The 71,624-nt window shown below is 43.8% G+C and overlaps 3 protein-coding genes across 3 annotated transcripts; 2 read left to right on the forward strand and 1 right to left on the reverse strand.

Annotated features, from left to right (window-relative positions):
* Positions 1-7,705: 7,705 nt before the first annotated feature.
* Positions 7,706-25,889, reverse strand: noa1 (nitric oxide associated 1). Its single transcript, XM_072459609.1, has 12 exons — positions 25,542-25,889; positions 21,126-21,311; positions 16,619-16,887; positions 16,322-16,435; positions 15,915-16,233; positions 14,746-14,904; positions 13,300-13,407; positions 13,152-13,243; positions 12,868-12,999; positions 12,451-12,567; positions 10,711-10,828; positions 7,706-8,049 (listed from the first exon to the last, which is right to left on the reverse strand). The coding sequence occupies exons 1-12, from the start codon at positions 25,765-25,767 to the stop codon at positions 7,823-7,825; spliced, it is 2,067 nt and encodes a 688-aa protein (XP_072315710.1). The 5' UTR covers positions 25,768-25,889; the 3' UTR covers positions 7,706-7,822.
* Positions 25,890-39,453: 13,564 nt separating this feature from the next.
* nipsnap3a (nipsnap homolog 3A (C. elegans)) lies at positions 39,454-53,441 on the forward strand. Its single transcript, XM_072459625.1, has 5 exons — positions 39,454-39,542; positions 40,719-40,932; positions 45,146-45,457; positions 45,602-45,667; positions 53,346-53,441. The coding sequence occupies exons 1-5, from the start codon at positions 39,498-39,500 to the stop codon at positions 53,420-53,422; spliced, it is 714 nt and encodes a 237-aa protein (XP_072315726.1). The 5' UTR covers positions 39,454-39,497; the 3' UTR covers positions 53,423-53,441.
* Positions 53,442-57,942: 4,501 nt separating this feature from the next.
* LOC140372501 (uncharacterized) lies at positions 57,943-60,175 on the forward strand. Its single transcript, XM_072459612.1, has 6 exons — positions 57,943-58,630; positions 58,720-59,183; positions 59,282-59,358; positions 59,440-59,617; positions 59,873-59,949; positions 60,063-60,175. Exons 1-6 carry the CDS (start codon positions 58,369-58,371, stop codon positions 60,106-60,108), a joined length of 1,104 nt encoding a protein of 367 aa, XP_072315713.1. The 5' UTR covers positions 57,943-58,368; the 3' UTR covers positions 60,109-60,175.
* The last annotated feature ends 11,449 nt before the right edge of the window (positions 60,176-71,624 follow it).

Genomic DNA, 71,624 nt, shown 5'->3' on the forward strand with positions numbered 1-71,624 from the left:
TCACAAGGTAGGACAATGTGCTCATTTGCATCTCATTGAGATAAGCCATCCTCACACTGTCACACTGACTGTTTTTGGTGCATTCAGAACCTTAAATTTAAGAAATGTTTATTACACTAATCGCTAACGGTAACAATTTACAGAAAACCAGAGTTAAGTGAAATTTTATTTTCACGTTCACGTTTTCAATCACATCTCTACCATCCAGAAGTTGAGTTGAATTTAAAAATACAATTTTATTCTAAATAATTTGTTTATAATAATAATAATAATAATAATAATAATGGATTCTTAGAATATAGGCCCTACAACCACCTCTCTACATTATCTACATAATTATAGTTATCACTTTTATTTTTTTATTTGCCCACCCTTTTATTTTAAATGTACTTTTGATTCAGCTATTCAGTAGCAAGCTGCAACAGCCTAGTTCTACATAAAATGAGGTTGTACATGTACAATTCTCTCTGTAAATCTCTTTTTGAACCTTGAGCTTTGACTTGCGCCATTTCCGTTCGGCCCGGCGGCACTCCCTTTTCTGTGCCCTGACCAAAATTACTCCATCCTGCCCCCCCTCTTGCTTTTTTTCTAAATTTTAGTCTTCATAGGGGCAATGGTGTCCAGAACATTCAAAACACTAGACGTAACAAAGTTTTTGATGTTTAGTGTCATTCAAATGTGTATCTTGTAAATATACAATGTCTATTCTTTATTTTTTAATTTTTGTTAACATTGTATTTGTTTGATTGGGTTCAGTTTGCCATTCACATTGAAGGATGCTACTTGTAACACTTCCCACCACTCCCACCAACTTTTGAATATTTTTAATCTCTCTGGTCGAGAACAACAAACACACACAAGAACCATAAGAACACAGAGCAACTGAAAAGGTAAAAAAGACAATAAAAGGGTTCATGCTGAAAACGGGCATCGGACCCAAACCCTGATTAAAAAGATCGTAAGGGAGGGCAGTCCAGTCCCCAGGCACTACTGACACCAATCCTCAGATGGAATTGTATATAGTATAACCTCCCTGGCTCACCGGATTGCTGAAATCTGCATATACTTTCAATTCCCCACATTTGACACATCGATGAGTATATGTATTTAGTCACAGAGTTTATGTACAAAAGCAGACAGCCAACATAGAACATAAAATCTGATGTTAAAGAAATCCCCCCAAAAACAAGTCATTAGTCTCTTCAAATGAACAGAAATGTATATCCATTTGACAAAAGCCTGACCTCACATGCCCCACGCTGGTGGCTCCATCGATTGTAGACTTCAGTTCTCTGAGTTTTGTATCTTCCTGAGAACCACCTCTGCTTCTCCTGGTGTTCTGAGCATGTGTTTTTTACCTTCAAAAGTCACCAGAAGAGTCGTGGGGAAAGAGAACCCATGTCTCAGTTTTCTCTTCCTGAGCTCCTCACAGATGTGGTTGAACTTTTGCTGTTGTTGGCAAACCTCGTATAGAATATCTGGAGCTAAGAAGATGCACCTGCCTTTGTACTGGAGGTCTCCTTTAACCCTTGCAGCCTTCAAGACACGTTCCTTCACACAATCGTTATGAAACCTCATTATCAGGCCTCATGGTTTATCAGCTGCTGGTCTTGGTTTGCACAAGCGATGCGCTCTTTCGATTGTGATGAGGGGGACCTCAACTCCTGACTTAAAGATACATTTTTTAGAAGTTCCGGTGACGTCACTTCAGGTGGGTGTATCGTGTTTTCAGAGTTGTTCGTTCACTACTTTGTATCGTTAATCCACAAATTACACACACTACCTTAGCCTCCTATACACCAGTGAAACTTTGATTGCCCTTCAAACTAATTTTGCTCGTTTGAATGCCTCATGCTATCAATCACATGTCCAAATTGGAGAAACCAAAGTTTTGTTCATAGTTATTTATTGATCTCTTGGTCCCTATTCAGAGTTTTTAACAGAGTTTTCTGACTTTATATCAAACTTAGTGTTAGCCTGGGATAAAATAGTTATAGCTGGAGTCTTTAATATCCACGTGAACGTGAGTGATAACTCTCTCAGTAATTTCTTCAGCACCCAGTTAGACATCATTGGTTTTGCTCAAAATGTAAATACTATGACTCACAATCTGGATCTTGTCCTAGTTCTAAGTTCAAAGAAATAATAGAGCCAATATTCAGTGACATGTTATGTAATCCTGCTGAGAGCAGCTTTAGTCCCAGTGTAAGTGACCAATTTTTCGACTTGACCATGAATTCCCTGAAGTCTGCTCTTGATGTTAAAGCTCCGTTAAAACAGAAGGTCATTAGGCTAAAGCGCTCCTCTCCATGGTATAATTATGAACTGCGTTCACATAAACAAAGAGTTAGAAAATTAGAAACACCATTTCGCTCCTCCTTGAACAGACACCTTAACGTGATGGAGGGGTTTGAGTGCCCCGAATAATCCCGGGAGCTATGTTGTCGGGGCCTTCAAGCCCCTGGTAGGGTCTCCCAAGGCAAATAGGTCCTAGGTAACGGGTCAGACAAAGATCGGTTCAGAAGCCCCCTATGATGACAAAAAGAACAAGACCGTTTACGTCGCCCGGATCGGCGTCACCAGGGCCCTATCCTGGAGCTAGGCCTGGGATGGGTGCTCGATGGCGAGCGCCTGGTGGCCGGGTCTTACCCCACGGGGCCCGGCCGGGCACAGCCCGAAAGAGCGACGTGTTAACACCAACTCATCACCTGGTGGTGAGTTGGATCCGCTGGCGGAGGAGGAAGCCGGACAGACTTGGCAGACCCAAGCGCATTGTGAGGGTATGTTGGGAACGTCTCTGGATGTTGTAGGACTGTCTTGGCTGACACGTCTCTGCAACATTGCGTGGTGGTCGGGGACCGTGCCTCTGGACTGGCAGACCGGGGTGGTGGTCCCTCTGTTCAAGAAGGGGGACCGGAGGGTGTGTTCCAACTACAGAGGGATCACACTCCTCAGCCTCCCCGGTAAGGTCTATTCCAAGGTACTGGAAAGGAGAATCTGACTGATAGTCGAACCTCGGATTCAAGAGGAGCTGAGTGGTTTTTGTCCCGGTCGTGGAACACCAGCTCTATACTCTCCATCGGGTGCTCGAGGGTTCATGGCAGTTTGCCCAACCAGTCCACATGTGCTTTGTGGATCTGGAGAAGGCTTTCGACCGTGTCCCTCGGGGTGTCCTTTGGGGGGTGCTCCGGGAGTACGGGGTCCGGGGCCCTTTGCTCAGGGCTGTCCGGTCCCTGTATGACCGGAGCAGGAGCTATGTTCGCATTGCCGGCAGTAAGTCAGACCTGTTCCAGTGCATGGATAGAATTTCTAGGCGCAGTCAGGGGTCGCAGGGTGTCCGGTTTGGGGACCACAGGCCCCTATCTCTGCTGTTTGCAGACATTGTTGTCCTGATGGCTCCATCAAACCCGGACCTGCAACGTGCACTGGGACGGTTTGCAGCCGAGTGTGAAGTGGCTGGGATGAGAATCAGCACCTCCAAATCCGAGGCCATGGCTCTCGACCGGAAAAAAGGTGGCTTGCCCTCTCCAGGTGGGTGGGGAGTCCTTGCCCCAAGTGGAGGAGTTCAAGTATCTCGGGGTCTTGTTCACGAGGGAAGGATGGAGCGTGAGATTGACATGCGGATCGGTGCAGCGGTTGCAGTGACGCAGTCAGTCGGTCCGTTGTGGTAAAGAAGGAGCTGAGTCGAAAGGTAAAGCTCTCAATTTACCGGTCGGTCTACGTTCCTACCCTCACCTATGGTCATGAGCTTTGGGTAATGACCGAAAGAACAAGATCACGGATACAAGCGGTCAAAATGAGTTTCCTCCGCCGGGTGGCTGGGCGCGCCCTTAGAGATAAGGTGAGGTGCTCGGCCATGTATCCAAGACCTGATTCCAAGCAGACTCCTCAAAGACATTCTCCCCCTAATTATAGACTCTATTCTTAATATAATAAATACTTCATTTGAAAGTGGTTATGTTCCACAGTCCTTCAAACATGCAGTCATTAAACCGCTTTTGAAAAAGCCAAAACTAGATCCTGACCTATTGGTAAACTACAGACCTATTTCAAATCTTCCCTTTGTCTCTAGAATTCTTGAAAAAGTTGTAGTTAAACAGTTTTGTCACCATCTACAGGACAATAACTAGCTCACCACAGCACTGAAACTGCACTAGTTAAAGTCACAAATGATTTGTTATTAGCTGCTGACCATGGACTGGTCTCAATCCTGGTTCTGTTGGACCTCAGTGCAGCGTTTGACACCATCAACCAGACAATTCTACTGCAGAGGTTAGAATGTGATGTAGGATGTGATTCTGAGGTGTCAAAGGCCCCGCCCTCAGACGGTTTGAATCCTATTTATCAGATAGGTACTAATTTGTAAACCAGAGCTCCTCACCTTGTTCTAAAGTAACTTACGGAGTTTTGTAGTTTTTCCCGGCAGAGAAGGAGGAGCTACGGACAGGGGAGCTTGGGAAATTTGTCTAAGGACACGGGATGCTGGGATATTGCCAAGGCCCTATGAACATTGTTTAATCAGTTTTTCACTGTCGACCCTCGAGGCTACTACTGTTGTGATTTTGGGCGTTACAAAAATATTTTTTAAATAATCTTCTCCAAGAAAGTCTTTGTGTCATTTCCTTCTTCTCCTTCTTCTACACCCACAACGGGATCTGGACTCCAAACCTAGGATCTTATTTGTCATGTATTTGTTCTCCGCCTCCAGCATCGTCACCCTTGCCCGCAGCGCCTCCATTTCGGCCCTTCGGCCCTCCGAGGCGACTGTTGTTGTGATTTTGGGCCTTACAAAAATAAATTGATTTGATTTGACTTAATGTCTGCAGATCGTCCATATTGGCTGAACATCCTCAAAGTGTGCTCTGGTTATTTAATCTGCTTTCAATTTAGCCGTCACTGCCTCTGATACTGCCGAAGCTATGGTAGCTAACAACCCGGCTCGCAGAGACTCCATGGCATGCTGCACTTCGGACATCTTGAGCCACAGCCAATGACCAATTACTTTCTCTCCCCCTTCTGATGCAAAGAAGTCGCGAGAGTCTCCAACCAGACTGGCGGGACTACGCGTTTCCGCTGGGGAGAGAGGTTTGTTAGCCTCGCTAGCTTGTGATGCGGACTGTTTTCCAATGGAGCCGTGGGCCATCAACTTTGTTTGTTCTGGTCCCATGGCACTACCGGACTTGTGTCTTCCTTGTTTACTCATCTCTCGTCCTTGTTCTTTGGGAATAGGTGGGTCAAACGATGATTTTAAAACCACATTTTGCAGTAGTGGTGTGAGGTGCGTCCACTCAGTGCGTCAGCATGACGGAAGTCCTATCTACATGCCTTTTCATAACTTGACCACTACCAACACTGACTGCATAAGTAATTGTTTTTGTTGCACTTTGGTTTTCACATCCGAAATAACCAAATCCAGGATGGTTCTCAGTCTGCATGATATCATCAACTCTGCAGTGGTCAAATCTGCTGTGGCGTGAGGTGTAATTCTGTAACCAAACAAGAATCTAGAAAGCCTTTTTTATTATTCAGTCTTTCACAGTGGCGGCTGGTGGTACAAATTATAGGGAGGGCTATTTGACATGACCATATTTTTTTTAAATGTCCAAAATTGAAATTTTTAACATTGACTGTATGGATACATATTTTAAATACACATTTACAACTGAATTAATTAAGTAAACACACTTCATTTCCACTTTTGTTAATAATACAATGACTTTGAGGCAGACTCCATTTGTGAGAAAATACATTTTACATAAAAATTACATTTTACACTAAAATTAAGAGAGCAAATCAAAAATCTCAGTGATACTGTCACTTATAGTGCAGAGTAGCAATTACTACATTAAGAGGAAATAAAAGCACAAACAATTGTTGGTGTTTCATAAAACAGCTTCTAAGTGGCATTAGTTACCCTGAACTACATGTGTAACATTTTACATTTTTATATTTAATCATCACAGACATCATTGCTGTATGGAAAGTTGTCATTTATGGCTTTCTTTCATAGGTTTTCTAATAACAAAAGCATATTTTTATCAAAAGAAGTTAAGCGATACTTAATGCTTAGCGTTAGCCTTATGCAAGTAACAAACTAAAAAAAAACTGTGTTTGTTGTCATGGTAACGGAGCACGGGGTTTGACAGACATGTCTCGGCTCGGATTGATACGAAATCAGCCGCTTTCAACACGAATAAAGCAACAAACAGTTGAGCAGCTCATTTTGAGTCGTTTTGGACGTACCTTTTGTCACAGACGTCTGTAGATGCAGTTTTAAGACGTAAACACGGAAAACACGGCGTGTGTGGCACTTCCGCGTAGGCGCGCGCACATGTCTGTGTCTCTAGCGTAAAAAGTGTAGCTCCATGGCGTAAACACTACGTTCAAAAGGGCGCTTTCTGGAGCGCCCCATAGTCGCTATTTTCCTATGGAGAAAACCATAGTGATGTAGTCACTTTTGATTATGATTTGATTGGCTAAAAATCCCCATTGCTTTTCTATGGAGTTCTGGGGCGCTTTTCAAACCGCCCCACGGCTACGTAGAAAAGTGACGCAGGCTGCGCAGCAGACCATGCACCGCGCAAACAAAGCATACATATATATCTATTTATAGATATAGATATATATATATATATATGTATATTATTATTTTACACATTCACACTAATAAGAATATAAGATATTTTTGAATAAATTATATTGTTTTTAGACACACAAAAAATTGACGTAGTTGGCAGATTGACAGGGGGGGCGGCGCCCCAGCGCCCTTAATGGACCAGCCGCTGCTGGTCTTTCATCTTTTTCATCCCCTCTTTGAAGGTTTGAGCTGCTCTCGTCCCATCCTCTGAGTACATCAGAGGATGGATGAAAGGGAGTGGACCTCTGCCATTTTGGTTCATGAACATTTCAACAGACCCGTGTTGAGGGCTCGTGAAAAACGCTAGAAGTAATAATATAATGACAATCACAAACTCTGGGGTTTGTGCAACTTCCTCACACCAACACTTCTTGGTACGAGATAGTAAACCTGTGACAGAGTTCAGCTCACGAGCTGAGTTCGGGACTGTTACTGATACTGTGTATCAAGAATTGCCCTGTCCTTCTCAGATTCTGCTGCTTTTCTAAAATAAGAGAATAAAAAAGCACAAAAAATATACTGCAGAAGAAAAATGTAGGCATTTAAACTAAACACAAATGCATCAATAACGCACAAACCACTGGGATGTTGTAATACTAAAACATTTCACTAGATTTCATTCCGAAGAAGTGGTTTTTAAACTTCGTTTTGAAGCCTCAAAACATTTGGTTCAAATGCGTCGCGGTTTCTTGAGGCTTTGTTTTGCCCATCACCACATCCCACCAAACAACATTCACACCATTTGTTTATCAGGAACACATCCCTTTTACTTCAGAATCCCTCCATCTGACACTCTCGCTCCCATTCACGGCTCATTGTGTTGTGTCCACTCTGCACCCACCATCCCTCCTTTTCACCTCTTCTTCTTCTTCAAAAAAAAAATACACACAAAATACAAAACCAAACAGAAACTTTATTTACACAGATTTTTTTGGAAAATAAATACAAAAAAGTATTTTCAAAGTTCCTATAATCTTCATAGGTTAACCAGATTATAAAAACAATCTGTTTCACCTAATGATATCACAAGGTGGTAATACAGAAGTGTTCCATGTTTTTAAAATCAGAAATACTCAGATGTATCTCAACTTTTTCAGCCTAAATTAAACCGCTCCATGATGCAGCTCGCAAGCAGAAGATGAAAGAAATACTCCTAATTAAAACCAAAATAAATGGATTGGCATGTCATTTCTTGCGCCTGCTCTTGCTGCCTCCCGATTGGCTGCTCATGCATAGCGGTTTTGTTGGAAGTTTGCGGGTTTTGTAGGCAGCAGACTTCCTGATGCGTGCTCCTTTCAGCATCACCACATGGGGCAGCAGAGAGGGCGTCCTCACAGTGACAGCGCCCCCCTCCGGAGACCACACCTTCACATCGATGATGTCACCAGGAGGTGGAGTCAGGGCCACCCAACCTATGGCACACAATGTTTTATTATTGAAGTAGTAGTAGTAGCCGCATAATTCTGGAAATTTGGGCAAAAAATTCGCTATTATTGGAAATGTATGGAAAATAAGAGGAATTAATTAAATTCTATTTATTTTTGTAACGCCCAAAATCACAACAGCGGTTGTCTCGGAGGGCGACAGTGAAAAATGGATTAAACAATGTCTATTGGGACAGATGAATGGGAATGAATTGTAAATAAACAGAAAATGAAGTAATACTTTTGGAAGTCGTCTCTGAACAAGGAGTAACGAACAGATGCATAACAACCTGAAATTATGCAAATACACTTCACAATCACAGCCGAGAGAAAAAGCTTCCAAAATTTGTCCTTGATGTGATCAAGGCCAGGGGTCCCCAAAACCGGGCCGCGGGCCATCTGCTACTGGTCCCTAGACACAAATGTAGTATTATTTTTGTTTTATAATCTGTTGCTAAGTCCCAATATTATATGTGTTTTAATGATGAAAATATAGAGCCAATTAAACTAATGAACAGCAAACATAAGGTATTCTAAGGTTATAGAAGGGTTTGTACACATTTTACCCTCATATGGAATCTTTTGCACTACGTTGAATTATAGAAATGGATAACAAAGGTAACCCTAATTGGTTGAGCCCCCCCTCAAATTATGTTTTCTACATTAGACTAGATAGGTTTCTTGTTAAAATGTAATCTATTTATGCTTAGAACTAACACGTCAACAGGTGTATCAGCTGGACAGGACATTGCACTAGTGGTCCAGGATGCTGAGGGAGTATCACACACTCTGCCCTATCCTCTGACTCTACTTAACATTTTATTATTTTTATTTATTTAAAACAAGGGCAGTGCACGGATAACATTAGTCTCAAAGAGAAAAGATGCTCTGTACCAGATGCAGCTATTAGCTAATTTCCTTCTGTAGTTCTCGGGCAGGACATTTCTTCGAGTGTTTATTGACATTCAACAGCTTCAGGCCGGTGGCTCTCACGTCCCATCTGATGAAGACACTGGAGCGGCTGGTCCTGGACCACCGCCGCTCCACAGTGAGCTCAGCCATGGACCCGCTGCAGTTTGCATTTCGGCCTGGCATTGAAGTGGAGGATGCCGTCATCTCTCTGCTGCACCGCTCTCTCTGTCACCTGGAAAAGCCTGTGAGGATCCTGTTCTTCGATCTCTCCTGCGCCTTCAACACCATCCAGCCACTGCTCCTGAGGGACAAACTGGAGACGGCTGGAGTGGAGTGGACTGTGTGTCTGACACTTGGACCTGCAGCGTGGGGACGCCCCAGGGCACTGTCCTCACGCCCTTTCTCTTCACCCTCTACACTGCAGACTTCAGACACGACACGGACAGCTGTGTCCTGCAGAAGTTCTCTGACGACTCTGCCATCATCGGACTCATCACGGACGACGATGATGATGCGGAGTACAGGGGACTGGCGCAGGACTTTGTGGACTGGTGTCAGCGGAACCACTGGACTTCTGCAGACGCCACCCCACTGCCCCCTCACCAGTGAACATCCAGGGAAGGGACATTGAGAGAGTGGACTCATACAAGTACCTGGGTGTTCATTTGAACCACAAACTGGATTGGACTCACAACACAGACGCACTGTACAGGAAGAGCCAGAGTCGGCTCTACCTCGGTGCAGGAGGTGGGGGACAGAAGGGTCCTGGCTAGATTCACATCTATGCTGGACCATGAGTGCCACCCCCTGCAGGACACTCTGTCTGCTCTGGAGAGCAGCTTCAGTGAGAGACTGATCCACCCTCACTGTGTGAAGGAAAGGTTTCGCAGGTCTTTCCTTCTGCTGCTGTCAGACTTTATAACAAACACTGTTAGTCCTGAACACTCGCAATACTGACCTAACCTAATACTGATGTGCAATTCCGTCATATGTGCAATTACTGTGAAATTCTTGTGCAATTACTCTCGTGATTCATGTGCAATAACTGTACAATTACTGCGCAATTACTGTCATGACACATATTCATGTGCAATTACTGTCTTGATCACATGCAATGGTATTTATTTATTTATTTATATCTTTATTATTTTCCCCCTCCATCCCTTGTTGGGAAATGGGAAGTTTTGTCTATGGGAGTTTTTGTTTATAAGAGATCTTCTATTGTTATCTGTTTGTTAAGTTATCTGTTCTTTTCCTCTGTATCTACCTGCGTTGTATCAATGAAATTACCCCATGTGTGGACAATAAAGGATTATCTTATCTTATTGTCCTCCCTATATCAAACTCAGAGTTTTGCCAATGACCGATATTACTATTGCTGTTTTAAAAGCTGTAAGGAATTTATTCTCTTCAAACAATTGATTAATGATGGTTATTAATAAGTATTTATTGTTGGCATTATCATCATCTTTTGCCTTGGAGTTCGACAAGGATGAGAACTTTGTATTTTGCCTTGTTTTCACTAATGAGTTTAAGGCCTTTGAAATTCCTCAACGTAATATTTGGGGTCTCTGTACTATTAAAATAATTTTGAGTTCCAGGCATGAATCAATAAAATAACTACCGGTATTCAAACAGTTTGCAAAATCTAAACTTTTTTGCTAAATCTAAGCAAAACCCTTGTTTTGATTTCCCCATTCCTGCGTGTCCATATTTGGTATATTCTATTGCCCGTACCTGCAGAAGAGATCTTTATGTCTGCTGCTGCCTCGCCGTAGCCCTGCCCCTGGATCTGGAGGTCCATGGGGACAAGTTTGGGAAAAGTCTTCATCCTCTCGGCTCCACCCATGGGCACCTGGGTCGTAAAAGCAGGGTGACAATCAGAAGCATTTAGGAAGGAAACGAACAACGCCAAACTAAAGTGACTCTTGGAGATGGTCTGCACTGAAGCAGACGAAGGGTCTAAAAGCAGGTCGCTATGGTTCTACTCAACAGGTAGATTTTATTTCTCATTTGAAAGCATGAGTGAGTGAGTTTTTGAATTACACATGCAATATGCTTCGAAGTAGAATGCTGCAGCAGCGAGGAGTCGAGTGGTCTGAATGCAGCTTTATAGTGCGTTCACAGCAGACGCGCATCCGAGGCGTCCAGTGGAGAGGTTGTTGCGTTTTCCTCTGTAGCTGTGCGATGGAAGAACAGGAGGAGAAAGTGGCTTTGGTGTATTAACTTTAGTGTGTGTGTGTGTGTGTGTGTGTGTGTGTGTGTGTGTGTGTGTGTGTGTGTGTGTGTGTGTGTGCGTGCGTGCTGGAATTCTGACTTCCGTGAGCCAGTTGGTATCTTATCTAGACCTAACCAAACAAACCCTGATAAATGTTTTTTAAAAATATATAAGATGCAGCTCTTGGAGCAAATAAAGATATCCAGTAAACTCTGCTCACCCCTAAAGTAGCTGACTATGATCTTCTATGATCCTGACTATGAGGCTGCCTGTGTCCAAGAGTTGCTGTGTCTAAATTATTTCAGCCTTATAATACTGCCTTCACCTATTAGCTAAAACTGTACCAATTTTCATTACAAACCAAAATTGTTGACTATTTAAAGAAATGACCAGGTCTTTATGTTTATTCATCATTTCCATGATTTCATTAAGTTTTGGGTAGCCAATATTCAAATTTCTTGATGTGGATAGGCCTATCCACCATGTAATAGTATGTTTAGGGTACATGTACCTTTGGGAATAATGAAGGTACCGCACATTAAACCATCCTTGGAGGAAAATGCAACCCCATATGAAGCATATTTACCATCCCTTTAAAACATTCTCGGGAGAGCACTGTACATAATACTACTAACATGATAAATCAAAATGGCCTTCCATCCGTTTTGACATGGGGGGAAATAAACCATCTCTAAACTGGCACCGGCACGGCCAGCGCAGAAAAGTTTAACGTTTTTGCGGCAGACACGGCACAGCAACCAATCAGAAAATCCTCAAGCTCTTGGAGCAAATAAAGATATTCACTAAACTCTGCTCACTTCTGAAGTATCTGACTATGATCTTCTATGATCCCGACTATGAGGCTGTCTGTGTCCAATGGATGAAAAGGCCAAGATATAAATTATTATATTACTGCCTTCACCCATCAGCTAAAACTGTATCATTTTTCATTACATACCAAAATTGATACAGTGATCACTGGTAATACATTTAAATGACTTTCTCTTTATGTTTATTTATCATTTCCATGATTCCATTAAGTTTTAAGTAGCCAATATTGACATTTCCTATGGTGGATAGGCATATACACCATGTAATAGTATGTTTAGGGTGCATGTACCTTTGGAAATAATGAAGGTACATTAAACCATGGAGGAAAATGTAACCCGATATGAGGGATATTTACCATCCCTTTAAAACATTCTGGGGAGAGCACTGTATGTGTGTGTGTTGTGTGTGTACAGATGCGGGCTTGTTACCCCGAGCAGCTTCTCTCCAGCATGCTTCTCATACACACTATTTGCCCTCTCCACACTAGACACGTGCACTGGGACTAGACCCGAGACCAGAACAGAGAACCACGTCGACTTGGGGCCCTGGAACACAAACAAACGCACTGAAGAACTGAACTTGGGTACTACTAAAGCCTGTCTAAATCAGGAGCAGATAAAGACTAAATTAGGAATAAACCAGAACTAAGGGATCACTAATCTAAGTCTAAATCAGAAGTAACATGAATTATACTAGTTTATTTGAAATATAGTCAAATGTAATGTAGAGGAAGCCCTGGATGAGACAGGACAAGAGCTGGAAGGTCTCCAAACTCTGACACAAAGTTATCTCCACTGATGGACACGAAAACAATGTGTATTGTGTAGAAGAGAAGTAGAACTGACATTGATGAAGTCGATACGGACCAGGCCTCCCACAAACAGAGAAGAACCAGGCTTCAGCACAAAGGTCCGAGGGACTAGGGCCTGGACCGGGACCACAGACCGGATCTCTTGCTCCGTCAGCAGCTTTAGCATCTGCAGCAGACACAACGAACGCCTCAGCATTATTCTCATCATGTATGTCCACCTCATCATCGTTATTGAGACAGCTCTATCCCATCCATCCTCATCAAGAAAAAAAAGGTCTACTGCTCTGAGCGGGCCCCTGTCTGCTCTTAGTTTCTTACGTCTTGGTCTTTGATGATTCCTGGGGTGTCGTACAGCCAGTGAGCGTCTTTCACATGATGTGGAGCCAGTTCCTCTTTAATCTTCTCTGCAACTGAACAAATGGAATAAAAACCAGGTCTGAACCTGGACAAAAAAAACAAGACTCACCTGGTCTTGTCATAAGTCCATCTTCAATTTCCCCAAAAGCCAGTAGGTCAGGATCAAACTGGATCACCTCAGGTCTGAACATGGTTTTGAACGTTCTCCCAACATGACCTGAAACAGAAACATTTCACAGGTATCACTGAAATAAACCCAATTAGACATTCTGTTTAAGTCCGTCACTCAGGCCAAACTCTGAAGTGTGACCTTTCAGAAAGCAGATGGCTTTTAGTTTAGTTACCTTAGTTACTTTATCAGTGGCGTGCAGGGACTCTCATTCTCAAGTCATGCTACTACAATTTCAATTTTCTATTTTGACACCAAAGGAAAATACTTGATTCTCCAGATCTAAAATGTTCTTTTTACGTGAACAGGTGCTATGATGAATTTTTAAAAATGAATGATATTGACTGTGTCAGTTCAGTAAGAGACTGCCAGACATACTTCTCACAAACCATTGTGTTTTCACTCACTAAATTAGCAAACTCGCCTCATCAATGCATTAATTAACCCCAATTAGTGAAATCATCAACAAGCGACATATTACAGCTGTAGTACTACAGGTAACACAAAACTACATTTATGACCAAACCACGTCTTTCCTGAACAAACGTCCTGCATTTCCCTGAAGAGGAGTTGCTCCAATTCACTCACTCTTCATCAAATGTCCCGTTATTTCTTTGTCGCTATCGTTTCTTCATAAAATAGTGTTGTCAGACGAACGCTCCAAACATGCACCAAACGAGCTCACTATGTCATGAAATGACTGCCTGCATTTCTGACTTACCTCTAAATCATTAGAAATACAAACACAGCTACAAACAAAGACTTGTCGTTAAAAGCTGTGATTTCTTTGTCACTTGTTGAAAGTTTGCTACGTTGCCGTCTTCTGCTGCACATGCTCAGTTTGGGCCCAGGATCACATTCTGTTGACTTTATTGGTATTCACACAGGTTTATTCAACATGGTTTGAGTATGTCCTCAGAGCACATGTGCAGAGCTCTTAAAGAAGCTGCTGTCCACACTGGTTCTAAAAGCTCATGTTAGAGAGCGGAGCATGAACGGGCCTCTGAACACGGCCCCTGATCACGGCCCCAGACTGACCCGCTGTGGAAGAACCGGAATAATACTTCAAACAGTGTCAAGAGTACTGTTCAGCGGCCTGTAGAGGCCACTGAAAGCACCGTGACCTCTAGCCAAGCTTAAGCAGCAGGAGTGAGGTGAAAACAGGTTTATTTGAAGTTTCTTGGAACAATTCACACACAGTAATTTTAGATTTTATTGGTAAATCATTGATTGCCTTGATGGCCCTGACCTTAAAGTGCACATGAATCTGGTTGAATCTAGATGGATCAGGCTCTATGATATGCATTTTTTGGCATCTCTCTCTTCGACATGGACAGACAAGCCAGCACCACCAGTGCAAGATTTTTCAGCAAATTTTAGTCTTACCTGAGACATACCCGTGTGGACTCCTCTCATCTCTCTCCTCTGTACCCTGTGCAGGCCCCTGGAGGAGCAGGGCCTCCTCTTTCAGTCGTTGCTGGCGCCTAAGAAGCCGAGCCGGGGTCGGGTTCAGAATGGGGAACTTGAGCAAGTTCAGAGTGGTCCCTGCAACACACACCCAGCACAAATGCAGATCATTTTGCCAGAAAAGTCGGGCAAAAGTCTTGTTGACATTAGGGATCATCTCAAAAAAGCTTCAGTACATCGTTGTGGCAGTAATTGTTTTGAAATGCTAAAAAACTGCAACGAGCATTAGGCGGCGAGTGCGTGCGCGGCGTACGCGGGTGCTACGGGGAACGCACGGGGGAGCAAGGGGCGGGCAAGGGGCGGGCGTCGCCGTCGCCAACGCGGCTGGTGCAGAAAAGTTGGAAAAGCTTTTTTGCTGCAAGACGCAGCGAAGAAAATTATCAAGAGATTATGCTCTAGTAACGTGCTACGCAAGGAAACAAAATAAACCCGCATGAGGTTTCGGCCAATCACAGAAGACGTGCGATTCTCACTGAGACAAAAGCGCGTGTTCTGCTTCTGTCATTCTGACATGTCTAAGGTCTAAACTCAATTGCAGTTGACAATTACAGGTTTTGACGAGTAACATTAGTTTCTCACTCTCTCATCCTCTTGAGACTATCTCAATGTGGTCATCTCACAGTTTGGGTTTAATGGGATGTGCCGTAGGGCCCCTAGGCCCCGTGGACCATGTGGATTGAGTAAACAAACATGCTCGACAGGTGACATTATTTGGAGTTTATAACTTCTAAATATAAACTTACCAAAGGATGTTCAGGGATGTTCACTAGCGGTGAGCAGGGTCTATCAAGCTACTAATCGTTTTATCAACGCGTACAATTTTATGTGAAGCCAGACAAAGTCTTTTGGGGGGGGAGGGGGTCCAGAGAGAGACGAAAAAAATTAAGTCTTTATTTTGAGATGATCCCTTAGCAACTAGAACCAATTGTGATTTGAATGTGATTTTTATTGCCGGCCCACACAGTATTAAAAGTTATGCAGTAGTGTAGGCGATAGTTTAGCAGTGGTAAAAGTACGATTAGGTTTTTTTTATATACAAGGGAAAACATTAAATGAGAGAAATAATAAATATAGCTAAAATGTAATACCAGGCCAAGGTGACTCCGTAGCCCTCTGGGACCCCAAGAGCCGGTTATAGTCCGACTCTAACAGGGCATTGAAAAGCGTGGATTTTCCAGTGTTTGCAGAACCCACCAGGACCACGTCGCCCTTGTGTCTCCAGACCCTGTGAAGTCCCGAGATCAGGTCCTCGATCCCAAACCCGGTCTTTGCACTGACCAGATTCACAGAGATCGGCACAAACCCGGTCAGACTCCGGATGTAGTCCTGAAGCCGCTTCTTCACAGAACTCACATCCAAAGGAGACAAGACCGGCAGCAGGTCCAGCTTAGTGCCCACTACTGCCACCTACAAGACACAACAGGAAGAGAATTTCAGATATTCAAAAGATTTATGCAGAATATACAGTGTAAAAGTAGCTAAGGCCAGTCTAAACCTGTTTGTTGGATCCAACCAGGTCTTGAAGGTCTGGGATGATGGAGTCCGGCAGATCCACCAAATCCACCACCAGGAGAACCAGCACTCGAGCTGAACGAAGTCTGGACGAAATCTGAGACAAAACATACCTGGTTAAGACTTGGTTTTGACCTGGACCTGATTAAAAAAGGTACCATATAGTAGTAGGGTAGGATTGTTAACTCTTTAATCCTGGGGTTAGTTCTGATTAAGTCCAGTAGGTTCTCCAGGTTCAGTCCTGGGTTAGTCAAGGGTTTAAGCTAAGACTTAGACTTACAACTTGTCTGAAGTGGTCCTGGTTCAGTGTGACCTCTAGGATCTGTTGGTGGTGGGTGAGGAGGTGACAGCGCTGGCACAGAGAGGAGGACCTGGACTTGGCTTTGGCCTTGCCCTGTTCCTTTTCCTGGTCCGGTTCCTGGGTCTGGAGGGTCTTGAAGAGGTGTGGAGGGAGGAAACCCGGGACCACAGGCTCTACAGTCTGCAGCAGAGCCCCACACCCAGAGCAGGGCACTGAAGAGAACCCTGCACTTAGGTCTGGATCTGGACCTGGACCGGAATATAGATCGAGACGTGAGACAGAGTATCTAATCTGTGGGTGAGGTCGTTCTGAGCAGTTAAAGATGGACTATGTAACATTTTGCTTTGCCTGGAATTTCCAACTTATCTAGGTATCTTGCATTTCTTCAGTTACAGATGTTTTTACACTTTTTTATTGCTAAAAAAAAATAAAAAAAAAATAAACAAAGTGCAAAACAAAATGAAAACGAGACACTCAACAGTTCCTATACAGAATGATTGGACTGAAACAAAAAGATCCTTTTCTCACTCAGACAACCAGATACAGTACTTAAGTATGATATGTCCACAATCCAGATCAACCCTATTTGTCAAGGCAAAGAGAAAAGCATGAAAGTGTTCGCCAAGATCTGGGTGCACTCTTAGGTGATCCCACTGTTAGTGATGACGCACTTCTCCGCCAAGTAATAAAAACTACAACAGAGGAGAGTGAAAGAAAGTGCAAACTTGGTCGTAGTGCTTTCCCTAAAGTGGCTCAGCCTCTAACACTGAGCAGAGCAAAGAGAAGACCAATGTCAATGTGAACCAGATTAACAAAGATTTAACACTACAGAGACTCAGTGCCCACTCATTCAGGCTATGGGAAGTCTGAAAGTGTTTTTTCTTGTTTCAACCCCTGAAAGGAAAGAGGCCATGTTTAGTCTGCAAAGACCCGAACCTGACAGAAAAGTGCAAAGACCCAAGACCTGTCAACAATGTGCTGCTCAGGACAAACCAAACTGCAACCACTGTTTGGTCTGCGGAGGTCATTGCGCTGTAGGGTGCCTGAAGAGGACCAAGCCGTCCTGAAACTGGAGATGGTCAAGGCAGAGGGACCGCACCAGGAAAACTCAGGTCATACTGGGAGCAATGACAGTCCCATCTACAAAGTATTTCCTGAAAACAATGAACAAAGAACGAGAGTGCTCCACAGAATCACTTACCTAAGAGCATTTCTCAGAAAAACCACAAAGAGAAAACTAAAGTCTCAAAGTTAAAGGTGGAATGGACAATTTTTTTCAGCAAATTTTTTAACATATTTCCTCGTGGCGTGGATAAATCATTAGTCCTGCCACGTATCAATCATAAGACGCACCTATCGCTCACCTGCAGCCGCGTCAGGCTCGTCCCCACGTTTCCGCGTGCCTAAGCGCATGGATCTATCATAATATAGTTCCCTCAGTGTACGGGGCAAAATGAAGACGGAGAAAGACAGTTCGAGCTGACGCAGAAGTGGACAGAAATCTACGGGAGACGAGCAATGCGATGCGCTCCGTTGCGCTAATAAACAAACGCATGTGTGTGTTGTATCAGTCCGCACGGGGGAGTGCACATGCGCACTTCCGCCTGCGTTCTCAAATCGGCGAAAAATCGTTCATTGCGCCTTTAACCAAAATCAGAGTGACAGAGACAGTGGAAGTGACTCACCAGACTAGGATGTGCTATTGACTCAGAGATCCAGTCGTGACAAGGCCATAGAACCAAGCAGTCACTCAGACTCATCCAGCATCATCTCAAGTGTCTGTGCCCAGAGAGCAAGTGAGCCACTCACAAACAGACATTTCGAACAGAGACACTTTGATTGAGGAGCGATATCCAAATGAAACTAACCTTGGCCAAAACCCGGACAATGACAATCAACAAGGAGAACAAATTGAACCAGAACGTCAAAGAGACGCTGAACAGGTTGCACCTGAAATGGACTCAGGACAGGAGGAACAGATAGCGATAGAAGAGTTGTCCCTTAGGAGGTCAACACGAGAAAGAAGGCCACCACAGAGTCTTACCTAAAGTTCCCTTGGTCAGTCCTCATACCAATTACAGGGAGTTGGGAGTTGTATTGGACTATGAGGGGTACAAGCCGTGCCAGCGTTGGGTGTACATCCTTACATTCCATACCAGACTTTGCCTCATACAGTAACTGTGCTTTATGCAATGCCTAGTTTTGTGTATTGAAGGTAATTCCATTTATTTTTTTTATTGAGTGTCAACATAATTGAGGTTTTAAAGTGTCGGTAGTTGGGGAGCATGTGGTGCACCTATAATGTCACCACATTGTTTTTAGTTGTATTATTATTTGGTAATTTGGTATTTTGCAGTAATTAAATATGTATGCTATTTTGGTAAATTAATACTTAGGCATTTATTTAGACGTAGTATGTCTAGTGTCATTATTAAGTACTCATTATTAAAAACATTTGTGTGGGAGGTGTTGCACCAGGTCGGTTTGGGCGATGGAACTTCCCGTTTTCGTCAAACGCAATCTGGATATGAAAGGCAACGCTTCGGATCGTCTTGGCAATTTTACAATGTACTGACCTGAAAATATAGTAAAAAGCAAACACATTACACTATGAGGTAATTACTTAATGTTTTACCAGTAGATTAGTAACTTTTATCAGTAGATTAGCAACGTCTTTCCGGTGAGTGTATCATATTTTCAGAGTTGTTCGTTTGCTACTTTCTATTGTTAATCCACAGATTATACACACTATTTTAGCCTCATGCACAACAGTGAAAGTGATTGCTCCGCAAACAATCCGTCGCCTCATACAGCTCACTTTGTTCTCTCCCTCGCTCCCCAGGCCCAGCCTGAGCTAGCCTAGCGTGGCCGCTAGTGTCATGGCTGACTCTTCCTCCGCTTTTATCTGCTCAAGTCGTCATATGTCGAGTTCGAACCCTGGATCTTTCTCTGACGACAGGTGCGTTAAGTGCAGTGTAGTGGCAGCTTTGGAGGCCAGTGTTACTGAGTTAGAAGCGCGGATCCGCTGTTTAGAGGAGCGCAAGTCCAGCTATAGCCAGGTTTTAGCTTCAGGTGTATCGACCCGCGCAACAGGGCACAGCGTTAGTATTAGCAGTACTAGCGAGGCCAAGACTAGCCCCCTCAGTGCCTACAGTGCAGACCAGACTAGACCAGGAACAGAATAGGGACATATTTGTGACAGTTCGGAGGGATTGATGCACTAAATGCCGGCTTGTAGTGCACTGTGAGCTTCCCGTCTACAATAGGTTTGCTCCCCTCAGCAATCACACGCCCGCTGAATGGACTCGTGACACTCTAGTAATTGGACGTTCCATAGTCAGAGACGTGAAGCTACCAGATGTTGCTAGCGTTAGGCGTTACCCAGGGGCCAGAATGGGTGACAAGGAAACCTTAGGCTTTTAAAGCAGAGGAGAAAGAGGTTCCGCCGAATCGTGATTCACGCAGACGGTAACGTCGCCTGGCGGACACAATCATAGGTGCTCAAATTACAAGTTGGCGCAGTGTGTGAATTGGCAAAGTCGATATCAGATACCGTTATCATTTCAGGTCCCCTACCCAATCGGATCAATGCTGAACTATACAGTGGCTTTTCAGCATTCAACAGCTGGTTATCTAGTTGGTGCCCTTAAAACAATGTAGTCTTTGTTGACAAATGGAGAGCGTTTTGGGGAAAGCCCGAGCTCATACGCAGGGATGAAATCCATCCGACCTCGGAGGGTACATCCCTATTAGTTCGGAATTTGACCGCGCCCTGGGCGCAGAGCAGCAGTGTAAGACGCTCCTCTGTCGCTGAACTCTCGCCCAAACGTGTCGACAAGGTAATCACGTCTCCTAATTTATAGTAGAAAAAGGTTCAGTTGTAGTCATCTGGACGTTTCCAGATGACGTTTCGACTCTCATCCAACGTTTATTATCAGTCCTTTAAACAAGAGGCTAGCTTGTTAGAAAACAAAGAGGTGAAGTTTCTGTTGAAACAAACAACTTTTTCTTTTTTGATCAGGAGGGCTCTTGTTTCAACAGAAACTTCACCTCTTTGTTCTTCCTAACAAGCTAGCCCTCATTCGTTCTAAAGGACCATGACTAATACACGTTGATGAGAGTCGAAACGTTCGTTTCTGGAAAACTGAGTCCAGATGATTACAACTGAACCTTTTTCTACAATGGAACACTCCTGGATGAATGAGGGATAACACAGACATGTCTCCTAATTAGTTATTGTTTTAAAAAGAATCCAGGTCTGTGGACCTTCTAAGTAGCCTAAAAATGACACGACTATACAGTACCAACCCCCTCTACACACTCACTATAGACATACTACAACTAGTATTACTACTTAAGCAACCAGCGAGCCTGCACCTTACTCATCATGTCAGGTTAAAATAAGTACTTTTCCCACAACTCCAGTTCAGGCAGTCTACACAACTACCATTACGGCTATGAATACAACTATACTTCATATTCTTACTTGGCCCAGCCCGGAGTGGGCTCAGACTTGGACTTGATGGAGAGTCATGGAACTGGATCTGGTCTTGGTCCTGGTGCACCATGGTCTTCAGAGTCTGCAGCTGCTGTTCCAAGCCCCGCCTTTTCCTGTGCACCGGGGCTTTGGGGTCACGAGGGGTCGAAAGGTCAGGGGGAGTCTGGACCATAGCTGAACAGAAACAAAATATCAGGGAAGGATGATCATTCTTCATTAATCTAACCATAGTGAGGACAATGGAGGTCCATCCAGAAGGCCCACTGGTGGTGTGGCTCTTTACAGCAGCTCTGTGGAACAGGTTCAGAGCCATGGGTATTTTGCCAATCACAATATATTTAATTCCTCTAAAATCAGTAGTTACTTTGTTGTAATTGTTTAACCATGTACCTGTGTTGCTTGTGGTGTCACATAGCATTCATTAGGGGGTTTTACAAAATCAATTATTTGTATAAAATCGAATTGTTTTGTAAATTATTCATGAATGTATTTTCTGAATCTATATTCAAATTATTGTAAATCTAATTTAAATCAATCAATGTGTGAGTTTACTTAACTAAATCAATTGAAAACTGTTCTTTTGTTGTAACTCTTGGGCTGTGCTGACTAATTGACTTTGTATGCGTTTACTTTGCTTGGTCCAAGTCTGAATGTCTGACCCATATGCTCACAGCAGTTTGGGCTCTCTTAATCCTACACAGGCACAATTATTTGCGGAATGTATTTTAGATAATTTGTTTAGAATCCCTTTGTTCACATTTGAAGTAACTTTGATTTGGGATGTTCCTCAAAGTAACGGATTCCTCTTCTGTAACATACCCAAAGACCTGTTTGTCCAGAAACGTATGACTGTGGTCAGGAGAGACCAGTGGACTGTCTCACTCCAGACTGAGGCTGAGCCAGAGTCAGGACTAAACATGGACCGGCCTCCTGCTGCTGCCCAGAGTCAAGACTAAACATGGACCGGCCTCCTGCTGGTGCCAGAGTCAGGACTAAACATGGACCGGCCTCCTGCTGGTGCCAGAGTCAGGACTAAACATGGACCGGCCTCCTGCTGGTGCCAGAGTCAGGACTAAACATGGACCGGCCTCCTGCTGGAGCCAGAGTCAGGACTAAACATGGACCGGCCTCCTGCTGGAGCCAGAGTCAGGACTAAACATGGACCGGCCTCCTGCTGCTGCCCAGAGTCAAGACTAAACATGGACCGGCCTCCTGCTGGTGCCAGAGTCAGGACTAAACATGGACCGGCCTCCTGCTGCTGCCCAGAGTCAAGACTAAACATGGACCGGCCTCCTGCTGGTGCCAGAGTCAGGACTAAACATGGACCGGCCTCCTGCTGGTGCCAGAGTCAGGACTAAACATGGACCGGCCTCCTGCTGGTGCCAGAGTCAGGACTAAACATGGACCGGCCTCCTGCTGGTGCCAGAGTCAGGACTAAACATGGACCGGCCTCCTGCTGCTGCCCAGAGTCAAGACTAAACATGGACCGGCCTCCTGCTGGAGCCAGAGTCAGGACTAAACATGGACCGGCCTCCTGCTGCTGCCCAGAGTCAAGACTAAACATGGACCGGCCTCCTGCTGGTGCCAGAGTCAGGACTAAACATGGACCGGCCTCCTGCTGGTGCCCAGAGTCGAGACTAAACATGGACCGGCCTCCTGCTGGAGCCAGAGTCAGGACTAAACATGGACCGGCCTCCTGCTGCTGCCCAGAGTCAAGACTAAACATGGACCGGCCTCCTGCTGGTGCCAGAGTCAGGACTAAACATGGACCGGCCTCCTGCTGGTGCCCAGAGTCGAGACTAAACATGGGCCAGCCTCCTGCTGGTGCCAGAGTCAGGACTAAACATGGGCCGGCCTCCTGCTGGTGCCAGAGTCAGGGCTAAACATGGGCCGGCCTCCTGCTGGTGCCAGAGTCAGGACTAAACATGGGCCAGCCTCCTACTGGTGCCAGAGTCAGGACTAAACATGGGCCGGCCTCCTGCTGGTGCCCAGAGTCAGTACTAAACATGGACCGGCCTCCTGCTGGAGCCAGAGTCAGGACTATAAATGGACCGGCCTCTTGTTGGTGCCAGAGTCAGTACTAAACATGGACCGGCCTCCTGCTGGAGCCAAAGTCAGGACTAAACATGGACCGGCCTCCTGCTGGTGCCCAGAGTCAGGACTAAACATGGACCGGCCTCCTGCTGGTGCCCAGAGTCAGGACTAAACATGGGCCGGCCTCCTGCTGGAGCCAGAGTCAGGACTAAACATGGGCCGGCCTCCTGCTGGAGCCAGAGTCAGGACTAAACATGGGCCGGCCTCCTGCTGGAGCCAGAGTCAGGACTAAACATGGGCCGGCCTCCTGCTGGAGGCAGAGTCAGGACTAAACATGGGCCGGCCTCCTGCTGGTGCCAGAGTCAGGACTAAACATGGGCCGGCCTCCTGCTGGTGCCCAGAGTCAGTACTAAACATGGACCGGCCTCCTGCTGGAGCCAGAGTCAGGACTATAAATGGACCGGCCTCTTGTTGGTGCCAGAGTCAGTACTAAACATGGACCGGCCTCCTGCTGGTGCCAGAGTCAGGACTATAAATGGACCGGCCTCCTGCTGGAGCCAGAGTCAGGACTATAAATGGACCGGCCTCCTGCTGGAGCCAGAGTCAGGACTATAAATGGACCGGCCTCCTGCTGGAGCCAAAGTCAGGACTAAACATGGACCGGCCTCCTGCTGGTGCCCAGAGTCAGGACTAAACATGGACCGGCCTCCTGCTGGTGCCCAGAGTCAGGACTAAACATGGGCCGGCCTCCTGCTGGAGCCAGAGTCAGGACTAAACATGGGCCGGCCTCCTGCTGGAGCCAGAGTCAGGACTAAACATGGGCCGGCCTCCTGCTGGAGCCAGAGTCAGGACTAAACATGGGCCGGCCTCCTGCTGGTGCCAGAGTCAGGACTAAACATGGACCAGCCTCCTGCTGGTGCCCAGAGTCAGGACTAAACATGGAGCGGCCTCCTGCTGGTGCCAGAGTCAGGGCTATCCATGGACCAGCCTCCTGTTGGTTTTCCCTTATAATCTTACAGTTACCAAAGCAAGTTCATGTTTGTGAATTCTGTTCACACCCTCAATATTCTCATTCCATTCTCAGTCCATATAACAGCTGTAAATAAGAGTGTCACAATTATTATTATTATATAGTGTAAGAGGCTTTTTTTACAAGTTTTTCTAAGAGCTTTTCTATAAGAGTTTTTTAGTTCTGGTTTTGTTTTGAATTATTCCCTTCTGTACCTGCTTTGTGTTGCAACCTGGAATTTCCCCATTGTGGGACAAATAAAGTCTTATCTTAAATAAATGCGGAAGTTCAATTATTCCAATGATCGGCCCATAATCTACAGTGAAAACTGCATGACCCAGAGATCCACGGTCTGAACCAGGTCTGAACCAGGTCTGAACCAGGTCTGAACCAGGTCTGAACCAGGACGGAACCAGGACGGAACCAGGACGGAACCAGGACGGAACCAGGACGGAACCAGGACGGAACCAGGACGGAACCAGGACGGAACCAGGACGGAACGAAAGGTTTTACAGAAATTGCTTCTCTCGCAACAAAAACGAATACCATTGATCGAAATGGTGCGACAACTGTCAATCACCACCTAAGCCACGCCCACGTGACCTTCTTATGATGATTCACAGCGATATAAAAGGAGGAGAAAGAAAATGTACTTCACGAAAATGCTGAAAATATACATCATTTGTCAACCTAATTTTCTTTAAGGAAAGATAAACTACAGAAGATTTGTGATCTAATGCAACAAACCTCATGAAAATCGATTAAGGATAAGTATGTTTTTAGCGGCTGCAGTATTGCTCGTCTAATCGAGGGGTCTGCTCCGGGAAGTCCACGTCGGCCGTCGGGTCAGAAATATTTGCACGGCCTCATTCAAAATGCTTGTTGCTCTAACTGTATGAAATTATACAGGTTGTGAAAACACATGCCCAGAAAGTTCAGATATACGACTCTGTTACCTCCTTAATTAATACATTTATCATTTGGAATATCAACATTTAATGAAACCCCTTCAATAACATTTTGACATGTCAGAAAACAATATGTGGTTAGATGCATGAATCCAGTAACAGTGACTGAACACATGGTGGTTGTATACACACAAGTGACCTCTCCCCTGCACAGGAGCAGCACTGACCACTGGCCAGCAGAGGTCAGAGGTCACAGCTTTTTGACTGAAATGTGGGTATACTTTTGACTCATTTTGACCCTCTTGAAACCTGAATATCTCGCTTGTTTTTTGGGATAATTGACTTATTCTAAAAGTAACTAACTCTGGTTACCATGACCTTTCTGATGGTGTAAATCTGACTTTCTGACAGAATTTTTTTCTGAACCAGGTCTGAACCAGGAAGTGTCCTCACCTGCCAGGTCCTGGTCAGGGTCTTGGTCCAGCTCCACACAATCCACAAAGACGAACTGCTCCGCGAGTCTCGGGTCCACGGTGCAGCTTTGTCTCTGAGACCGGGTGCCGAGGCTCCGGAGCCGGCCGTGACAGAGCGGAGTCCCGCGGAGCAACAACCTCTGGGAGGCGGCGACGCTCGCACAGGCGCGCAGGCCATGTAGAAAGGCTCGGAGCCCTGGAAACATGGTCCGGGTCGTAACTGGATTCGATCCGAGTCTGATCCGAGTCTGATCCGAGTCTGATCCGGGTCTGATCTGGGTCTGATCTTGGTCTGATCTGGGTCTGATCTTGGTCTGATCTGGGTCTGATGCAGCCCGAGGTAAACAACACGAAAAACACACGTGCCCCAGTCGATATTATAATAGATCCATGGCCCCGGTACAGGAGCAAGCCCCCAGCAGCCAAGATGGCCCATTCATGTCAATGGTAGCTGCTCAGTGGCGCATGCGTATGTTAGCCTTTAGCTCTGCGCGAGACTATAAATTACCTCACATGTGATCTGGGCTGCCAATGGGAGTAAACCAGATTTTTGGTCAACGCCCACCCAGAAGCCTTCTAATTGGCTGATAAATCTGCATTGTGTCAAAAGTCAACTACGAAAAAAATATTCGCCTGCGGGCAAAGCGGATCCTGGAAGTTACGTTGGTTTGCATCAGGTTTGAGTACCATGGGATCGTGCTGACCAATCAGAGAAGAGCTACTAGAGCAGTGCAGAGCGAAATATTAAACAACTGGATTCAGGAAAATTGAAGGATTTTGCACCGGGGAAAAATGAATGACTCGATAAAAGGCGTAATTTCAGTAGCTCCATGGTGCGCACGAGGCACGCTGTCACTGCGTCATCATAGAATCAAGAAGGTTCAACATCTATTTAAATATTGGGTTCACCTTAAAGTCCAGCTCATGGCCTAATGCTGTTGTGCTGCTTCTTTACTTTTACAACATTTACAACACATGAGAAAATTTGATTATTAATGCAATTTTGTTTTCATTCGTACATTTCATTGGTATACATCGTGCTTAACTACATTTTCTATATATGTATTTATCAAATCTAGTTGTTGTCATGGCTCTATCAGTCAATATTTTACTGTTATTCAGTGTTTTGTGGTGTATCGCAAATAAAATCTAAAACCATAAACAATTGTCTAGTTTGCATACTTTTTCACTGAGAATAGAAATAATTGTGGTTATTATTATTATTAAGTACATGGAATGTTCTATCTTGAATTGCTTTATTAAAGGTGGTATGGACGATTTTTTTCAGCAAATTTTTTATCATATTTCCTCGTGGCGTGGATAAATCATTAGTCCTGCCACGTATCAATCATAAAACGCACCTACCGCTCACCTGCAGCCGCGTCAGGCTCGTCTCCACGTTTCCGCGTGCCTAAGCGCATGGATCTATCATAATATAGTTCCCTCAGAGTACGGGGCAAAATGAAGACTGAGAAAGACAGTTCGAGCTGACGCAGAAGTGGACAGAAATCTACGGGAGACGAGCGATGCGATGCGCTCCGTTGCGCTAATAAACAAACGCACGTGTGTGTTGTATCAGTCCGCACGGAAGAGTGCGCATGTGCACTTCCGCCTGCGTTCTCAAATCGCCGAAAAATCGTCCATACCGCCTTTAAATTACAGATGTTTTAATTATTACACAAAAATATATGAAAAGCACAACAACAAAAAAGTGATCCTACCACAAAGGATGGGCCCTGACATATTATTTAAACAAAACACGAACACTCTTGGTCTGCACCTTGCCGTGGTGAGTGGGCTTTAAACCAAGACAGGCCATTCATTTGTATGCAGACTCATAAGTCATTATAAACATACTATATTCTCTAATGAACAAAACTTTCATCTTGAAGGATTTCTTCTCGTCACATGTGTTGGATTTGATGTTGTTGACGTCACGTGGATAAAACCAGGTGAAAACAGCGCGTTCACTGAGCTCCTCCCCCCTCTGTGCTCTTTTTTCCGCTCACCGCGAGCATCTGGCCGAGGAGGCGGAGTTGCTGCAGTTTTTAAGGACAATTTCAAATGTAAGCCTTTACATGTAAATAATGATTCAAGCTTTGAAGTACAGTTATTTACAATAGAGCTTGCTAGTCCTATTCTTTGTGCTGCCATCTACCGTCCGCCTAAATACAACAACGACTTTATCCAGGAGTTTTCTGAGTTTTTAGCTGAGATGGCCCCCAGGTTTGAACAAATACTGATTTGCGGGGACCTAAATGTGCATGTCTGTTGCCCATCTGATCAGCTGGCTATTGACTTCAAAAGCCTGTTGGCTTCTTTTGATCTAATTCAGTCAGTTGAATCACCAACACACAATGCAGGGCACACTTTAGACTTGATTATTTCACATGGTCTCACTGTGTCACGTGTTGAAATATCTGCAACACCCATCTCAGATAATTTGTCCATTCTTTTTGAAGTAATGTCCCCTTCACCAGTCAGCAAGCCACCTGCCCCAGCCTCTTGTCGCCGTATAATAACTTCATCAACAGCTACGTACTTTGCTGTTGCTTTTATGGACACAGAGTTTTCTGTCTTTGATGAGAATGTTCTTCCCGAGTGCCCGGATACTTTTCTGTCTGCCTTTTACTCCACCTGCTCTGGGATCCTTGACACTATTGCTCCTTTTAGGCCCAGGTCCTCCAAGCCTTGGCCCGATCCCTGGATAAATGACTCTACCCTGGCCCTCAGACAGCGCTGTAGGCAGGCGGAGCGGCGGTGGAAAAAGGACAAATTACACTCTGTGTCTCTGGGCATACTGAGGGACAGCCTTGCACTCTACCAAAAAGCTATGAAGGAGGCCAAATGCAAATATCTGTCTGATATTATTTGTACTAGTGGACACTGCCCCCATGTGTTGTTCAATACCATAAATTCTGTTGTGAATCCACACACACCAATGATTGATGCTTCAGTTTCCACCTGTGAGGACTTTTTACACTTTTTTGTTGACAAAGTGCTATCTGTGAGACAATTGAGCAGTTCCACCATATGTCTCACTCTCCTCCCTCACATAATTGGTTACAAAAATGAGAGCTACAAACTGTCCTTTGGACACTTTTCCCACAAAGCTGTCCCACTGTGGGCTCTCCCTCATGGTTTTTATTAACACTTGTCTCAGCTCAGGATAATAATAATAATAAAAATAATAACTTTTATTTATATAGCGCTTTTCAGTGACCCAAAGACGCTGAACATATATATAAAAAAAAGGGGGGGTTACAGACAGGGGGGGACAGCACGTACAATACACAATAATATACAGGTAAAATGAACAAGACAGAAGAAGTAGAAAGAAAAAGATGGGGATGTAACAGGGGGTGGAAGAGTAGGCAATGGGGTAGAGGAGGCTAGGGGTAGGGGAGGTCATAGGCTTGGGTGAAGAGGTATGTTTTTAGGCGGGATTTGAATGTTGTGAGTGAGGGAGAGTGGCGGACAGGTTGGGGGAGGGAGTTCCAGAGTCGGGGTGCTGTTCGGGAGAATGCTCTGTCGCCAAAAGTTTTGAGTCGGGATGTTGGTGCAGTCAGGGTGAGAGAGGAGGAGGATCGGAGAGCTCGGGAGGGGCGGTGGGGGATGAGGAGGTCAGACAGGTAGGGGGGGGCTAGGTGGTGAAGAGCTTTGAAAGTGAGGAGGAGTATTTTGAAGTTTATGCGCTGCTTGATGGGTTGGAACTAGGTCATATAGGGAATTGGAAAGGAAGTGACGAAATCCAAGATGGCGGCGCTCTTGCGGCCCAAATCACTTGCGGTTCACCATTTTGCTACATGGTTTTGGTACACCTGGTGGTAAGAGAAATAAATTTACTGTCTCGCAGCTATGAATTAGCAGATTTGCTGGCCCGATGGTTAGAGACACGGCTTTGAGCATAGCGTCCGAGGATTCGATTCCTGCACGGAGCATGAATATCTCAAGTTGAAATTTTTTTTTGCAGTCTAGTTTGTTTTGGGATGAGTTAGCTACACTTTTGCTAATACAAAGTCATGGTATAAACTAGTTTTAGCCAAACGAAGTAAACCTAAAACTTAGGGTTCGGTTTAGGGGTTAAGGGTTAAGGGTTAAGATTAAGGTTAGGGTTAGGGTTAGGGTTAGGGTTAGGGTTAGGGTTAGGGTTAGGGTTAGGGTTAAGGTTAAGGTTAAGGTTAAGGTTAGGGTTAGGGTTAGGGTTAGGGTTAAGGTTAAGGTAAGGGTTAATGTTAGAGTTAAGGGTTAAGGTTAGGGTTAAGGGTTAAAGTTAAGGTTAAGATCAGGGGTTAGGGTTTAGGGTTAAACCCAGACCCATGTGATTTACATTTTCACAATTCTTTGTTTTACATTCAATGCACGCCCATTTAAATTGTTTCTCAGCAAGACAACACCGCCAGGAACTCATTCTTTGGTCCTTGTACACATCAAATGCATCGTAAACTTCAGGTTTGGACCCAAGAGTGAAAATTATTGATGGATCAGCAGAATTAGCGGGACCGCTCGCCATGTTTACTACGGTCGACCACCTGTTTACTTCCGCCCGGCTCCCGCCATGTCGTCCTCGCCATGTCGTCACGGGCATTGTCGTCACTTCCTCCTTTCCAATTCCCTATATGACCTAGTGCCAACCCTTGACCCTTGCTTGATGGGGAGCCAATGGAGAGAGCGGAGAACGGGAGTGATGTGATCACGGGACCGGGTGTGGGTGAGGAGGCGGGCAGCGGAGTTTTGGACCATTTGGAGTCTATGGAGGGAATGGGAGGAGATGCCAGTGAGGAGGGAGTTGCAGTAGTTGAGGCGGGTGGAGATGAAGGCATGGATGAGGGATTCAGCAGCGGGGAGGGTGAGGGAGTGTCGGATTTTAGCGATGCGGTGGAGGTGGAAGTATGAGGTCTTGACGATGTGGCTGACATGGGGAGTAAAGGAGAGGGTGGGGTCCATGATGACACCGAGATTGCGTACCAGGATGGAGGGGGTGATGGTCGAGGTCTCGATGGTGAGTAAAAAGGGGCCAGTTTTATTGAGAGTGGATTTGGTGCCAATGAGGAGGAGCTCAGTTTTATCACTGTTCAGTTTGAGGAAGTTGAGAGTGAGCCATGATTTTATTGTAGAGATGCAGGTTTCGATGTGGCTGAGGGGAGGGTTTTGGGTGGATTTGGTGATGAGGTATATCTGGGTGTCGTCAGCGTAGCAGTGGAAGTCCAGGTTGAGTTGGCGAAGGATGTGACCAAGGGGGAAGAGGTAGCAGATGAAGAGGAGGGGGCCGAGGACTGAGCCCTGGGGGACCCCCTGCGTTACTGGGGAGAGGGTGGATGAGTGACCGGAGAGGGAGATGACCTCTTGCCTGTTGATCAGGTAGGATGTGAGCCAGTCAAGTGCAGAGCCCTCAACACCCAGGATGTGTCCCTGATCCTCTTAAAAATGCTGTAGTGCAGGGGTGTCAAACTCATTTGGGCCGCGGGCTGAATTTCGACGCTCAGGCTGGGTCGCGGGCCGAACATAACGTAAAACATAAAACTATTAAAAATATAAGAAATAAATAGCTTTATATAGCCTACGCTGTTTTGAAGCAATTACTGGATCGATAAAAAAAAAAAATTACAAAACATTTGTTCTCATAAACTGAAATGTATTTAGAAAAACAAGTGTAATTTCACCAATACTGTGCTTCAGTTTATGTGCATTACAACTTCAGAGTTGAGCTACAGTTCTACACAGAGATAAACATTTTATGCTTTAACTTTATAACAAAATAAACTTCTCAAGAGTTAAAAAAAAACGTTTAAATGTACAAACTAACATTTCCACGTCTGTGTAGTTATCTGTACACCTGAACTGACACACCACTAAACTTCTGCTCAAAAATGCTTAAAGTGCACTTCTCCCTCGGCAGCTCACACAGCAGTGCAGCAGAGCCCCGTGGGGGAGGGGCGGCCACTGGCGGCATTGTGGGAGGCGTAGTTTTAGCGATAAAAACGGTCATGGATGTAATTACGGTTCTATGAATCGATTTTTTTAAAAATGTTCAGCGGGCCAGATTAAAACGTCTGGCGGGCCGGATTTGGCCCGCGGGCCAGAGTTTGACACCTATGCTGTAGTGAGACCCCTTCTTAAAGGTGCCATAACATGCTTTTTTCACGTTTTGTAGTCTATCCTAAGTGTATAATTGATAATAATAAGGGTTGTGCAACACCCTTAACATAATAGTAAAGAAATATCACCCAGACCTTGGACCCCCTCACCAACCCGGAAATGCACACGGCTTGGTTTGATATTCGCCCTCACCCTTGCGAAGAGCGATCTGGCTCCCCCTGCCCAACCCGTGACGTAGTCTCAGAGAGCGCGTATGTGCCCCGCCCACCCGTGACGTAGTGTGTGCCCCACAGCTGTGTGCTGTTAGCTCCGCGGTGCGCCACTCCGCACGATGGTTTTTCGTATCGGATAGAACTTCTCTCCGTTTATTTTCCCGGTTGCTGCATCAACTGCCACATAAACCTTCCCCATTGTGATAATAGTAAAGAGTGCGATATCATTAATGAAGTTTTGGGCCTCTTTGAACTGTGTTTCGTCGTAAATCGAAGCAGAAAAACTCCGGGGCTTGTATGGTGAGACACGGGAGCCTGGAGCAGGGTTGGAACTAGGTCATATAGGGAATTGGAAAGGAAGTGACGAAATCCAAGATGGCGGCGCTCTTGCGGCCCAAATCACTTGCAGTTCACCATTTTGCTACACGGTTTTGGTACACCTGGTGGTGAGAGAAATAAAGTTACTGTCTCGCAATTTCTTGTCAACAGATTTGCAGGCCCGATGGTTAGAGACACGGCTTTGCTCAAAGCGTCCGAGAGTTCGATTCCTTGCACGGATTATCTCAAGTTGAAAAAAATGTTGCAGTCTAGTTTGTAGTTTGCTGAGGGGAGGGTAAGGGGGGTGGAGAGGGGGGAGGGTGAGGGTGAGGGGGGGTGATGACGCGTGCCTGGGGTTATGACGAGGTCTTGCACCCACCGCCCGTCAGTTTGGAGATTCGCGGAAAGGAAATAGTCTGTAATATAGCTAAAAACTGCGGGAATCAATCAAAAAAAACACTCTGGGTACATATATGAAGCACAAATAGCAATATAAGAAGGTTAAAAGCTCTGAAAAGTCGATTTTGCATGTTATGGGACCTTTAAGAAACCACAACTTGATACTAATGTCATGTCAAATTTTAGACCTGTTTCTAACTTGTATTTCTAAAGTTCTTGAGAAAGAGGTTTTTATGCAATTGCAACAGTTTTTAGAAAACAACTTTATTTTAGAAAAATTCCAGTCCGAGTTCAGATCACGACACAGCACAGAATCTGCATTGCTCAAAGTGCATAATGACATTGCCCGGTCTGTGGATGCGAAGCGCCCCGTTGTCCTAGTACTGTTAGATTTAACGGCGGCTTTTGATACAGTTGACCATTCAATTCTGTTGTCTCGTCTTAAAAACTCTGTTGGTATCTGTGGCACTGTACTATTATGGTTCAAGTCCTATTTGACTAACTAAGTTTTTCGGTCATGATTGTGGACCTGTCCTCCTCTGCTGCCTCGCTGGTCTGTGGAGTGCCCCAGGGCTCCATTTTGGGCCCCCTGTTGTTTTCGCTATATATGTTGCCACTGGGGTCAATTATAGCCAGGCACCATTTAGCATTTCAGTGCTATGCAGACGATCTGCAGATTTGAGCTCCTGTCTGTCCGAAACCCAAGCAGGACTCTAAGGTCATCAAGTCAGCTTCTGCTGGACGTCCCCAGAGCCAGACTTAAACACTGGGGTGATCGAGCTTTCTCTGTCGCTGGTCCCAGACTCTGGATCAAACCGCCCCCTGACATGCACCATCACAGATTTTAACCTTTTTAAATCTAGGCTAAAAAAATATTTATTCAGACTGGCTTTTAACACTCATGTGTAATGGCACTTTATTTTGTACAGCTTGTTTTCTTATTTAGTTTTATGTTTCGTATTTCCTTGGTTGTATTGTTAAGCACTTTTGTCACTTTAAGTGTTGTAAAGGGCTCTATAAATAAAGGTTGGTTGGTTGATTGATTGATTGATTGATTGATTTATTGATATTTATGTATCATTAATTACATGTTTTTCTGTGGACCACAGAGTGAGGGTTGCAATGGTTGCTTGGATGGGTAATAAAGGTAACAAAACTGACGGACACTAACGTAAATTATTTTATACCTGGCAATACATTCATTTCCTTGCTTTCCTTCCATAGCATTTCTTACGTTCTTTCAGTTTTTCAGTCATAAACATTTCAAGACATGGCTTCTGAGTAGTAGATCCACGGCCCTCAGATCATCATCAGTTCCATGATTTGTTCTGTTATTAAACCTATAGATCCATAGTTACGCCTGCAGCTCATTTGTGGCATTTGGGCTCGCTCACGGCATCTTGGCCATGGATGTATTATATCATCTTGGCCCGTTCACATCACCTACACGCGCTGATTGGTCTAGATGGTCACCGCTCTGACCAATCAGCACACAAGCTGGGCCAGAGCGGCGTGCTAGAGTGTAGCCGAAGCTAACAGCTTAAAATGTGTTTTAAAGACAACTGAAGAATCTTAAAATTAGAAAAAGTCAATGACCTGAAAATAGGTAAGAATTGCCGCTATATCCGACAAAGCTCTCGGTGCCCTGTCAGTCGAGCACGAGCAATTTTTTGTTACATTGTGCTCTAGGGAAAAAAAGGTTTCTGGGCCACACGATTTCTTTGGCCGCAGTACCAATGGAGTGGCCACTGGGGGTGGTTGCGACATGCTGCGGCTAAATAATACATATAAATGAAACAAATAAGAATAATAAATAATTCTTATTATTCTTATTAATAATTCAAATAAGAATAATAAAAAAAAGAAATTTCAAATATATATATATATGTATTTTAAAAAAAGATAAAGTAAAATAATGAAAAAAATATAATAATAAAACTAAGGGTAGGGCTGAGTAGGACCGTTGGGAACTCAAAATATGTAAAGGGTAAAGGTTAGCAGATAGTGAACTAGGTAGCATCTAATAGAAAAAAATGGGTTAAAGCATCTTATGGCAGGAAGTATGAGTCCCATTTTGTCCATCGCTTGTTGAATTTGTCCATTTTCAGGTTGAGTCTAGCGGTTATTTTTTCCATGTTGCGTATGTCAGTTTTGATGTCCGTCCAGTCCTTAACCGTCGGGGCCGCTTGGGTCATCCACTTTTTTGTTATTGCCTTCTTTCCGGCGGCCAAAAGTATGTTCCATAGATATCCATCCATTATGTTTGTAGAGCACATTTCATACACAAGGCAATTCAAAGTGCTTCACACAACAGGGAAAAAAATCATAAAAATCACAAAGAAATGACAGAAATCCCAAAACAGTTGAAGACATAAAAGAGAAGGGTGCAAAGAGAATCCTTTCAGTCATAGGTACAGCTAAACAAAACTGTTTTTAGCTTGGATTTGAACATTGTCAGAGTGGGAGCCTGTCTCACACTTCAGGAAGACTGTTCCAGATTTTAGCTGCATAAAACTGAAATGCAGATTCCCCATGTTTAGTCCTGACTCTGGGCACCAGCAGGAGGCCGGTCCATATTTAGTCCTGACTCTGGGCACCAGCAGGAGGCCGGTCCCTGAGGTCCTCAGAGTCAGAGATGGTTTATATTGGCACTAACATGTCCCAGATGTACTAGGCCATGGAGAGCAAAGCTGCTTTAAAGTCTATTCTCTGAGCCTGAAGCGAGTGCAGAGACCTGAAACAGGACTAATGTGATCCTACTTCCTGGTTCTAGTCAGGACCCGAGCAGCAGCGTTCTGGATGTACTGCAGCTGTTTTACAGCTCGTTTGGAGAGGCCAGTGAGCAGGCCATTACAGTAGTCTAATCTACTGGAGACACAGACACTATATTTTTGATTTTGGCAATGTTATTTAGATGGTACAAAACTGTTGATGTTTTTGATTTGACGTGGCTGTTAAAGTTCAGGTCTGAGTCCATTATTACCCCCCAAATTTCTAACTTGGTTTGTAGGTTTTAGATCGAGACTCTGGAGGTGACTGCTCACACTTTCTCTTTTTTTTTCTTTGGGCCAAAGACGATGATTTCAGTCTGGTCTGAGTTCAGCTGGAGAAAGTTGTTTTGCATCCACACACTGATCTGTTGGATGCAGTGACATTGTGAATCCACTGGTCCATATTCACCTGCCGACAGTGAAACATAGATCTGAGTGTCGTCTGCATAATTGTGATAGGACACATTTTCTGCGTATCAACTGACCAAACGGTAGCATCTAGAGGTTGAACAGAAGGAGTCCCAGGATTGACCCTTGGAGCACCTTACAGGGTAGGGGCATGTGGTCTGGGACACAGTTACCATCTATGTTGTCAGAGATGATTATAAATATATATATATATATATATATATATATATATATATATATATATTATCATTATTTTATTATTATTATCTTATTTTTATCTTTTTATTTTTTATTTATCTGTTTTATTTTATTTCCCCCCCTCCATTCCCTATTAAGATAGGAGAGAAGTTTTTGTTAATAAGAGTTTTTTGTTTTGTTCATAAGAGTTCTTCTATTAAGAGTGTGTTTTTTGAAACTTCCTATAATCTGTCCTTTCCTCCTGTTTCTACTGCGTTGTAGTAGAGAGAGTCAAGAGTTCTGAGGCCCAAGTAAATAGTTCAAAAATGTAGAGGTAATGTCAAAAAGCAGAGCTTTGTCAAATTCTTTATTTATTTTATTTTATTTTATTCACATTTTTAAATTCAAACAACAAAACAAGACCAGAGAGCAGTACAATAATAATCATAATCATATAAACAATGTAAAATAATAATAACAATGGATGACACAATACAATACAAAACAAAACATGAATAAAATTACATTTAATTTGAAAAAAATACTTTTAGTCCAAAGTCTATAAAATGTGTCAATTTCTAAATTTGGTCTGATAGTCATTTGTCTGATGTCTGTTCCTGTTTGGGTCATCCATTTCTTTATGATTGCCTTTTGTCCTGCCACAAAAGCACATGCCAAAGGTATCCATTTATTGTGTCCATGGCATGACTTTTAAGGCCCAAGTACATAGTTCTAAAGTTCAGAGGGAAGGAAATGTCAATAGCAGTCTGCAGTGCATTGTTAATTTCAGTTCATTATTTTTGAGGAACAGGACAGTCCCAAAACACGTGATTTGCCTCCTGGAGCCACAGCTTCTCAAACAATTAGCAATTTCTTGTAAATAATGGGCACGTGACACATTTTTCCAACAAAATTACCTTCAAACATGTGATTTTGAGGTCCTCCACTGGAATGTACACACATTTTCTCACTCTTCGTCTGTCAAAACAAGATTACCTTCTCTTTCTCTTTTATTTTTAATATATTTAGTAGAGTATCTTCTAAATTAGTTATGCATTGATATAATTTAGATATTATTCCCTTGAGCGTTCTGATTTTTAAGCCTTGGTAAAAAATTCTATCAGAGGGTTATTTGTTTATATTTTTTGGTTATAATAACTTGTAAAAACCTATAAATGTCCTGTTCCTCCAAGTCAAAGGATTCTTTCAACATATCAAAGCTTTTCATTTGATTATCTTTTTACAATCTGGTGAAAAACCTTCATACCTTTTGTAATCTAGACCTTGAATCTCAGGTCAGTTCTATTTGGTACAAAACCTTGGTCATAAACTGACCAGTTTAAGATTTCAACATCTTTGTTTAGTTTGTATTTTTTTTATCAGCTCCTTCCATGTTGTAAGCACAGATTTTACCCAGGGATTCTAAACATCCTCCAAATGTCAGTAAGGCCTGTACAGGAACCCCCGACACAACATTAATCCCTATATTCTGGGTTACACCAGTACAGCAAAATCCGTAATTTTTCAGACAAGGTAAATCCCAGCCTTCTTTTTTATTTTGATAATTGTACAGTTTTAAATAGGATTTTGAAGTTTTTTGCCTTGCCATACAAATCTTGAGATTGTTTTATTCCACTCATCATACAATGCTGCCTTCTCTTTCCAAATTATTTTTAATATAAGCTGTCGAAATTAGTTGATATCACATAGATATTATTCCCTTTGAAAGCTCTGATTTGTAAGCTTAAATAAATAATTCAATCAAAGAGTTGTGGTCGTTGCTTGGTTTCACTAGCAAGGACCACGACCTTGCTTAAATGCTTAAATAATGTAGCCACAGGAAGGGGCATGAAAGGGGTGTGGTCCTGCTCCCGAGCTTAAGATAACAAACTTATCTTCATTCCACTAGCAAGGACCACAACCCAAGCTACCATGCAAAGTGTTTATTGGAATGCAAGAAACATGAACAACACAAATGTACAGAAATGTATGCCGTTTTGGGGCTTCCGGTGATGAGGGCTGTAGGCTCCCGGGCCTCGATACCCCCAAAAGAAGCTTAACAGAGGCAATGCCTATTGGCAGATTGGAGGTCGCGGAAGTTATGGTGGGTGTAGAACTTGAAGGCCATGGAGAACCTGTGTTCCATGATATAATGAAACAGTCAATGACTCCTTGACTGGAGGCAGATGTGGCTGCGCCAATGTGGGAAAAAGTCTGTGAGGAAATTATCTCCTTTAAGTAAGAGATGAACCAGAACCTGATATGATCTGGCCTTGATCGGTAGTGAGGATCGAGTCCTGAGGGGAGGTGCCACCTGACAACCAGTACGAGAAGTCCTGGAAGATAGCAAAGGAGCTCAAAACATATTTTTTTTGATACATGGGGCCGGTACAAACAAGCCTTTCCACACCCCTTGTTTGTCCGCCCAACTCACCGGACGTTTTGATGCTGTTCCAAGACCCGGGGAAAAGGAGGAAGCAGAGGAGAAGAGGCACAAGGTCTGGTGTGCAGGTCAAGCGCAGACAAGCCTTGTTGTGTTCGGAGTACACGAGCCTGGACATTGGGAAACGTGCTAGGTGCTTACGCCTGATCCCTCTCCTCGATGTTTGCGGCTGTTCGTTGTCGTCATATTCGCCGCCTGCCCGGGTCATCGCGGCTGCTTTCCCGGAGCCTGCATGGGTTCTGGAGCTTGCACGGGTCCTGGAGCCTATACGGGTCCTGGTGCCTTATTTAATATGGACATATGCAAGATGCAGATGCAATGTTTTAAGTGTTATAGCAGAAGATGCTAATATACAACACCAGTCCATTGGGCCAATTTAGAGTTTCCAATTTTTACCTAACAAATGCATGTCTTTGGACGGTGGGAGGAAGCTGGAGTACCCGGAGAGAACCCACGGTAACACGGGGAGGACATGCAGACTCCACCCAGAGAGATCATGTGATGTTGGTCTGGTCCGGGAATCGAACCCATGATCTCCTTCTTGGGAGGCAAGAGCGCATTGTGTGGCTTCTATACAGCAGGGCTGCTGTCATCAAACAAAAAAGTATATGGTTCAATAGCATTTATTATCTATATTAACAGTGACCATACCACGGTTTCCCACCGCGCTACCCATTTGTCCAAATTTTACGACTGTAACATGCTGTCCTATGTTTGCACTTCACGACAGTCACAGTTTGATGTACAGTTGACTGAGGTTTTGATTTGAAATGAATGAGTAAAGAGTGAGCTGGAGTTATGGCTGTAACCAGATCTTGTCTCCTGTCTGATTATTTATTACATATTAATACAAGTCAGAGCACTTGGTTACACTGCAATTTGAGGTGGTTGCTCTGGGCCTACTAAATCACATGTGAATTAAATTCAGTAAGTAAATTTGTGAACTTACTTACGACAGTGAGCCAGGGTAAGAGTTCTGTCCCGGAGAGGATCTTTGACCGCTCCTGCTGTTGAACTTTACCCCACAGTTTGGAGATGGTCTAAACAAGGTCTGCAGGTACTGTATAAGCCAGGACACTCAGTGTAACTGAATTCATTCTAGCAGAGCCATGATGCAGTGGTCCAGATTGGGACGAGTCCTACTGCAAAAACAGGTCAGTAACTTCCTATTAATACGCACAAGTATCAAGTATAAAGAACAGAATACACTAAAACATCACAACTTTATTATAATATTTTCATTTTAAATCTGTACTCACCAGCAGTAGCAGTAGCAGTGGCAGAACTAGTAATGTTAGTCAAATATGCTGTGTAGTGCATGCTGTGTGGTTAAACATATACTACAATGCAAAGAGTCCAAAGACCACCTCGGACCCACTCATGAGTACTACAGAAAATACACAACTATGACAGTAGATGAAACACTCATTTAAGTACATTTTTGGAGTCGAGAGCCGATTTTTATCTGGTTAAGCACTAGTTTGGACCCTATTTTAGACCATAGTTTGGACCATGATTTAGACCCTAGTTTGGACCATAGTTTAGACCTCAGTTAAGGCCCTAGTTTGGAGCATTGTTTGGACCCTGGTTTGGACCCTAGTTTAGACCCTGGTTTGGAACCTAATTTAAGACGTAGTTTAGACCCTAGTTTGGACCCTAGTTGAGACCCTAGTTTGGACCCTAGTTGAGACCCTAGTTAGGACCCTAGTTTCGACCCTAATTTAAGCCCTGGTTTAGACCCTAGTTTGGACCTGGTTAAGACCTAGTTTGGACCCTAGTTTAGACCCTAGTTTAGACCCTAGGTTGGACCCTAGGTTGGACCCTAGCTTGAATCCTAGTTTGCATCCTTATTTAGACCCTAGTTTGGACCCTAATTTAAATCCTAGTTTGGACCATAGTTTGGACAAGGTTAAGCCCTATTTTGGACCATATTTTAGACCCCAGTTTGGACCCTAGCTAGGACCCTTATTTGGACCCTAATTAGAGCCCTAGTTTAGACTCTAGTTTGGACCTGGTTAAGACCTAGTTTAGACCCTAAGTTGGATCCTAGTTTAGACCCTATTTCGGACTCCAGTTTGGACCCTAGTTTGTATCCTAGTTTGGACCCTAGTTTGGGCCCTAGTTTGAATCCTAGTTTGGACCCTAGTTTGGACCCTAGATTGAATCCTAGTTTGGACCCTAGTTTGGACCCTAGTTTAGACCCTAGTTTGGACCTAGTTTAGTCTTTGCTTAAATTATAAGTCCTGATGTACTTGTATTTATATGTCAAACTAAATGTTGAGCATTTACTTCTGAACAGTGGGTGCAATCCTGTTTTTGCTCTTATTCAGGTTCAGATTCGGTCCGGTTTTTGCTCCATGGCCCCGTCCCCAGACCAGGCCCTGTACGAGTTCCGGGTCTATGACGTCCAGCCGCACCTGTACACACGTTTCCTCCAACTGACCAATCAGAAGATTCACCTGAGAACCGCCCACTCACAGCTCATTGGATACTGGAGCGTGGAGTATGGAGCCCTCAACCAGGTCTTCCACATCTGGAAATATGGTACTAAACCTGGACTGAACTAGACCTAAAAAAAGAAGTGTTGATACTTTTACATGTGGTTAAAGAAGTACTCAATTTGGTAAAAGTACAGATACAGGAGTAAAAAGGGGTAAAAGTATCTCATAAAATAATTTACTTCAGTAAAAGTACTTTTAGAGTAAAAAAAACTAAAATGAATTCTCTTTATTAAGAACTGTGCTGATTTTGCTCACATGCTAACTATACAGCAGGTCTCAAACCAGGAAGGAAGGGGTTTCTTTTACTCTTCACTCAGCTCAATCTTAAAATGTTGTGGAGTAGTAGAACATAGTAGTACATAATAACACTCTCAAATGCAGTGAAGTAAAAATGTAAACTGTAGAATTGCCTGAAAGAGTAACTAAACACCAAGAAATGTATAAATGGTCACATTCATATAGCGCTTTTCTACCGTCAAGGTACTCAAAGCGCTTCACATCAAGGAACCAGTCACCCATTCACACCCCAGATGTACGCAGACACTGGGGGGCGAGTTGGGTTAAGTGTCTTGCCCAAGGACACAACGGCAGTATTAACATGAGGCAGCTGCGATCGCACCGCCAACCTGCGGGCCAGTGGATCTGACCGCTCTGACCGTTCGGGGAGTATAAATATATATAGTATATATGTATATATATATATATATATATATATATATATATATATATATATATATATATATATATATATATAGTATAAACATTCTTGGCATTATTTTGACATTCTAGACAAAATGTGTAGAAATTCAGACTTTAGAGTCTGAAACACGTCCCATTTGGCGTTTCCATAGACACTGCCTTCCCTTTTGCGTGTGGTACGTCACAGCCTTTGGGGTGGGGACAAGGGCCCGCTCACACGTCCGTAAACTGTCCGCTGGAGTTTGATGTTTAACTCGGAATTGCTTTTTTTCAACTGAACCGAGTTTGAAAAGGGTTTCTCCTTCCGTACATCTCACTGTGCTTCCTCAGGCGGTGACAGCCCTGAACAGGTACGAGGTGCAGAGGTGCGAGTAAGTCAAGTGAAGGCAAATGAAGGCAAGTGAAGGCAAGTGAAGGCGGCTGAAGCAGATTGAAGGCGACTGAAGGCGGCTGAAGGCGAGTGAAGGCAAGTGAAGGCGGCTGAAGGCTAGTGAAGGCTAGTGAAGGCAAGTGAAGGCGAATGAAGGCGGCTGAAGGTGAGTGAAGGCGGCTGAAGGCGAGTGAAGGCGAGTGAATGCAAGTGAAGGCGGCTGAAGGCGAGTGAAGGCGGCTGAAGGCAAGTAAAGGCGGTGAAAGCGGTGAAAGTGGAGAAGGCAGGGAAGACGGAAGAAGGCGGATGGCCATACAACACCTGTGCCAGCACTTGTAATCTGATGAGATCAAGGCGACTTAAGGCATCTCGCAAGGTGGTGCAGCTGCTGAAAAGCACCTTCATGGACAGCGCACTGACAGCTGATTGGACCAGATCTGTTTTGATCAGAAACGTAAGGTCCTACAGTCCTGCTCTGTTACTCCTCTTCATCCTCATCTCATCTGTCACTTTTATATCACAGATGAGACAGAGAAGGCTCAGGCTGTATAATACAGAGCATACACGCCGACGGAAACCAACGGAAAATCCAGTGGAAAATCCAGTGGAATTAGTCAACACAGGGCGACCTCCAGAGAAAATATGTTCTATATAGACAAAAATTTGGTTTTCAGGTCCAGGGAATCGGTGCAGTGTTGACTTGTTGGTCACGTGTACATTGGACATCTTAAGTCAATCAACTTTAGAGCATGATCGAGCGGCAAGATTTTCTGCTTAAGTGAAGTGCAATTACAATGTAAGTGCTGATCCAAGGCGAAAAGAAGCAAAAGTGGTTGGGGTGGAATACGGTGAATTGCTTGTGGGCAGAAAAGGCTTTGTTTAGCCCCCTTTAAATAAAGTAGAATTAGAGATAACTTTTTGTGCTATTCAGTGCTCCTGAATAAAAGCCGCTCCGAGATTTACAAAGCTGAACCTGTAAATAATCTGCAGGTGCCCACGTTTTAACATGAGATATTTACACTTGACGGTCTTGGGGCGCACCCGCTGCGCCTCGGTCTGCGCCTTGGTCTGCTGCGCCTTGGTCCGCTGCTGCGGAGTAGCTAATAGACTAATTTCTCAGTGAATATGAGTTGGATTGCAATAAAACACATTTTGAAGCTTAACAAATAGAAAACACACAGCTGTCCCCTCTAACTCCTCTGTCCTTGATGACTCTGTGTGAGCTGATTTGCCTGTGTTTGTGTCTTCACATCTGGTTCATCTGCTCCTGAGCTTGTGCTTAACAAGTGAGTGTTACTGTTGGAGAGATAACTCTGGACTGTGTGGACTGTAAGGTGCTAGTTCTGGGTTTGTAGAAGTCACTGCTCGGGAGTGCCTGCCAGAGCACTACTTAAGGCCAGGAAGGTTGATCGGAAAAGACGAGAAGATACAAGGTGCTTTTGGTAGCTTTATTTAGGCTCACAATTACACTCAGACAACACAAACACATACATATTTCTCCGCTTGTATACCTCGCCACAGGATCAAAGGAACAAAGGCAGAATGTAGCTGCTATGTAGTGTCACCAAGCCAAGGAACGTCCCGCCGGTGACAGCATAGGGTGGATCGGTGGTCGAAGACGTAATGGGGACATTCTTGTGTCTGATGCTGAAAGAAACACGGTCAGAGGAGTTATCGTAGGTGTCCCTACGGCGACGTCTGTGGATGAAGTTAAGGAGAATTTGACTGGAGCTGCGGTGGTGGACGCTGGGCGGTTGAAGGTGGCCCGGTCTGGGGTAGGATGTGACAGCTTGTCGGTAATGGTGGCACTTGAGGGGAGGTGCCTGCCTAGTGGGGTGTTCATTGGGTTCATGTGCCATGACGTTAGGCCATGTGTTCCACCGCCCCTCCGTTGCTTTGGGTGCCGGTGCTTTGGGCATGTTGCAGCGGTCTGTGGAGGGAGGCAAAGATGTGGTGGATGTGCAGGAGATCACGAGTATGGGAGGTGTGACGTGGGAGCAGAACTGGGGTGCTGTGGCTGTGGGGAAGAACATGGCTCTGCCTACGGGGGATGCAGGTTTGGCAGAAGAGCTGCTGAGGTGCATAAAATGGGGGTCTCTCGGGGTATATCCTATGCAGATGCAGTCGAGAGAGTTTCAAGTGGCGAGTTTGGGGTGAAAACAGAGAGAGGAGCCGGCGCTGCTCCCAGCCAGGGCGAGATGAGAGGGGCCAGCGTGGCTCCCGGGAGGTGTGGGGGTTTCGGGAGTGGAGGTCCCGGGTGTGCAGGTTCCGGAATTGATGGGAGTGCCCTGGTTGTGGATAGAGAGGATTTTGTGCTCTTTGTGGTGGATGTTGTTAACTGTGCTGCTCAGACTCAGGGTAGAGCTGAAAGGATCGGGATCATTGCTGGAGCTGCAGGGAGATTCCTTGGAACAAGGGAGCTTGATTGGGCAGATGTGGAGAACGGGCTGGGGGCGCTGGATGGGAGTCGGAGTGGTGGGGGTCTGCTTTTGGGGAGTCGGGGTGGTCGGGGTGGCGAGATGGGGGTGGGGGTGGTCTCCTGTCCTCGCCCAGTCTCGTAGACGCACGGCTACCAAGCAGCGACATCAGTGGAAATATTAAAGCCTATAGAATGGAGCCTAAAGAATAAAGCTGTACGGTGGAAGCACCGAACGTCAAAGAAGGAGAGGAAGATGAAGAAGAGTCTCCCTGGAATAAAGCCGGTCGGTCTCTGAATCAACGATGTCATAAGACACCCTGTGGTGCCGAAGCGCCTCTAGTGGTCACCCCATGAACTACAAGAGCATAGGAGCACAGGGGCAGCGGGGCCTTTTGTACAGTTACATTGTAAAATTGTGATATGATATTTACACAGAAAGATGATCAGGTCGGGCCAAGAAAGTTTCATTTCAATGCAGCAGGTTCTAAGTTGCAGACCGCCATATATCGCATGACTGCACTCCGCATGTACGTTTCACCGCATATAGATTCACTTCCTCATTAAACTCATTCTGCCATGAAGGAGTCTGATTATAATAAAACACAGCATTTTGAAGCATAAAATAAGTGACCACTGTCCACTGACATCTTCTTCTACAGTGTGTCAAATGCTTTCTTCTAGAGTGTCCCCCAGTGGCCATTAGCCAGTAAAATCGAAAAATAAATGTTTACTTCCTACCCTTGATTGTCGAACTTGTATTTCCCTCAGAGAGCTTCACCCAGCGTGCAGCGGTGAGGTCACTCCTGGCGAAGGATCCTGATTGGCTGGAGCAGTACATTTCCAAGGCCATCCCCATGCTCACAAAGCAAAACAATGAGGTGGCTCACCTATTACCTTGGCAACCACTGCAGGCACCAGCAAAAGAGGGGGGCGTGTTTGACTTGCAGCGCTTCCATATAAGACCAAAAGGGTGGGGCCTCTGTGGGCGGGGCTTGAAGGACTACGTCCAGTCCCAGCATTCACCTGGGCTCTGCCAAGTTATAGGAACTTTCAGCAACTACATCGGACAGAACAACATTGGTGAGCATGTGCACCTGCCCCTGTTTAAGTCCTGGTTTACTCCTGGTTTAGTCCTTGTTTAGACCTGTTTTAGACCTGTTTTAGACCTGTTTTAGACCTGATTTACCAGGCCTGGATTAGCATTAACTGCTTGTCTCTGTACAGTCCAGGTTCTGTGGTGGTTCAAGAGTCCAGATCATTGGGCTGAGGCCAGAGGCCGATGCCAGACGGGTAAGATTCACGTTATTGGATTATCAATACTACTCGTACCACTACTTTTAGTTCTAATACTATAGTGTTGTCAATCTATTATTGTCAATCTTAATGTCAATATTTGAACCTAAGTTTTTTTATATTATTACAATACAAGATTATTATTATTTTATTCAACTGTATAAACAAAAACACAGAACACAAGTTGTGAGTGTGAAAAAAGTAAATAAAAATAAACAACAATAATCAACTAAACATTCAAAAACAACACGATGGCATATTTAAATTAAAATAACGAACCCTAACTTGTCCAAAGTCTTTAAAATGAGTCAATTTCCTAATTAAGTCAGAATGTTATTTTTTCCCATTTGTTTGATGTTCGTTATACTGTCAGTCCAGTCCTTGATTGTTGGTGATGTTTGTGTCATCCATTTCTTTGTTATGGCTTTTTTTCCCTGCTGCCAAAAGTACATCCCAATGGTATTCATTCACTGTGTCCAGGGCAGGAGATAGGGCATAGTTCCAAAATTGAGTGGAATGACAATGTCAAAAATGGTCTGCAGTGCTTCCTTAATTTCAGCCCAAAACTTTTAAACCACAGGACAGTCCAATAATATGTGATAGTGGTTTGCCTCCTGCTGCCACAATTTCTCCAAGAGTCTGTATTTCCCCGTGAGTACACTTTGACATGAAGTTATTAAAAAACGTGTCACATTCTTCAAAAAAAAAATTCTCAAAACATGTGATCCTGTGGTCCTCCACAGGGATGTACAAACAACTTCCCACTCTTTGTTTGTCAAAACAAGACCACTCTCTCCCTTCCACTTTTTTCTAATATATTTAGTAGAGTAATTATCTAGATTAAAAAGGCATTGATATCATTTTTTTTGCCAATTTGAGAACTCAAGCGACTGTTATTCCCTTTTTTTTTTTAAATGCGCATGTGCACACTTACCCCCCACCCTCCTGTTCTTTCCTACCATCAAACCTTGTGTGGAAGCACGCAACAGCCCCGCTGCTACATGTGCTTTTGTTCATTAGCACATCTCTTGTCTCCACAGATTTCTGTCTCTTCTGAGCTCGAACACAGTCTTTTTCTGTCGTCATTTTTGTACTGTACACTGAAGGAATTCGCTAAACGCACACCGGCATATCAACCACGCATGCGCAGCCAGGGAAACGTGCTGCTATCATGGGAACAAGGCTGCAGGTGTGCAGCAGGACACAGGGAATTATTGACATGTGGGAGAACTACTCGGCTGTCTACGCCACGAGGAAATGAGACTCAGATTGCTCGCCAAAAATTCTCTGTTATTCCCTTAAGGCAGGGGTGTCCAAACTTTTTTCAATGAGGGCCGCATTTTGAAACTTATGTGGAGCAAAGGGCCACAAACAACCCAACAATGTCAAATTTGAAAAGTCATTCATTTGAAGTTTTGCATTTGACATAGTTTTGATGAGCCTCCACACCTTTCATAAGACTTGGAACATTATTATTAGGTTGCTATAACATCAAAATGCTTGAATTTTTCCAATTTTACAGTAAAAGTACTTCTATTTGTTGGTTGGGCCAACTTAGCAGGAAGCCGGAGGGCCAACAAAAATTGGTCTAAGGGCCATATTTGGCCCCCGGGCCGTAGTTTGGACATGCCTGCCTAAAGGTAACTCCTCCTTATTTGTATTCTGAGTGTGGAGCGGACATTCCCGGACTCCTTGTGTATTATCCTGGAAGATTTTAACAAGCCACGAACTACCAAAGTACAGACAGTTTATTAAAGTCCCGACCAGAGAGCAGAACACGCTGGATCACTGTTACACAACAGTCAGCAACGCCTTCTGCGCTGTGGCCCGAGCCGTGTTGGGCTCTTCAGACCATGTCACCTGATTCCCACATACACACAGAGGCTGAAGCTCTCCAAACCTGTAGTGAGGACTTCTAAGAAGTGGACCAGTGAGGCAGAGGAGGAGCTACGTGCGTGTTTGGACATTACAGACAGGGAGGTTTTCAGAGCTGCCACATATAATTTGGATGAGTACAAGAACACTGACGTCATACATTCAATTCTGTGAGAACAGCATTATACCACACCAAAGTCACCTTCAATAATGACAAACCCTGGTTCACACCAAAACTAAGGCAGTTGAGGCAGCAGAAGGAGGCAGTGTGACAGAGAGCACTATAAAAATGCAAAGTACGGGTTTAGCAGGGAGGTGTCGAGAGCTAGATCTCAGTACAATTCGCGTTCCAAACAAGGTAAACCCCAGCCCTTTTTTCTTTTTGATAATTGTAACAATACAGTTTTTTTTTTACCTTGCCATATAAGTCAGTGGATTTGTCGGGTGACCATTGACCAGAATCAAAAGCTCCCTCAGCATCCAAATTAATTATTATGGCTTATGTGTAAGGATCTTCTTATGTTGTCTTGTGTTTTTGTCGTTTGGTAATGAATTCTGTCTGATCATTGTGGATTAAGTTTGGGAATATTTGTAACGTTCTTTTGGACATTATTGAGGTGCATATACGATAGTCCACATTCAGAATAGAAATAGGTCTATATGAGGCACAATCCAATCGGTCCTTCCCTTCTTTTGGTATCAAGGATATGATCGCCTTCTTCTAACTAGGAGGAGTTTTTTTAAGTGCCCAGTTAAAAGTTGCCAAAAGGAAAGGAGTAAGTGTGTCTTTTAAAGCTTTATACCACTCTGAGGTGAACCCATCGCTCCCCAGATATTTCTTGTTCTTTAATCTTTTGATTGCACCTTGTATTTGCAAAACTGTTATTTCAGCTCCTATTTTTTTATTTTGTTTGTCTGACATAACAGGCAAATTAAGGGTGTCCAGAAAGAAATGTATATCATCTTCTTTATCACCTGGATTTTATAAGTATTTTATAGAAGGATTCAAATGCCGATTGAATTTGGTCTTGTTTGGTTAAAATTACAAAATGTGGCATTTTTTCCTGCAGATCTTTTGGAGGCTATGGCTATAATTTGTCCTCTCAAGACTGCTTTGGAAGCATCCCAAAGGATGGGCGGAGACATTTCCCCAATATCAGTTTCCTCCAGATCTGTCTTAATGTTGTTGGATGGATGGATGGATGGATGTTCTCTGTCATTCAAATGTTTCTCTTCCATCCATCCATCCATTTCCTTCCGCTTATCCGGGGCCGGGTCGCGGGGGCAGCATTCTAAGCAGGGACTTCTAAGACTTCCCCTCTCCCCAGACACTTCCTCCAACTCCTCAGGGGGAATCCCTGGGCGTTCCCAGGACAGCCGAGAGACATAGTCCCTCCAGCGTGTCCTGGGTCTTCCCTGGGGCCTCTTCCCGGTGGGACATGCCCGGAACACCTCCCCTGGGAGGGGCCCAGGAAGCATCCGGAACAGATGCCCGAGCCACCTCAACTGGCTCCTCTCAACGTGGAGGAGCAGCGGCTCTATTTCGAGCTCCCCTCGTGTGGCCGAGCTCCTCACCCTATCTGTAAGGGAGCGCCCAGCCACCCGGCGGAGGAAACTAATTTTGACCGCTTGTATCCGCAATCTTGTCCTTTCGGTCATTACCCAAAGCTCATGACCATAGGTGAGGATAGGACCGGTAAATAGAGAGCTTTGCCTTTCGACTCAGCTCCTTCGTCACCACAACAGTCCAATGGAGCGACTGCATTGTCTGCAGCCTGTCAATCTCACGCTCCATCCTTCCCTCACTCGTGAACAAGACCCCGAGATACTTGAACCCCTCCACTTGGGGCAAGGACTCCCCACCAACCTGGAGAGGGCAAGCCACCTTTTTCCGGTTGAGAACCATGGCCTCGGATTAGGAGTAGCTGATTATCATCCCAGCCACTTCACACTCGGCTACAAACCGTCCCATTGCATGTTACAGGTCCGGGTTTGATGGAGCCATCAGGACAACATCGTCTGCAAACAGCAGAGATGGGATCCTGTGGTCCCCAAACCGGACAGCCTTGACTGCGCCCTGTGATGGACAAGCCAGCCTCTGAGTCCCCGGTCTCTGCTTCCTCTTCGGAAGACGTAACGGTGAGATTAAGGAGGTCCTAAAAGTATTCCTTCCACCGTCCAACGACATCCCCAGTCGAGATCAGCAGGTCTCCACCCGCACCGCAAACGGTGTTGGTGAAGCACTGCTTCCCCCTCCTGAGGCCCCAGACGGTTTGCCAGAATTTCTTTGAGGCCAACCGATAGTCCTCCTCCATGGCTTCCCGAACTCCTCCCAGGCCCGGGTTTTTGCCTCTGTGATAGGGTGTGGACACCCTTGTGCTTGAACATGGTGTTCGTTATGGACAACCTGTGGCTAGCACAGAAGTCCAATTACTGAACATCGCTCGGGTTCAGATCGGGGAAGCCGTTCTTCCTGATCACCCCTCTCCAGGTGTCACTGTCATTGCCCACGTGGGCGTTGAAGTCCCACAGTAGAACAACGGAGTCCCCTGTCGGTTTACTGTCCAGTACCCCTCCCAAGGACTACAAGAAGGCCGGGTACTCTGCACTATCGTTCGGCCCGTAGGCCGCCACAACAGTGAGAGACCTGTCCCCCACCCAAAGGCAAAGGGACGTGACCCTCTCGTCCACCGTGGTGAACTCCAACACGTGGCGGCTGAGCTGAGGGGCTACAAGGCCACACCAGCCCGCCACCTCTCCCCGCGGGCATCACCAGAGAAGTGCAGCGTCCAGCCCCTCTCGAGGAGATGGGTTCCAGAGCCCAAACTGTGCGTGGAGGTGAGGCCGACCATATCTAGTTGATACCGCTCAACCTCCCGCACAAGCTCAGGCTCTTTCCCGCCCAGCGAGGTGACATTCCATGTCCCCAGCGTGTCCGGAGATCTGGTCGTCAAGGCCCCTGCCGTCGACTGTCGCCCAGATCTCTCTGCACCGGCCCCTTATGGATCCTCCTGCGGGTGGTGGGCCCACGGGAGGAGGCCCCATGTCGCTCTTTCGGGCTGTGCCCGGCCGGGCCCCGTGGGGAAAGACCCGGCCACCAGGCGCTCGCCGTTGAGCACCCACCCCAGGATTTTTCTCTTGTAAATTCATAATGTCTATTTTGTCTTTTTTCATTTTTGAAAAAATGTTATTCGTTTGATTGTGTTCAGTGCCTTTCACATTGAAGGATGCTACTTGTAACACTTCTGATGCCATTGGGTTGATTTTATTGATCCCACCGCTGACAACTTTTGAATATTTTTAACCTCTCTGGTCCAGAACAGCAAACAGACACAAGAACCATTGGAACACAAAACCACTGAAAGGGTAAAAAAGAAAACAAAAGGGTTCATGCTGGAAAGAGGCATAGAACCCAAAATATGATACAAAAAATATATATTAAAAGGGAGGTTAGTCCAATCCTAATGAAGGGCCCCCCCAAAAAACCTCCCCAGGAACTCCTGACACCAATCCTCAAAAAGAACTGGATATTTGACCTCATTCTGCAAGTGTTTTCAAATTTCACACAAATTTAATCTCCCACATTTGACACATTGATGAGTAGATTAATTTAGTCACAGAGTTTATGTACAAAAGCAGACAGCCAACATGAAGCATAAAGTCTGATGTTAAAAACAAATAAATCATGTCATCAGTCTCTTCAAATTAACAGAAATGTATCACCATGTGACCACAACCCGAACTCACATGCCCCACACTGGATGCTCCATCTTTGCATCTTCCTGAGGAGCACCTCTGCTTCTCGTGGTGTTCTGAGCACATGTTTTTACCTTCAAAAGTCACCAGAAGAGTAGTGGGGAAAGATAATCCATTTCTAGGTTTTCTCCTCCTGAGCTCGATTTGGTTGAACCTTTGTCGTTGTTGATGAACCTTGTATGGAATGTCTGGAGCAAAGAAGACACGCTTGCCTTTTTACTGGAGGTCTCCTTTAACCCTTGCAGCCTTCAAGACACATTCCTTCACACGATCGCGAAGAAACCTCATTTCAGGCCTCGTGGTTTATCAGCTGCGGGTCTTGGTTTGCCCAGGTAATGTGCTCTTTCTATTGTGATGGGAGGGAGTTCAACTCCTGAGCCAACAAGGAGCTCAGGAATAATCTTCTCCAAAAAGCTTTCTGTATCCTTTCCTTCTTCTCCTTCTTATAGGTCCACAAGCCTCAGTTTAGGATGATCTGGACTCCAAATCCAGGATCTCATTTTTCATATTATTGTTCTCCCGACTCCAGCGGTGTCACCCTGGCCCACTACGCCTCCATCCCTTACGTCTGCAAATCGCTCACATTATCTGAAACATGCTGCTCGACTTCCTACATGCGTGCTCCGTTTACTCCTGCTGCCTGTAGCTCAGCGGCTACTGCAGCAGATAGCAATGGCCGCTATCATTTCCACTCTGAGAGACACAATATCACGCTGCATTTCCCATCTTATTTCATCATGAATATTAGCTGATGATTCGTCAAATTCTCTCCCCCTTCCGATGCAAAGAAGTTGCCAGAATCTCCATCTGGGCCGGTGGGACTCCCAAGTCTCTGGTGGGGAGGGACTGTGTTTTTCCACGTCAGGTTTGCTTGCCACGTTAGCCACGTTAGCCGCGCTTGCTTTGCTAGCTTGTGATGCAAGCTGTTTTCCAATGGGGCCATGGACTGTCAGCTTTGCTTGCAAACAATGATTTTAAAGTGTTTTGCAGCGGTGGTGGGAGGTGCATCAGCTCAAAGCGTCGCCATAACCTGGAAGTCGGAATGTACTGTATTTACACTAGAGAGAACATTTTTTTCAAAATCCTTCTGCTTCCATTCGTTGTACTTTTTATATTGTACATTCTATACATTAAAAAAAAAAAAAATCTACTCTTTGACCCTCTTCCAATGTTTTGTGAGTGGACTTGCGGTTACTCCAAAAATGTTAATGCTCTCCTCTCTTTATTTCTCTAGGTGGTGTTCCTTGTCTAACACTAGGTGTTCAAGAATCACATGCATGCTCTAATAACAAAGCAAGTCAGTGTGGGTCCAACAGCCTTAAGGCAGATTTCATTTACAATAGAAAACAATCGGAAGTTGAGCTGAGGTGAATTGATGTGTTACTGCATTGGTGAGGCGCCGCCATAAAGCTGGGGAGAGGGAGACAAAGTGACAACGAAACAGGATTAAAAAAAAAAAAAAAGATCCATTTCCATTACAGAAAACACCCAACAAGTATCACCAATAACTATAAATAAAGTCACCCTCTTATATAAGCCCAAATCCTCCCAAGCAACCTAAAGACCGACACCAACTGCAGGGCTATTAGAACCCGGAGTAAAATATACAAAATAAACTATAAGAAATGGCAATCAGCACTGAGCCTGTAAGCACAGTTAGTATTAACAGTTTAATTACATTCATAACAAAATCATAGATAAAAGCATACATTTAAAACACTGGACTGTTAAGATTTTAAATTGTATAATACAAAAAGTATTTTTCACCAAAGGTTAAAGAATTACAAAAATATAATAGTTTGGCTCACCAGAAACCACCATGTGCTCAACCCTGCTCAGGAAAAGGAAGTGAATCGGTTCACCTCTGACTCACATAACCAAGCTTACCCTTCCACACTACGGTTTCTAAGGAATTATTCTTGGAATCCTTTGCTTCACAATGTTCACTTGATCTTAAGTCAAATGTATGTCCAGGAGTTTATTTTTATTTTTGTAGAATGTGAAAATGTTAAAAATGTTAAAAATAACGTCTTCTCTGTTTCAGCTCTGAACGCAGTTCAACATCTGGAATCAGTCACAAACAAACTACTGTTCCCTCTGCAATTCTCCCCAATGAAATAAATCAGGACAAACCCCAGAAGTTGTGGTTATTTCTATCATATAAATGAATCACTGGATTGTCTATATTGATTTTGAACAAAACACACGCAACACACAGCCATATAATGAATGCAGTCACATTATGTCAGAGCACTTTTCCATCTTCTTGGGGCACTAAAAGATCAGGGTTGAGGATTACTGTGCTGAGGTTACTAGGTGAGGCATTATTTTTATAAATTATGTATTATGAATAAATAGTGGGAGATATATTGAAAAACATCCATCCTCCATCCATTTTCTACCGCTTGCTCCCTTTCGGGGTCGTGGGTGACTGGAGCCTATCCCAGTGACTTCGGGCCTTAGGCGGGAAACACATGGGGAAATTTCATTGGTGCAACGCAGGTAGATACAGAGGTATATCATCATTGAGATAATCTAAAATCAAGATTATCATTTGGGTCAATATTGTCCACACATATTTGAATGATGATAAGCATTTTCAGGAAATGACGAAATATTATTATTTTGTGCTAATTCTGTTCTTTTTACCACCAAGTTAATATTTGTCGATCCAAGTACCACCAGTGGGATATACAATAAGGATAAACTAGGTCTAAAATAATACTAAACCTGGTCTAAAATGAATTGCAACAAGTAGAGTTAACTTAGGTAAACATTTAGATATGTAGGGTATTCTTACTAGTACAAGTACTGTAAGGTTATGAATGTCCTCCCACTTGTGAAAGAGGGGGGCATTCAAGGTTAATATCGATTAAAGATTGTTCAAGATTTCAAACATGACACACTGCATAAGTGTGGGTATGTTTGATATCATATTTTAAGAGTAAATTGGCACCAGCTGTATATTCGGCATTTAACAACTCTATAGTCAAATATCTAAATTAAATTGATTAAAAATGTATTTGCTCGTTGATCTGAAGGTTTGTGAGAACGTAACTGTGACATTGACCCCTTTTCTGGAAATGAATGAACACTTGTGGTTTATGTGGTTTATGAAGATTTATTGACTAAATAATTAAACAGATGTATGAATTTGGAATATGAAAATTAGTCGATAACAGATGGAAACGCTAGACATGATTGTTCTAGATCCATCTAGTTGTGTGTTAGAGTTAATTCTAAGATGATATTATCAGCCATTCTGTGAAGTGCATTATACGAACGGAACCAGAAGCTGTGAGGAGATGGGCCTGCGTGGAGTCCGAGAGCCTGTGTGTCCGTGTCGCCTCCAGGCTTCACTCAGGGGTCACACTCCATACGATCCACACGCTGGCCAGAGCAGGCCTGCTCTGGAGTTCTCCCTGGCTCTGAGGCATTCCTCAGACAAAAAGGCTGTTGCACTGATTCACCGGTGAGGCTGGTCTGAAAAGACTGTCCTGGACTTGAAAAGTTGCAAAAAGGTCCTTTGCTTGATTTTGCATGATGCAGTTTCAATCACGTCTAAAAACGGGCACAGAATTCTTAGTTTTGGGAAAGAAAGTTAGCTTGTGGTTTTGGATCGTCTTTGTCCCGTAGCTAAGCTTAGCTTAGCATCGCTAGGCCAGAGATGGGCCCTCATCTCCCAAGGTCCGGTCTCATGGACATTCCTGGTGGAACTCTCTGGTGGAGTTCCTATGGAAAACTGAGTGGAACTTTCCTTTGTCCCTCTTTTTGGCGCCGTGGCTCAGCCAATCAACACGCATGCTGAGTCAGAGCTTGATAAGAGAAGAAGGTCTGGAGGAATAGAGCCGTTTGTTCAGAATTAACATTAGGCCACATAGTTACAATAGAAAAATTATCCACAAGACATGTTATAAAACAGTTAAATGAACATGCAGAACACAATATCATTATGTACAGAAAATTCACATCTGTAACCAGATGATTGTTTACTAAAACCGCAGTATTTTTTGCGTTTTAGCTTTTTGTCTTTGGAGAGAAAATGACTCACTGAGTTAATTTTCATCCAAAAGAAGTTATTCGATACAAAAAGTTATTTCCAACGTTCAAAGCGTCTCTGCTCCTGCAAATGCCATAAATCTCCACACGGGGGTTATTAGTGAGAACACCATAGCTCGCATTCCTGTCACCATGGCAACATGAAGATCTGCATATCCTACAGCTATCTGTACTTTTCGAAAGTACATTTTATACTGAATACTTTATTTTATTTGGAAAATGCATTCTGTCTTCTTTTTCAAATAAAATTTAGCTAACCCTAACCCTATAGACTTTAAGCTCAGAGCAATTGTTCCACAATCGTGTGATGTTGCTAAAATATTACTTCACTGTCAAAAATGATTAGAAAACCTTGCTAATTTTCTTAGCAAGGTTAGCAAAATTGCTAAGAAAGTGTCAACACAATACAAATACCGATTATCAGAATAATTTGTAGTTGTCCTTCAATGCTCATATACCTTTTGCTTTTCCATCATGTTTTAGAACTTTTAAAAAATTACCAAAAATGTACAAAAAGCTCACATGATATCTGGTGAGCCACACAATCCAAACAAAGTGACTAGTACTGCGAATGGGATACAAATTTAAGTAGCAGGGCGAAGTCTGATTAATTCCAACTGAATCTGATGTGAAAATAGATTCATTTCCAATAATTGTTTACAAAAAAAAGCACTGCTGTATAAAAGTAAAAGGAGCCAAACGTAATGCTTAAACTTGTGCAAAAGGGCCCTATATTTTTCCAGGATTAAACTGTACTGGAAAAGATAAGAATGTTATTACATCTTCTTAACTGATCTTGAACCCAGGACATTCTGTCTGACACGTACCCTTCTCCTCTCCTCCTTGCCTAAAAACACTTTGTCTAGCTCCAGTGCCTAGGCGGTAGCTTGCCTGAACAGCCATTCCCAACACGTTTTGGCAAACTATTTATCAAAACTGTGTATGGGTCTGGGGCTCGACCGCTGCGGTTCAATTTCTAGGGCGGGGTTTAGAGAGCAGAGACAGAACCAATCACATAAACCCAGAAGTGACGCAAAAAACGCGACACACTTAACCGGATATTACGCAGCCCATGTCAACAAGGCTCCGCGTTATCCATGTGTTATCCGCATTGTTCCATCTCAGAACGCTAGTTCATCTCATGGTTTATCATGGCAAGTAGAACAGAGACAATTGTAAATGACTTGTGTCGGTTTTGTCTCAAAAATCTTCGTATACGCGGCGTAATTGGAAACTCTTCTCAGATTTTTCATCGGACTAAGGATGAAAAGCCTCTTTTCGAATGACTTGCGGAACTGGTATTGGCAATATTGGACACAGCGAACAGGTCCACACGAATCTGTAAGGGCTGCTTAACTTTCGTTGCACGTTTGGAACAGGACCGAACAACATTTAATTCATGGAAAACACAAGAGACAACGGAAGATCCATCAACATCAGCTACTGACAACAGACAAAATTTCATGATGTCAAAAACAAGGAGCGATGTTCAATTAAAATCTACAGACAAAAGACAACGTTATACGCCATCAAAAACTCTGAGAGCTTCAAAGAAGATTTGCCACGGCCCCGCTCCCTCTGAATCAAACACACAGAGAAGCATCACGCAGGTACAGCTTAAATTATTTAGTATGTATGATCATTATACATTTATTGTTATCGCTACATTTACCAACATGTTTAATTAGGTTTCAGGAATTAGGAATTAATAGCATACTTTTAGACGTTGTTAAAATAAGTTAAGTTAAACTTTGTCCACCCATTTGCCACTGCGCTATATTCACTCTATTGAGTTGCAGATGACGTCACAAAAATGTCTAGGCCATATATAATACAGAGATGGGGACAGCTAAAATTTATATTTTTTAAATGTAGTTTTTTTGTAACACAATAAATACATTTTGCATTGTATTTGGTCTAGCTCTGTAATAAAATAATAAGGTAAATAACTTGTGAATTTGCCTTTTCAGGTGCTTTTTGACTAAATAAAATGCATGTAACAGGACAATCTTGTGTCGTGGAATTTATCTTCTAGCAATTATCAAGAAATAAAGTAAAACACTAGAACAGAGTTGACCTTTCCCCTTTTAAGAGTTGTTCCTTGCTCTACAATTATAGATTAAGGGTCAAGCTGATGGTCACATGACCTACTTCAATAGAAAATGAAGGCAAATGGCATCATTATATCAAAGGAAAAGATTGCACTCGCAGACCACATTTGCATCAAGTCAGTTCACACCCTCTTACTTCCGAAAAACAATGCCCTAGTGTTAAAGTCTTGGGCACTCCACATGCAGAACGCGAGAAGCCTCTGATCAAAGGCTGTGGGGCCTTGTGAAATCTCTGATCGAAGGGGCTGGCAGGGAGGGATCAACAGGGGGTCCAAGGCGGTCCATGTCATATGGGAACTCGAACCGCGTGAAACAGGATCAAATAAACTTCCCACAAAGACAGAAGGACCATTTCAAAATACAAATTTTCCATAACACTAGCTCTAGATCTGGTTTAACAAAAAAACCTATTGTAGAATCTGAAAACTATTTTGAAACTGATTATTTGGGTTTTTATATGTATGTAGGAGAAATGTATTCTGATACTTTTAAATTAATCTGGGTATTGTCTGTTTTTGTTTCAGGTTATTTCCCAGTTCCCAAGCAAAACTGTTGTTAAGATTTCCTCCCATGCAGAAGCAGGCATCATTCAGCATGTAACAAATCAAAATTGGAAAACTGCAGCCAATTTAATTTCATCTCATCAATTTCTTATGCTAGAAATTAAAAGCGAATACTGCAGTCAATAAATGAAGAATGTCAAAGCCTAACAAAATGTGATAATGACTTCATACTCTGGAAAACAACACCTGAGGACCTTGGCTAATTTTCGTTTGAAAGGCTGCAGCAGGACCTGGAGCGCCTTTCTCCCTTTCTGTTTTCCATCTTCAAAGAAATAAGTTCCAACCGTTTGCTCACGGCACTCTCTCTATTTCCCTTAGAGGGAGATGGCCAAAAATGTCAGCCTTTGCCTATTATGTTAATAGTATTCTTCAACATGGTGGTACCAAGAAAGCAGCTTTTACCAGGCTTTGTAAACTTGGAATAACAACAACATATGCGAATGCCGTTGGGAAGCAGAAGGAATTTGCCGCAAGATGTGGAGAGGCTTTACAAACTCTTAAAGTGGAAAATGAACTCTTTCTACATTCTCAGACTGAAAGGGACAACATGGCATTAGGCAGTGTGCATAAAAGCATGGAGGATCTAATGTTATCAGGTGAGGGGTCTATTTATCATAGCGTCAAACTGTGAATTATTACAAGTCATTGTCAGTTGATTTTATTTGTGTTTGTTTCTACTCAACAGACGAGCGCGATGACATAACTGCACTAGGAATGGAAAAGTTCCCATTCAGCTTTTTGCCATGCTGGGAAACATCAAACACAACTTCCAGTTTGTCTTTGTCTCAATGTAGTCTGCCGCCAACCTACACAATTGTGTTTGATAACTTGGACTTCTACATGAAGGCTCACCACCAGTCTGTAGCACACAGCGACAAGTCATTACACTGGATTCACCATATTGCTGTGGAGGATCGTATCCAGATAAACCACCTTCCAAATGCCCGGCCCAAAGTTGACATCTCAACATATGATCTTGGTCGGTCTCTACCAGGATCTAAAGTACAAGAGCACATTCGTCGAGAATTTATTGTGTTGGGAAGTGGACTCCTGACACAGTACTTGCATGCCTTTAAACCGTTGGCAAATGTCGTGGTCAATCACATGCCTCATCAATATTCAGAGGAAATGTCCCATCGCTCTACAGATGTAAGTTAAACAAATTAATTGTTATATTATATAAAGTTATAGTTTTATAAATAATTAACTATAGTTTTATTGCAATATTCTTTATTTCTATTATTCAGTACCCTCTTGGTCTACTGTTCAAATATGAAAACAAAACGGGGGAACCGGTGGACGTCCTTCAACATCTCCAAAAAGAGTAAGCCCGAGTATACATTTGCTAAGTCATATAAGGAGATAAAATCTAAATGACCTCCTGACAATACATATATTTGTTCAGGTATGTTCCAAAGGGACCCACGGGAGTGTCATCAGTTTTAGTAGGTGGTGACCGGCTGACTGAGGCAAACTGCAAGAATATACAGTCGGCATTTGCTGATGGAGCCACAGAAGAAGATCTACTTGAAGGACTTGCATTTAAGTTTGAGGACTGGCACGCAGTCAGATACCTCATGGAGGTGAGTGTCATTACATTAGGGTTAGAAGACCCAGGACACGCTGGAGGGACTACAGCTGGCCTGGGAACGCCTCGGGATCCCCCCGGAGGAGTTTGATGAAGTGTCTGGGGAGGAGGAAGTCTGGGAGTCCCTGCTTAGACTGCTGCCCCCGCGACCCGGCCCCAGATAAGCGGAAGACAATGGATGGATGGATACATTTGTTGATATGTTGATATGAACTGTTCATATTTTTCCATATTTCTTTTTACTCTGTAGATCCATTACAAAATATTCTTCCGGCAAGACTCTGCCAGGGATCATGGGACTGTTTATGCAAACATGAATGTTTTGAGGTACATTTTTCTTTCAAAAACCTATTGTGATACACTTTCGCAATGTTTTTTTTTTATTTATTTTTTTATGCAAAGACCCTAACTAAACTCTTCTTTTCTGTTTTTATATACAGTACACATCTACGACAACATGAATTGTCTAGATGCTTCATGAATTGATATTACAGTCCTGCCACCATGAATTTCGGCACAGTCTTGTATTGTTATTTCTAGTCATAAGAAAAACGTACCGTTTAAAAAACGTTTAAAAGTACTTTGTATACACTACGAAGACTTCATAATGTGCAAAGCAATACATTTAATGTATTTTTTCCCATGTTATATCTAGAAATGCCAGAGGACTTCATTCCGGGGGACATCTACTCGGGTTGTACACAGGAAAAGAGGCACTGGCTACATTAAAAAACAGCTGAGGTGGTGGACAAGTATGTGATGCTCGGCGATGTTGGAGCAATATGTAAATGTACCAAAAGGGCCTTTTACCTGTCGCCAGGAGGGATGTACCAAAAAGTACATGTCGGAAAAGACGCTTAAAAAACACGAGGTGGACAAACACAACCTGTTACCCCAGTTGAAAACAAGCACCCCAGATCATATTCAAGAACATTCAGAAGCAAGATTAGGCTTTGGGTTTGTCCTGCTCAACATGCTTGATGCCGTAAAAGAAGGTGATGGAGGACGTCTCATGCGTCTGTATCAGGTGGCACTGCTGTTTTACAAAGCCTATGGTAATTCCAATTATGCTTACAGCACGTTCCTCCTAACACTTCAGCTTAATGCCACATTATCCCCACGCATGGCACACAGTGCAATGTGGAACCGCTTTTGGAATGGAAGAGGAGGAAAAGGGAAAAATATACCCATGGATCTACTCTTGGAGTATCTGAACAACTATCTTAAGTCTTTCCTGAAAGGGGTAGGTCCAAACCTTAATGAAGGCACAGCACGACGAGTTAGTTGTTCCATTGGGATTCTCAGAGACATGATGGACCAGACAGATACAGAGCTACAGGTCACTATTCTAAGTGGAATCCACCGAGCTACCAGCGAGATGACTGACGTTCTTACACTTGTAGCAATTTTCAAAGAGGCAGAAATATTTAAGTATAAAGCAGGTAGAACATACACATCATTTCCCTCATTCTTAAATAATCTACTGGCAAAGTTGAGCTACAGTGATCTTTGCAAATGGATCAGAGCCAAAATCAAAGACTGGTGAAATGTTGCCTTGTAAATATGTTATTGATGCTGCTTTCTTTGAGTTCATGTTGTGAATATGTGATTGACCACGGGAAAAACCGCCACAAGTCGGCCCGGACCAAACAGAGATAAAGCGAAAATAAGATTTTTTTTTCAAATGTGTGATTTTTGTTTTTTTGCAGAATGTGCTAGTTGAAGTTATGAATAAGCCCCTGTGCGCTTCAGATAACACTATTGGTTGTCTTAAACGTATACATTAAGCTGTTAAAAATGGGTCGTTTTCTGGTCTTTTTCCAGCGCTCCTGGGGGGCGTCACCTTTTTCTAGCCGGCGCATGTTGATCTTTTTCCACCAATCAGCTGCAAGCCACATGGCTACAGCTTGGTGTTCTCCTCTCAGAGACATTATTCATTACTCCAGACTGTCTTCAGAGCTTACATTCCCTGGACTACATTGCAACGGAACTGAGGTACTTCTACTCTAAAGTATTGCTTTAACGCTGCGTTTTAAGGTGGTCTCGTGATGTCACTTTAGCCTCGTCACTTTTGCCTCGGGGCACCGGAGCAGACACGGAGCAATGCTAAGCTAACATGCTGCTTCAGTGCTACATTATAAATACGGGCTTGAATTTAATGTGACCACTTTCTTAATAATTAACATCACGTAGTCTCTTGAAACTAGCTGTTTTGGGATGGTATAATGTCTGCATGCATGCTTTGTGTGTTTTTTATGGTGCTTTGCGTGGAGTTTTCGTGGCTAAACCTGCGATTAGCTCCGGGCTGTGGGGCTAAGTTGGAAGCTAAACTTTGCTATCAACCAGTTATCGGGTTATTTTTCGGCGTTTTGTCTGTACAAATTATATACTTATGTAGTATTTCTTGACCCGTAGGTTGTGTGGGTTGTGCTTTATGTGTGTTTTATGGTGCTTTGCGTTAGTTTTCGTGGCTAAACCTGCGATTAGCTCCGGGCTGTGGGGCTAAGTTGGAAGCTAAACTTTGCTATTAACCAGTTATCGGGTTATTTTTCGGCGTTTTGTCTGTACAAATTATATACTTATGTAGTATTTCTTGACCCGTAGGTTGTGTGGGTTGTGCTTTATGTGTGTTTTATGGTGCTTTGCGTTAGTTTTCGTGGCTAAACCTGCGTTTAGCTCCGGGCTGTGGGGCTTTTTCATTACCTGTACCAACCGATATATTATTTATCTTAACGAAAGGTATTTATATAATGTATTCATACAATTGAATTGATGAATGTACTGAAGTATTTACTGCATTATTTGTTAATTTAAAGAAATGAACTAAATGACATAGAAGCTAGCTAATGTTTGGGTATTTCACTGATGGTGGCCAGGTGTGCCCAGTGGGGTACCAGAACAAAAGATTGAATTGATGGCGAGCTGAGACCAGCCTGGACCCGGAACCAGAACTGATACACTGAACTTTACAAACCTACAAATCCTTCACCATGAGTTGCCTGCGGTATGGTAGGGGCTGATTCAGCTGTCCGATCCCACCCAAAAGACACCACAGACTTTGCAAACTCTCAAATCAGTCACAGCGCTATCTTTTGTCTTTTGGACAATACAAAAACTCTGTTGCTTTCATGGACACTTTATTGCTATTTCATTGAGATGTGCAAACGTTATTTAATGTGTGTGTGCACTTCCTACACTGGATGTTTTATGCTGAATCTCGTGTTGAATTTTGATTGCTATTTATACAACCATAGATTGTGAACCTTTCAGTATTTCAGTATATTGAAGATCTGCAGATTGTACATTTTGTAAATATTGGATTGATTGTATTGGTAAACCTTCACTGTAAATATATAAGGCACAGCCACACTTTGATTCACTAGTTTGTATTATTGCTTACACGCACCTCCCTGAGTCAAACCTACCTTCTGATCCAGCTCAGTGGCATATTGACACACATGCTACATGTGGGTTGTGCTTTATGTGTGTGTTTTATGGTCCTGAATCAAAAGTAAATATTTAATTCAACTCTGACTTCTGGATGGTAGAGATGTGATTTGTTAACGTGAAAATAACTTTCACATTCTTGGATTAATACATTTTTATTATGTACTGAATCACCTGTCGACAAATGGCAATGAACCCTATTCTGATTCTGATTCTTTGATACTATTCAGGGCCTTTTGTAATCCAAGTATTACCATTTTAATATAGTAACTTCTAATTCTGATTCAAGTCCAGTTCACATCAATAACAACACTCCTCTTGAGTCTTCAGTGACAGCTGTAGGGGGAAGGTGGTGTCAGTGTGACAGGGGGGAGGGCTTATCTCAATGAGATGCAAATGAGCCCCCCTGTGACTCTGGTCTCACTCAGGTGAGAATCTTTAGAGGCCGTTTTCTCAGTGAAAGGTTTTGAGAGTTGTATACATTCAAATGACCACAACTTACTCAAATATTATCAGAGACATCATTGGAAACAACTTTCACAATTTTTATTTTTATTTTTTTCTCAGAAAAAAAGTTTTGGTTTTTTTTGGACAAAAAAAAAGTTTAGTTTTTTTTTAAATATCACGTTCCCACGAGATAATTTATCACGTTCCCACGAAATAATTATGGTGGGAATGTGAAAATATTATGTTTCACTGATGTCACTTGCAGGGCTCCGTAGTTTTCAGGTTTATTTTTGTATATATTTTTTAATGTTTGATGTATCAATGATACTTGGTTTGTTTTTTAGTATATTGTTTTTTGTGTGTAAATATGTGAAGGTGGAATATTTGAGTTTAGTTTAGTTTTGCGACTGTATTGTTATGTTATGTATTGTTATAATGCAAAAGTTTGGGGAACATTAAATTAAATATTGGGAAAGAATAAAAAAGAGTTTATTGAATCATCAAATCAAATCAATTTATTTTTGTAAGGCCCAAAATCACAACAACAGTTGCCTCTGAGGGCCACAGGGAGAAATGAATCAACAATGTCTGTGGTGGCGATGGAGTCAGACAATGTCTGTGGTGGCGATGAAGTCAGACAATGTCTGTGGTGGCGAGGGACGATGTCCCAGGGTCCTCTGTCCTTAGACTCTCCTTCTCGGCCAGGAAAAACTACAAAAAAACCTCTTTGGGAAAAAAGCGTAGAAACCTGGAGGAGTTCCAGTGAAGGAGAGATCCGACTCTCACAGACGGACAGACGGACACGAGGAGACTGGAGCTGGACCCACTCTTCAGGCAGAAGAGGGACCGTCTGAGTCGAGCTGGACCCACTCTTCAGGCAGAAGAGGGACCGTCTGAGTCGAGCTGGACTCACTCTTCAGGCAGAAGAGGGACCGTCTGAGTCGAGCTGGACCCACTCTTCAGGCAGAAGAGGGACCGTCTGAGTCGAGCTGGACCCACTCTTCAGGCAGAAGAGGGACCGTCGGAGGCGAGCTGGACCCACTCTTCAGGCAGACGAGGGACCGTCGGAGGCGAGCTGGACCCACTCTTCAGGCAGATGAGGGACCGACTGAGGCGAACTGGAGCCACTCTTCAGGCAGATGAGGGACCGTCCACACAGGGCAGGGACCACTTCACCAGGGGAGGGGCATCTGGGTCCACAGGTCCTCAGGAGTGAGAGAAAGAAAAGAAGGCGGTGAACAGTTTGCAAGTGGAATCAAAAAATAAATATTGTTTGATAGCATAAGTAGTCAGAAGAAGAAGAGGATAGTGCTCAAGCTGTCATACTTCCCCCAGCATAGTTACTCCTAGGGCAGCGTAGCTGAAGCTGTGGGTTTATCTTTCTGTTCCTAACTACTCTGACCATAAGCGATTTCGAAGAGGAACGTTTTAAGCCTGGACTTAAATGAAGAGACTGTGTCAGCATATTTAACATGGGTCGGGAGCTGATTCCATAACACAGGAGCTTGGTAGCTAAACGCTCTACCTCCTACAGTACTTTTAGAGACTCTTGGCACCACCAGAAGGCCAGCATTCTGAGAGCGAAGAGCTCTGTTTGGATGATATGGTTCTATAGCATCTTTGAGGTAGGATGGGGCCATGTCATTTATGGCTTTGTAGGTCAAGAGTAGAATTTTGAATTTGATTCTAGACTCGACGGGGAGCCAGTGAAGAGACTTCAGCACTGGCGTAATGTGCTCTCTTCTTTTTGTTCCTGTTAGTAATCTTGCTGCTGCATTTTGAACCAGTTGAAAGCTATTTATGGAGCTTTTAGGACACGCTGCAAGCAGGGAGTTACAGTAGTCTAATCTAGTCGTTACAAATGCATGGATAAGTTTTTCGGCATCACTTTTAGGCAGGATTCTTCTGATTTTGGCGATGTTGCGCAAATGGAAATAGGCTGTTTTACAAGCTTGATTTATATGAGCTTTAAATGAGAGCTCCTGGTCAAATAAGACTCCAAGGTTTCTTACAGTAGAACTGGAGGCTACACTGACATTGTCCAGTGTGACTATCTGCTCAGATAGAGCGTCTCGTAGATGCTTAGGGCCAAGCACAATGACCTCGGTTTTTTCAGGGTTAAGAAGCAGGTAGTTTAGTGTCATCCAGGTTTTTATCTCCTTCACACAAGTACTAAGTCTGTCTACTTGATCGCTCTGATCAGGTTTCATTGATAAATACAGCTGAGTGTCATCTGCATAGCAGTGGAAGTTAATGCCATGCTTTCTGATAATGTTGCCTAATGGTAGCATATAAAGAGTAAACAGAATTGGACCGAGTACCGAACCCTGTGGCACACCGTAAATTACTTTAGAGCTTGGTGAGGAGCTCTGGTTTACATTAACAAATTGGAACCTATCAGATAGATAGGATTTAAACCAGCTGAGGGCTGTTCCTCCAACACCTACATCACATTCTAACCTCTGCAGTAGAATGTTGTGGTCGATGGTGTCAAACGCTGCGCTGAGGTCCAACAGAACCAGGATTGAGATCAGTCCATCGTCAGCGGCTAATAACAAATCATTTGTGACTTTAACTAGTGCAGTTTCAGTGCTGTGGTGGGCTCTGAACCCTGACTGGAAAACTTCAAATAAGTTATTGTCCTGCAGGTGGCGACAAAGCTGTTTTACTACAACTTTTTCAAGGATTTTAGAGACGAAGGGAAGATTTGAAATAGGTCTGTAGTTTACCAATAGGTCGGGATCTAGATTAGGCTTTTTCAGAAGAGGTTTAATGACTGCATGTTTGAAGGACTGTGGAACATAGCCACTTTGGAGTGAAGTATTTATTATATTAAGAATAGGGTCTATAATTAGGGGAAGAATGTCTTTGAGGAGTCTGCTTGGAATGGGGTCTAGGACACAAGTTGAGCTTTTAGAGGACATAATGGCTGAAGTTATCTCTGCTTGATCAACAGCTGTGAACCTTTCTAGGTTTACAGGTGGATTTATATGGGACGTTAGATTTACAGCTTGGGCTAGTTCAGGGCTAATAGCGGGGGTAATTTCATCTAATTTATCTCTGATTGTTTTTATTTTATTATTAAAAAATAGGAGGAAATCATCAGAGCTAAGTGTAGCTGGGATTGAGGGCTCTACTGCACTGTGACAGTTTGTTAGCCTAGCTACAGTGCTGAAAAGGAATTTAGTGTTACTTTTGTTGACTTCTATTAGATTTGAATAATATCTGGTTTGGGCCTTACGCAGAGCCTGCTTATAGGACAGCAGGCAACCTTTCCATGCTTTTAGGGATTCTTCGGTGTGAGAGCGACGAAATAATCCCTCTAACTTTCTAACTTTTTGTTTATGTGAACGCAGTTCTTGGTTTTACCATGGGGAGGCGCGCTTTAGCCTAATGACCTTCTGTTTTAACGGCGCGACAACGTCAAGAGCAGACTTCAGAGAATTCATGGTCAAGTCGACACATTGATCACTTAAACTGGGACTAAAACTGTTCTCAGCAGGATCACATGACATGTCACTGAATATTGGCTCTATTATTTCTTTGAATTTTGAGATAGATTTTTCAGATATTGTCCTTTTCATTATAACTTTATTTTGTGGGACTGGATGATCTTTAAGAATAAACTGAAAGGTAATTAGGAAATGATCTGACAATATAGGGTTTTGAGGGAGGACAATGAGGTCACTAATCTCTGTTCCATACGTTAGGACAAGATCCAGAGTGTTCTTATGAGTGTGAGTCGCTTTATTTACATTCTGAGTGAAACCAATGCTGTCTAACAAGGCGCTGAAGGCATTACTGAGAGCGTCATCACTCATGTTCACGTGGATATTAAAGTCTCCAACTATAACTATTTTATCCCAGGCTAACACTAAGTTTGATATAAAGTCAGAAAACTCTGTTAAAAACTCTGAATAGGGACCAGGAGGTCGGTAGATAACTATGAACAAAACTCCTTTTTGGTTTTTCATATTTGGACATGTGATTGACAGCATAAGGCTTTCAAATGAGTGAAATGCATTGTTAGTTTTAGGGCTCATGAGTAGGCTTGAGTGGGAGATCACTGCCACACCACCACCTCGGCCTGTGCTCCTGGCAGTCTGAAAGTTAACATGGCTGGGTGGGGTGGACTCATTTAGTCTGACGTAGTCGTCTTGTTGAAGCCACGTTTCAGTTAGAGCTAGAAGATCTATGTTATAGTCACTAATTAATTCATTAACTAAGAGCGATTTGGAGGAAATTGCTCTAATGTTTAGCAGTCCACATTTTACGTGTTTATTCATTTGTGTATTTGTGTCATTTGTGATTGTTATTTTCCTTAAGTTATTTGGTCTGACGCCTGAAATATTTTTTCTGAGATGTGACTTTTTGGCATTATTTGTACGAGGGACACGAGGGACACACACAGTCTCTATCTGTCTTGAATCTGAACACTTCACATGTAACAGAACGGGCGAGAGTTCAGCGACAGAGGAGCGTCTTGAACTGCTGCTCTGCACCTGGGGCTCATCCCTAGATGGTCACTTAACACGACTAAGACTATCGGTCAAATTCCGAACTAATAGGGATGTACCCTCCGAAGTCGGATGGATGCCATCCCTGCGTATGAGCCCGGGCTTTCCCCAAAACGCACTCCAGTTATCAATAAAGACAACGTTGTTTTGAGGGCACCATCTGGATAACCAGTTGTTGAATGCTGAGAGACGGCTGTACAATTCAGCATTGATCCGATTGGGCAGGGGACCAGAAAATATTACAGTGTCCGACATCGACTTCGCTAGGTCACACACCGCGGCTACTTGAACTTTGAGCACCTCTGATTGTCTCCGACGGGCGTCGTTACCGCCTGCGTGAACCACGACTCGCCGGAAACGGGTCCTACTCCGCTTTAAGATCCTAAGGTTTCCTTCGATGTCACCCATTCTGGCCCCCGGGTAACACCTAACGCTAGCAGCTGGCAGCTTCACGTCTCTAACAATAGAACTCCCGATTACAAGAGTTTCTCTCGTGTGTTCAGCGGGCGTGTGATCGCTGAGGGGAGAAAACCTATTATAGACGTGAAGCTCACGGCGCTCTGAGGTTCGGCGTTTAGCGCCTTGTCCCCTCCGAACTGTCACAAAATGGTCCCTATTCTGTTCCTGGTCTAGTCCCGGCTGCACGGGAGACGCTGAGGGGCTGAGCTCGGCCTTACTGCTACTGCTAATGCTAATGCTACGCCCTGCAGCGCGGTCCGGTAGCCCTCGCGCTAAAACCGAACTATAACTGGACTTAAGCTCCTCTAAACAGCGGATCCACGCTTCTAACTCCGTAACCCTGGCCTCCAAAACTACCACTACACTGCACTTCACGCACCTATCATCAGAGAAGGAGCCAGGGTTCTGACTCGACATATGACAGCTCAAACAGGTAAAGGTAGATCCAGCCATGACGCTAGCGGCTAGGCTACGCTAGGCTAGTTCAGGCTGGAGCTAGAAAGTGAGGAGGGCTTTTTAATCCACGAAATACTGAAAAGCGAGCGGCTTGAGGCTCCGGATTGTTTGCGGAGAAATCAAACGTTCACTTTCGTGTATATGATGCGTAAATAGTGTGTATAATTCGTGGATTAATCGGTAAAAGGCTCTAAGAACGAACAGCTCTGAAAACGCGACACACTCACCGGAAATGACGTCACCGGATTCAACGAAATAATGGCATTTTGCACTGGTTGAAGTTCTAAATTGAACTAAACCAGGTGAAAGTGCAAACTATTTGAGTCAATTTTTTTTAAAGAGAAAAGCCCTGGAGACTGGACAAAAGGCAAATATATCTAATGAATTAATTAGAAAACATATTATGTGCACCAAAAACATGTAAATTCAAATTGAATACAGTCACATAAAATAATGTCAAAGACTTATGAGAGGATAAAGCGGCTGGTATCGATCATTTAGAAACTACAGTGTTAAAGCTGGTGCAAATTGAATTGCTTTACCTGTTTCTCACATAATTAATTTAAGTTTAACGAAGTGTGTCTTTCCTACTCAATGGAAGACGGCAACAATAATTCCTCTCACTAAAAATAATGGCCGTGGCTGGAGAGCCGCGGCGCGGTCAAATTGCCGCGCAGTTTCAGGGACCGCGGCATTTCCCTTTATAGCCTCATGGCTAACTCTAACCCTAACCCTAACCTTAAACTTAACCCTAACCCTAACCTTAACCCTAACCCTAACCTTAACCCGGCGCGGTCTAAAACAGTGCTAAAACGCGGTCAAATAGCGGCGCAGTTTCAGGAGCCGTGGCGCGCGGCCGGCATAAAAATAACATGGCTTTTTCGGCCGCGCACCACGGCACTGCAGACACTCCCAAAAATAATAAGGAACCATTATCAGGTAAAAACAGCAGAACAATTAGTTTGTTCCCAGTATTAAGCAAAATGATGGAAAAAGTAGCACATGATCAAATTCAAAAGTATTTGTCAGAAAATGGGTTAAATACCATTTATCAACATGCAGATCAAATGTGTCACTCCACAACAACTGCTCTTACTCAGATCACACATCACTGGCTGCAGGAAATGAAAAGTCACAATCTAATATCAAGCCTTGAAATAATTAATTTACGTCCCTGTCAACATGACAGGTACCAATCATTTGGTACCTGTCATGGCTAATTCTGAATCAGTCACAAGTGTTTTATTTACGTGCAATTTATTTGGCTTCATGCTGTCGCTGCCAACATTTGAAGACACAGTAGACGTGGTGGTCTTTCCTCGTCTCACTCACATGGCGGTCTTTCCTCGTCTCACACGGTGGTCTTTCCTCGTCTCACACGGTGATCTTTCCTCGTCTCACACAGTGGTATTTTCTCGTCTCAAGCGGTGGTCTTTCCTCGTCTCACACAGTGGTATTTCCTCGTCTCAAGCGGTGGTCTTTCCTCGTCTCACATAGTGGTATTTCCTCGTCTCAAGCGGTGGTCTTTCCTCGGCTCACACGGTGGCCTTTCCTCGTCTCACACGGTGATCTTGCCTCGTCTCACACGGTGGTCTTTCCTTGTCTCCACCTCAGTCACAGTGAAGACAAGTGCTACATATACGCTTCCTCATATTTCCTCGTCTTATTAGCTTTTGGGTGACTTTTGTTTTTTTTTCGTTATTAGGGATGTCACAATATTCATTTTAGTCACGATTATCATGAGGAGAAATATCACGATTTTACGATTATTTTTTTTAAACAATTAAAGGTTGAATGGACGATTTTTTTGGCCCAAATCTGAGTCTTATTTCCTCGTGGCGTGGACTGCCGATTAGTCCTGCCACGTATCAATCATAAAACGCACCTACCGCTCACCTGCAGCCGCGTGCGGCTCGTCCCACGTTTTCGCGTGACTAAGCGCATTGATCTATCATAATATAGTTCCCTCAGTGTACGGGACAAAATGAAGACGGAGAAAGACTGTTCGAGCTGACTCAGAAGAAGACGGAAATCTACGGGAGACGAGAGATGCGATGCGATCCGTCGCGCTAATAAACAAATGCACGTGTGTTGTATCAGTCAGCTGTTAGCATGCACACTTCCGCCTGCGTTCTCAAATCGCCGAAAAATCGTCCATTGCGCCTTTAACTTCCCCCTTTAATACAGTATTAATTTAAAAATAAAATGGCCACGAATGGATTAAATAGTATAAAAGTGTGCTCCTCATTGTAGCTATTTTAAGCATTATATTATTTATTAGTGAGATGATCTCCATGTAACGCTCGGGGGAGGGGCTTGAAACTTTCCTTTGGCTCATGCCAACAACAAACAGATTAGTGAAGAATGAATAAAGCATTTACAGGTAAGATTACGCTCTGGAACTACCAGTCTCCTCTTCTCTCTTTCCCTCCCTCTCCCTCTTGGCCGCTCTGGTGGCGTGTCCAAAGCGTCTGACGCGCGGCCCACTATTTGAGAAGCACTGCTCTAGCCAGTCACGGGCACAAAACTTAGCGAGATCATCATTAATCCATTCCTTGACAGTGATCAGTCTTGCAGCCGCTGGTTGTTGTTTGTGTTTGACAGCGGCAGCGTGGTGTTTCTTAGCGCACATGTGCTGCGCTGCCTTCCGCCGCTGTAATAACTACAACAATCATC

Source organism: Eucyclogobius newberryi, unplaced genomic scaffold, assembly GCF_026437365.1.
Source record: "Eucyclogobius newberryi isolate DKJ021-1_F unplaced genomic scaffold, fEucNew1.0.hap1 SCAF_24, whole genome shotgun sequence".
In the NCBI taxonomy this organism is placed as follows: Eukaryota; Metazoa; Chordata; class Actinopteri; order Gobiiformes; family Gobiidae; genus Eucyclogobius; species Eucyclogobius newberryi.

Excerpts from the sequence above, each read along its gene's own strand:
- noa1 (XM_072459609.1), bottom strand. The coding sequence starts at position 25,767 with ATGTTTCCAGGGCTCCGAGCCTTTCTACATGGCCTGCGCGCCTGTGCG. Across the intron at positions 16,888-21,125 it reads CCCACTCCGGGCTGGGCCAA|GTCCAGATCCAGACCTAAGT; the intron begins GTAAGAATATGA and ends ATTCCGGTCCAG. Across the intron at positions 13,408-14,745 it reads TCCACACGGGTATGTCTCAG|GTCATGTTGGGAGAACGTTC; the intron begins GTAAGACTAAAA and ends TTTCTGTTTCAG.
- LOC140372501 (XM_072459612.1), top strand. The coding sequence starts at position 58,369 with ATGTCAGCCTTTGCCTATTATGTTAATAGTATTCTTCAACATGGTGGT. Across the intron at positions 59,359-59,439 it reads CTTCAACATCTCCAAAAAGA|GTATGTTCCAAAGGGACCCA; the intron begins GTAAGCCCGAGT and ends ATATTTGTTCAG. Across the intron at positions 59,618-59,872 it reads CAGTCAGATACCTCATGGAG|ATCCATTACAAAATATTCTT; the intron begins GTGAGTGTCATT and ends TTTACTCTGTAG.
- nipsnap3a (XM_072459625.1), top strand. The coding sequence starts at position 39,498 with ATGATGCAGTGGTCCAGATTGGGACGAGTCCTACTGCAAAAACAG. Across the intron at positions 40,933-45,145 it reads CTTCCACATCTGGAAATATG|AGAGCTTCACCCAGCGTGCA; the intron begins GTACTAAACCTG and ends TATTTCCCTCAG. Across the intron at positions 45,458-45,601 it reads CATCGGACAGAACAACATTG|TCCAGGTTCTGTGGTGGTTC; the intron begins GTGAGCATGTGC and ends GTCTCTGTACAG.